Source organism: Cryptomeria japonica, chromosome 10, assembly GCF_030272615.1.
Source record: "Cryptomeria japonica chromosome 10, Sugi_1.0, whole genome shotgun sequence".
In the NCBI taxonomy this organism is placed as follows: domain Eukaryota; kingdom Viridiplantae; phylum Streptophyta; class Pinopsida; order Cupressales; family Cupressaceae; genus Cryptomeria; species Cryptomeria japonica.
The window spans coordinates 681,368,356-681,440,444 of record NC_081414.1 but is presented as its reverse complement, the minus strand read 5'-3'; the positions used below and the strand labels follow the sequence as shown (position 1 = coordinate 681,440,444).

The window sequence follows — 72,089 nt, the reverse complement described above, 5'->3', positions numbered from 1 at the left end:
AAGAATCATCCAAGGCTAGGTCATCTAGGTGTGCACCTTGATATCTCAGTTTTTGAAAGATTTTTTGTTAGAATGTTTAAGTGTGGGTATGTTTAGTAGTTTCAATGTGGGGATATATATTGTAAAGGGGCATATACTACTGGATACCAACATTTTTCTCACTACATATGGCTAGAAATTTGGTTACAGTATGTACGTAGGAAGGGGAATAGAATCTAGGGATGTTGTTTAAGTAATCTTGTTGTAGTAGCAGGCTATCACATTTTGTACTTCTCCTTTTTTAGATATAATATAAAGGGAGTTGGCCCAATCCAGCTATTTACTTAGCAAAAAAAAAAAGCTTTATTAATCAATTTTTTAGAATGATTTTATTTATATATTAAAAATATATATTTCAAAACTAAAAGAAAAAAAAGAAAAAAAAGGCAAGCAAAGATTTTTAGTTGGTTGCATGTTTTATATTTTTAGAAAAAGTAAGAGTAAAGTATTCTTATATATATGTATATATTTTATTATTAAAAGGTTTATATTTTATAATAGTTTTATTTAAAAGCATGTAAGAGTTTTAAATTAGATATTTTATTTAAATTATTTTTTAATAAGATATTTAATCTAGAAATAAAACTCTAAATAAAAGAAGTACATGTTTAAAGACAAACAAATTCCATATCCCCAAAGTTATGAGCATGTTAGTTTAGAAAGTTTGTTTAAAAAAAGAAAAAAGAAGAAAACTAAATAAACGAAATGCTATTTGTTTGATTCATAATGCAAATAAATTGAGAGCTTGAATATTAAAGTCGAATGGGATGTATGAAATTTTAACAAGAGACGCAAAGCTCAAGTTCCTACCATTAGTAGGTAGAAATATAGTGATAGAGAGAGTTGAGATCGAGAGGGAAAGGTAGAGGGAGAGATAAAGGTCAAGAGAGAGGTAGATAGAGAGATAAAAAGATAAGTATATAGGGAGATAGAAGATAGATATGGAGAGATAGAGAGGTAAAGAAAAATAGAGCAAGCAAAATAGAGGTAGAAAGGAAGATAGAGTGAGAGAAGAAGAGGGAGATAACTATATGTCGAGGGAGAGATTAAGAGGAAAACATAAATATTGGAGAAGAGGGAGAGATAAAGTGAGCTATACAAAGAGAGGGAGAGAAAGGGATGGAGATTGAAAGAGACAAACAAAAAGAAGTAGGCATAGAAAAATAAAGATGGAGAAAGAAAGATAAAATAGGGAAGATAAAAAGGTATAGAGAAAGAGGGAGAGATAGAGATATATGGGAAAAGAAAGAGAGATAGATAGAGATATCTAGTGAGAGAAATAGAGAGATACATAGAGATAGAGAGATAGATATGGGGATAGGGAGGGACAAAGAGTGAGAGATAAAGAGGATAGAGATGGATAGGGGGAGAGAAAAGGAGAGAAATAGGTAGAGTGGAGAGAGAGGTGGGGGAGAGGGAGAGGGAGAGAGGGAGAGATAATAAAGGGTGATATTGAGATATAAAGAGATAAGGATAGAAACAAAGAGATAAAGGCAAAAAGGGACATGGATAGAAGGAGATTGAGTGATGAGAGGGAGATATAGAGAGGAGAGGAGATGGAGAGAAATAGAGATAAAGATACAGAGTAGGAGAGTTGAAGGGAGAGGAGTGAATGAGAGATAGGTGGAGATATAAAGGGTGAAGAGGTATAGGACGAGAGATAAAAATAATAGGGATATGGAGGATATGAATAGAAAGAGATAGAGAGAGGAGTGAAAGGGAGATAGATAGATAGATAGATATATAGATATATAGAGATCATGAGAGATGGAAATAAGAGAAAGGTAGAGATAATGAGATATAGATGGAGATGGGGAAGGGGAAGGAGAGATACTAAGAATCAATTTAAATAAAAAAATTCCATTTTATTGCTTTTAGAATTTAACAAAAAATTATTAGTTGAATAAGTATAATTATTGTTAAAAAAGAATCATTAATTTAAAGAAAGATCATTTTTAAATAAATAAAATATAATGATGCATATATATTCAATATATATAAATATATTGGATATATATTCAATAATGCCATTATTGAATTTTAGCATATTTTAAGGCGAAATAAATGAAAATTTGTTTCTTTTTATAATATAATAAAATATGCATAGGGGGTTGTCCCCATATCGCAGTGGTTGTAGGCTATGCACCTCCGAGTAGAGGTCTCGGGGTCGAAACCCCCGAGCCTCATGTCGTGTCGTCCAAGCTGGGCAGTACGGTGAGGTGGAGGTTTATCCCACCCCCTGCTGACTGTGACTGTCCATAGGTCCCCCATCTTGGAAAAACATCTGCTTTGCCTCGCTAGTGCCGACATACCAATCTAGTAGCACGTATCATGAGGAAGTCCTAGCACAGATGTAGGGTAAAGTTTGATGTCGACTCTCACTGTCAGCGGCAGGTGCTTCATCGAGGATGTCTTGGCTCATGACATGTAGATGAGGTCCTCCCATGTGATCTCACTAGTTTATAGCTCCATTCAAAAAAGCGTTTGCCCTTAAAAAAAAATTTAAAATGCATTAAAATAGTAGTGACTGCAAGTAAGTAGAATTCATGATTGAATATATTGTTGCATAAATGTTGCTTAAAATGAAGTGTAGGATAATTCAAGTGTTTGTTGTGTTTGGTGTATTTTCTCTAACTCATCCTGGATATTGTGTCTTCGAGCGTTGTGTAGCGGTTACTCCCTCATTTGTGGTTAATGTTAGTCACTCAATTATGTGAAATTTGTTTGTAGTTGATGACTTATTGCAGCTTTTGTGAGTTGTCTTCTATGTTTTATGGGCTAGTATTGAATTTTTCAAATTTCTTATGTCTAGAATCAGCCACTGAATTCTTCTATCTATATATGTTGTGACACTTGTCGCACTAAATTTATTGTTGAAATTGCACGCACTTCTTGATTTAATGTTGAATTGATGAAATTCCCCCACTTGGGTTTTCTTTTTTAACAAATCTCATGGTGACTATTCTAAATGTTTGATGTTGCTGGTCCTATTCATGTGTTAAGTGTTCTTTTCTATCATGTTTATTACGAGCCTCTGATAGTATGTAGAAGGGAGGAAATCATGGAGAATGTAACACATGTGATTGTGTAATAATAAAATTGTAAATCAACAAAAGGATTAAAATATGATGATATAATTGTTTGCAATTGAAATTATTTCGAGTATATGAAATGGTTAGTAATGTGTGATTGGACAAAAGTAAATCTTATAATATTGCATTAGGGAAGATCATGGTGTAAATGTTGTCTTCTGTAAATGACAACTGCATGTTTTAGATGATAATGCTTAAGCATGAATGCCCATGTTAGATTTTAATATGCATTTGATGTTGCATTATACTTGGATTAGGAATCAAATAAAGTAGGATCATTATATTGTGCTCATTGTATTTTTGTATAAGCTTGGATTGGTAGCAAAAGAATCATGTGGATTCTTCTTGTTAGACCTTGTTGTTAATATAAGATTTGTTGTGGTCTAGAATTATCGATGCATTGAAGGATTGTTGTTAAGTGTCGATAACATTTAAAGGTTGTGTATTGTACTTGTCTTGTTCTTGTTTACAGGCTTCCAGGAGTAAGCCTAGTTCTAGGGGGGATGTAGGACCCCTCCATGCTTTGCTTCATATACATGCTATTTTAATTTTTGGACTATGTTTGATTCATTTTGTGTGGTTCATTTCACTGATCTATGTGAATGATTACATTCACGTAGTCCTTATTATTAGACTATGTTATGTTGTTTATATGTATTTCAGGACATGATTATTGTTATATTTCATTGAGTTGGATATTGATGTTAGATTGAAATACTTATGACGTAGATTCTATTTTGATGATTCATTATGATGCATTATGTGATGTTAGTCTATGTTCTAATGATATTATTTGATTATTGATGATGTGAGATTCTATGCATTATTTTCTTGGAATTTGGGTTGATAAGAATGATTTCTTATTACTCATTCGTGAGCTCCATACGACATCACGATTTCCTATCAATAGTTGGGATAAGAGATACATGTGTATATATGTATGTATACAATGTGTTTTGGTGCAGGATTGCAGGTACTAGACATCGACTCCATCTAGTTCCTCAAGTCTGAGCATGTCTTTATAATTCCCAATGGTGGTAAAAGGACATAGTGCAAGGCCCAAATTATACCTAAACCTAGCCATTGTCCTAATCTAGGGACAATTATCTAATTTTTATTTCAACCCCTCAAATTTGTCACGTCAACAATATTTGATTACCCAATTCTTAGTGGCGAGTCTTGTTTAGATGTTAGCACTATTTCATAATTTGTTTGAGTGGGATGCACTTTATAAATGATTAATTAAAGGTTATTGTGACTTTAAGCATCATTTTGATTTATTGTTGGATAATATTTAATAAATGATTTATGATTTATTGTTTATTGTTTAATTTGTTTATTATTTATTATTGTTTATTATGGTTTATTGTTATTATTTATTTATTATTTATTATTCCTTGTTTATTATCTATTGTTTATTATTCATTGTTGTTTTATTTATTGTTTATTATTTATTGTTGTGATTTACTATTTATTACTTAATGTTTATTGTTTATTGTTTATTAATTATTATGCAAGTGGATATTTTATTATTTATTTATTTTTCTTTGAGGTGGAACTAGTTGTCTTATTTTATGGATAATTATATTTTAATTGTTTATTTATTTATTAAATATTTTTAGGTTTAGGTTTTTTTCTTTTTGTGTGCTTTATTTAGGAAATTGTGTTTTATTTATGGGGACGGATTGGAAGGTTATTATTATTATTTTCTTTTGAAGTTTTGAGAGAATGTTTGAGGACAAGAATTTGCAGTTTCAGATTTTCTTTGAAGTGTGATTGGAATTTCTTGAGCTTAATTGTTTTTAATACAGTTTCAGATTTTCTTTGAAGTGTGATTGGAATTTCTTGAGCTTAATTGTTTTTTATTAAAAAAGCAGTGAGAACAAGGGCACTGACCCTTTACATAGAAGAACTATTAACGAGACCACAGTAAGAAACCAACACTATATCAATATTAACAGCAACTAACAACAAAAGGAGACCAAGACTTAGAAAATTAAAAATAATAGCAGAAAACACAAAACAAACTACAGGGGTGCCTTTCGCACCCCAGTGGCATCAATGACACTGTTCCATTCATTAGCCAAGAACTTATACAGGTCCTTAGCCTCCTGCTTATCCTCCTCTGTGTCCGCAGTACGTTCCCTCAACAAAGAGAGGGTGAGCGTTGAGCTATGTAAAACCTCTAGATAAAATTTGTTAAGGCCCACAATTTCGGCATCCCATGCCTCCATCTTTCTCTTGAGTTGATTGACATCGTCCATGATAGCCTGCAATTCAAGCATAGGGCCCAGGTTCTCAATCCTCTGCATGATTTCCAACACATCCATGTGCAACTTTTCCATTTGTTCCAGAGTAGGGACACCTTGGGGGTTCATAGTAGCCATGTCATCCATAGTCTTATCCATCGCCTTGGCCATATCTTCAGGAGGGGAACAATCAATATCATTTCCCAGGCCTATCAGGGGAAGAGAGTTCATCACCTGTTTTGCCATCTTTAAATCCGAGTCCAAGTTACCAGAGTCCACGGCTTTGGTATCATAATTTTCCTCACCCATGACACCCATAGTGCCCATGTTCATAGGGGCCCTATCCTTAACATCAACAAAGTCTTGGGTTCGCATCTCAAAATTGTCTGTGCCAGCGACACCAACAATGTTCAGAACCATGGGGTCCCTAGTCATATCCACATCCACAACATCCCCATCAGGGGCCCCCATAGTGGTAGTAGGGTCCTCTCCCTTCTTGTCCTTAATGGGCTCCTCCTTCGAGTCAATATTTTTTATCACAGGGGTCTTCCTTTTGCGCAAGCTTTTGGAAGCCAATCTGGAGGATCTCCTTTTAACCTTAGAATGAGGGGAAGGATTACCATTCTCAGCATCCTTAGAGGATGAATTGTCATCAAAGACAATACGTTTGTGTTTAACAAGGGTCTTGCCTTTTCCGTTGGGCAAGGAGCGGGAAACATTGGGAGAGGCGGACAAAGTCAAGTTGGGGGAGACCACAGATAAAGAAACAACAGAGGCATAAGCAAGCAGAGACATGGAGAAGTTGGTCGTAGCAAAACCTTCATGAGGATACTGGAAAAATTTGGGGAAAGCCATTGAAAGGGCAACAAGCTACTGAGGACTAGGCATGGGGGTTGAGAGAGCGAGAGGTTCCAGGGGGGGAGGGCAAAGGGCCTCAAAAAATTTGTACAACTTGTAAATGAGGCCCTGGTGAAGGAGGTAGGATGGCTTATCCCAATGCTTGGGATCCATGGTGTCTTTAACAGAGCTTTCAATTGAATGCAGTAAATAAAAGGGTAGATAGAGCAAATCATTATTGCGGAAATGATTCAGAAGGGGCAAATGATAGTAGTAAAATACCTTGTGCCTGCCCTCAAGAGTGAAGTACTTCATGATCATAAGGCAGATCATATTCCATGGGTGTTTATGCTCTTCCCAATCAAACCCACCCTGGAGTTTGACAGGTTCCTTGCGTTTGCGGAAGAAGCGTTTCAAACCTTCGTTGTTGGTAACATGGTTGGTGCACTTCCAGCATCGTCTGTTGAGGACCAGCTTCATAGCCTAGGCAATTATCTCCTCAAAGACATCAAAAGAAATATTGCCCATCGAGACACGCCTCCCAGACTAGGAGGAGGCAAAAGCAATCGAGAGTTACTCATCGTGGCCCTGTAGACAATCCAAAAAATTGACAACCCCTCCGTCAACACATAAATTCCAGACCAGGGGGTCATTCTTGAAATCCTCTGGATTGTTCAGTTCGTATCTAACTCTTTCATCCCCCATATCCTCCGCCAACAGAGCTTCTTTAGACATGAAAAAAAATTAGCAGAGAATTCCAGAGACCCTTCAAGAAGCAAGTTGAGAAAAGACAATGGGAAGTGTGCAAGTCCAACGTCATTAAATGAGACATGAGGTTGGGTGCATGGGAAAAATTGAAATCAATTTTAGAAATGTTTTCCTAGTTATGAGGCATGAAGAGCCAACAAATACCAGCGGCAACCAACACATTACCAATCCAATCATACCTCATCATGACACAGTAAGCCCCAAGGAATTTCCAACAAAGCAGCACGTCCATCACCGTCGGCCTAGCAGAATGAGTCACCACCACATAGACATAGATCAAAGGGATATTCTCATGATTTGAATTATGAAACCAAAATCTCTAGATGAGAGTAAGGAAAACACTTGGCAACGGCTCAATCATTGGTAGGAATTTTAGATTTCTCTTCCTGAAGAAAGAAGTTAACATGGTCTAGGAGGGAATTATGGCTCCTCCAACATCTCAAACCTGAAAGATTTAGGCCAATAGCCGCCAAGGCATCTGCCACTTTAATGCCTTCCCTATAGACATGCATAATTTTAAACGAATCAAGCCCAAAGATGAGCCTCAGGGTGTCCCTGATGGTTCCCTCAATGGTCCAATTAATCATATTCCTCCCTTTGACAGCATGAATGATGAGCTTGGAGACACCCTCAATGTCCATAATCATGATTCCCATGGTGAGGGCGAGACGAATTCCCTAGTCTAAGGCCATAGCTTCAGCCTTATTAGAGGAATGCCCATTCAGGTTGCCCGCATAAGTAGCAACAAGGCCCCCCAAATGGGTTTTGATAACCCATCCACCAGTAGCTAGACCCCCTGGCAGCCCCATCAAAATTAATTTTGAAATGTGTAGTCGGAGCGGACTAGACCATGCTTTGCCTTAGGAGTCTCTTAGAATAGTCAACAAGAGAGAATGAGGGGGGGATGTTCCAACATCTAGCAATTTCCCAGTCCCAAGTAGAGGGGGTCTTGGAGGCCAACTGGGTTTTAGAAACAAAGATATTCTCAAGAATTAACTTTAGGAATCGAGCAAACACAGTTTCCACAAAGGCCTCTTTGTCCCTGAATATCATGTCATTCCTTTCCTTCCAAATACTCCAGCTCACATGAGGGAGGATATTCTTCCACAATTGTTGGATAAGGGGGTTGGAAGAGGGGCCCTGAAACTCCTGGGACAAACTTAACAAATTGTCATTCATAATCCAACTGATATTGAGCTTGTTGTAGACCATCCCCCAGAGCTCCCGAGAAAAGGCACAGTGGAGGAAGAGATGAGAAGGACTTTCCTCATCATTTTTGCAGAGGATGCATCTATTAGGAAATTGGAATCCCCGCTTGACCAAATTATCTTGGGTCAAGATTTTATTGAGGAGAGTAGTCCACCAAAAGAAATTAATCTTGTGAATAAGTTGGGGATTCCAGACCTCTTTCCAGATAGAGGTGAAATTGGGTTCTCTTAGCAAGCTGTCATAGGCAGTTCAAACAAAGAAGTCCCCAGAAGGGTCCCACTTCCAAATGAATCTATCTTCCCTAGGAAAAAGGGGGAGGAACGTGCCAGCCAAAAGCTTCTGGAGCTCTCTAGTAGTAGGGAGGAAGAAGGGATGACCAATGCAACAGTCCTCCAAAGCCCTCCAAGTGTTGTTGCTGAAATAATCACTGACCCTTTCTCCAAAGAAGCTTTTGGCAGCATCCTGGAGCCTTCTAAGGGAGGGGGAAGAAGCAAGGGGCTTCTCTCCCAACCAACAATCCTCCCAGAAGATAATATTTCCAATAAGCCACCTCATACCATGGGATAAAGGGTCCTTGCAACTCAAGATATTGTTCCAAATTTTGGAACCCTTGGGGAGGCCCTCCACTTTCAAAACAGAGGAAAAGTCCCCATTACCCAAGTATTTGACCCTGATGATCCTGCTCCAATCTGCATCCTTATTCAAAAGCTTCCAGGCAATTTTGGTCATAAGGGACTTACTGAACCTAGAGATTTTGTGGGTTCCCAACCCGCCCATGGCCTTCGGTAGACAAACTCTGTCCCAGCCCACCAAGATGAGCCTCTTCTTTTCTTCCATCCCCATCCAAAGGAAAGTGTTTTGGATATTGTCCAGCTTAGCAGCCATAGCTACAAAAATCTTAAAAAGGGAGAGGAAGTACACAGGGATCCCCTGGAGAGAGGAGGAGAGCAACTGTAATTTCCCAGCACTACTGAAGAATCTACCTTTCCAACCAACCAACTTCTTCTGCATTCTTTCAAGGATAGAGATCTAGAAGGAATTGGAGACATCTTTGACAATAAAAAGGGAGACCAAGGTAGGTGCCACGGAGGGATGCCCTTTGACAACCAGGGATTCTACAGACTTTATCTTGGAGTTGGACATGAGTGTGAAAGAATTAAATGTTTCTCTTCTCATATTTAATGTGTTGGCCAAAGGCTAGAGCATAAGAGTTGAGAAAGGATTTCCAAGCCTTAGCTTCCCACACATAGGAGATACCAAAGAGAATAGTGTTGTCGATGAACTGCTACAGAACATTAGGAGGTGTCGTATAGGCAGGTTTGATGCCCAAGAGAGATCCCATGCAAACCATGGAGTTCAAATTAGAAGCCAACACTTCAGCAAGGATGATGAAAAGGTAAGGAGAGAGAGGATCCCCTTGTCGCAAACCTCTGGAGGCCCTGAACTTCTCAAGAGGGCTCTCATTGAGAAGTGCAAAGTAGGTGACCATAGATATGCATTTGATGGTATGCTGAAAGAATAAGTATCTGGTAGAATACTAGGAGGGGGGGGGGGTGAATCAGTATACTGAAAAACTGATACAAACTCCCAAACTCAAAAATAAACTTATCAACAAATAACTCAGTCAAGATAATATCTCAGAGATTACCAACATCAACCGGTTTGACTGTTATGACAACTTAATAGTAAACAGCTTCAATCTTGTAAACATCAAAATGCTTAATCATATGTCAACACATTCATCTCTCAATGCTTCCAATTATCGTGCCTTATCAGAATAGTTAAGTAGTTAATCAAATCAACAAATAAGATCATAACCATAAAAACATTCACCACTTGACACAAATATTTATATATGGAAAACCCAAATAGGTAAAAAACACGGTGAGATGAGACTCACAAGGATAGCTATCTGAACTCTTCTGAAGTTCACCCTGTTAGGAGCCAATCTTGTTAAAGATTTTACAATAAGTCTTGTTAAGAACTGATTCTGTTAGGAATCACCCGATTAAGGGATTTACAAATATGCCTTGATGAAAAGCACAATACCCTGTTAGGAGTAACCTCATTGGAGGGTTTGAGAATCCAAACTAATGGACCACCTTGTTAGAGGATTTAGAAAGTAACCAAGCTTTTTAGAGATTACCCAGTTAGGGGATTTCAATTTCTATTGTAATTGGTAGAAAACAACAAGTTTTCTTGATCTGCCTGAATAGCACTACATCTGCTTGATTAGATCCTTCTTAAGCTTCAATCTGCCTTTAATCAAACTGCAGATCCATCCACCGGTTAGACAACCACACACTCAACTAGTTTTTGCCAATCTTGTCAACTTTGCCAACACTTAATATAAGAATATCATCGGCCTTAAATATAAATCAACTAGGTCGGTAACACCACAAAACCTAATTCTCATCTTCAAGGTTACAAACAAGTCAGGACAATCTTGACCATTAGAAATCGTAACAATCTCTTCACATTGATCAAGAAAATTCCAACCTCTCCATGATCACCGCTTCATCAGGTTTTGTAACTCATCACGCACTATGCATTAGATGCAATCCACTTTGCTCCTTTCCAAGATAACAAACATGCCAAATCAATCTGAACTAATCCTCATCCAATGATCACATGTGTCTCCATAATTACCACTCAACATTAGATCTTAAACCAACAAACTTGAACGGTTAGGGTTTAACGGGTAACAACTGGTAAGGTTTACTGGTTACATAACATAGAAAGGTTTAACCCTTTACACCAGTTCAACTTACAAATTACCATATGCCAGTTACAAGATCTTCCTTAAAGTTTATCATACAAGTTACAAGACAATAGCAATAACAACAATAACATCAACAATATCATGAATACCATTCACCGATTCAATTGACATCAATAACAACATATCATTAATGCAATCTATATGCAAAATTCCAACAATCTCCCCCTTTGGCATTGATGGAAATACAAATATCAACGCATCTGATTGTTTTTGTGGATTGGTGAATAGGAATCCTGGTTTACATTACCAAGTATTCACCATGCTTTGTCTGTCTTCAGTCAGTTGCTGGTTCACCTAATCAGACACATAATTCTTCTCCTCAATCACATAATTCTTCTCCCCTTTGACAACAATGCCAAATTGAAAGTAAAACATGTAATTCCAAATTTTCATAGTGCATCAACATACTGCAACTTGATGCTCCCCCTGTGGAATACATCCACTTCCAAAAAAAATATCAATCCATGTAAGATTCTGCAAGTAATTTAGGGATTGATGCAATTAGCATCATGCTCAATTGATTTCATGAAGAGGGACAACCCCCAATTGACTTCTAAGATACTCAAAAGTGGTCTTAGGCAGAGGTTTGGTAAAGATATCTGCAAGCTACTCCTGGGTAGAAACATGCTCTAAGATAACATCTTTACTTTGAATATTTTCCCTCAAAAAGTGATACTTAAATTCAATGTGCTTAGTCCTTGCATGCAAAACATGATTCTTAGAAATATTTATTGCACTTTCTATTTATCACACAAAATCTTTATAGGTTCCGAGATCTTCATCTTCAAACCTTCCAAAATATGCCTCGTCCAAATAGCTTGTGTGCAACTCATGTAAGCTGCCACATACTCAGCTTCCGTAGTAGATTGGTGAAGTACAACTCTGCTTCTTACTACTCCATGAAACTAGCCTTCCTCCTAGAAAGAATGCTCCACCGGTAGTACTCTTCCAGACATCAAAAATTCCTGCCCAATCAACATCAGTGTATGCCTTCAAATCAAAGTTTCCTCCATATGGATACCATAACCCATAGTCAACTTTACCTTTCAGATATCTAAAAATTCTCTTGGTTGCTATCATATGTGCTTCCTTTAGATTTTTCTAAAATCTAGCAACTATACCAACTGCATGGGCAATATCCGGTCGACTGTAAACAACATAGTGCAATTTGCCAATCATTGACCTGTATTCCTTTTCATCTACAGACTTGGATGCATCTTCCTTAGACAATTTACAACCTGTAACCATTGGAGTTCCAACTAGTTTACAGTCACTCATGCCAAAAGTATTCAAAACTTCTTCCACATACTTAGATTGAGTAATGAAAATACCATTCTTCATCTATTGTATCTGCAAGCCTATGAATTTTTTTATTTCCCCTACTAACGACATCTCAAAAACATTCTTCATTTCATTGCAAAATTGTTGCTCATGACATCATTACCTCCAAATATAATGTCATCAACAAATACTTCACTAACCAGTATTTCATCTCCTTTAGACTTGAGATAAATGTTGTCATCATCACTAGTTCTTGCACAACCTATCTTCATCAGATGTGTATGAAGTTGTTCATACCATGCTCTGGGTGCCTGCTTTAATCCATATAAAGTTTTATGCAATCTGCATACCATGTCTTCCTTATCTGTCAATGCATAACCATTAGGCTGCTCTATATAAACCTCTTCTTCCAATATCCCATTCAAAAATGCAGACTTAACATCCATCTGGTATACCTTGAACTTCTTATGGGCTGCAAATACAAGTAATGTTCTAACTCCTTCCAGTCTTGCTACCGGTGCAAAAGTTTCACGATAATCTTCTCCTTCTTCTTGCACATAACCCTTGCAAACTAATCTTGCCTTGTTGCGAACTACAACACCATCTTCATTTAACTTGTTCCCAAACACCCATGTAGTACCTATAACATTCTTGTTTACCGGTTGGGGTACCAGGGTCCAAGTGTTGTTCTTCTCAATTTGATTCAATTCATCCTCCATTGCTCACCCAATGATCATCACCAAATGCCTCCTTAGCACTTCTAGGTTCAATGGTGGAGATCATGCAAGAGTTCTCTCTAATTTTCCTTCTAGTTAGTACTCCAGCATCCTTATCCCCAATAATTTGCTCAAGACTGTGATGCAGTCTCACATATCTAGGAATAACATGATCATTCTCTTTAGGTTCAACTTCTTCATTGTCTTCTTCCTCTGAATTTATTTGTTCTAGTTGAACAAGTACATTAGGATTTTCTTTACCAGTTTCTGATTTAACAGTTTCAGGTTCCAAAAGAAAAATGTAAGGATCTTCATCCTTTCTCTCTAAACAGGTTCCTTCTGAAATTTTAGGACATTCATCTACATGAACATCAGCACTCTCAACAATTTTTCATGTCTGGTTGTTGAAGCATTTGTAGGCCTTACTCTTGGTGGAATAGCCAATCAATATGCCTTCATCACTCTTAGCTTCAAACTTGCTTATGTAATCACCTCTTTTAATAAAACACTTACTACCAAAGATTTTAAAATAGCTAACAGCAGGTGATCTTCCATACCAGTACTCATAAGGTGTCTTGTCCTTACCTCTTTTCACCAGAACTCGGTTCATTGTGTAGACCGTTGTACTTGCAGCTTCTCTCCAAAATGTTTTTGCTACATTTCCTTGTATCAACATAGTTCTAGCTGCTTCAACCACTGACTGGTTGTTCCTTTCTGCTATACCATTATGTTGTGGTGTCCTTGGTGCAGAAAGTTGCTGCTTGATACCATTCTCATCACAATACAGTGAATTCACCGCCTTGATCTGTTCTCAGACATTTTATCTTTTTTCCACTCTCTTTCTTATCTAAGGCTCTAAATGCCTTGAATTTACCAAAAGATGCATTCTTATCCTTCAAGAATGTGACCCACATCATCCTTGAATAATCATCAATGAAGATCATGAAATATCTATCACCTGAAATACTTCTAGTTCTTATTGGTCCACATAGATCTGTATGAACCAGATCTAACAAGTGCTATGTTGAGAAGGACTTTCTCTTGAAAGTTGAAGAAGTCATCTTTCCTAACTGACATTCTTTACAAAGAGCACTAACCAGTTTGTCTATTTGAGGTAGACCTCTTACTATCTTAGAATTGCTCACTTTAACAATGTTATCAAAGTTTATATGACAAAATCTCCTATGCCAAAGCCAACTATCATGTATCTTTGCAATCAAACAGTTTCTAACTTTAGGATTAAGATGAAATAGATTACCTCTGGTCTGTTTTCCAGTTGCAATCAATTCACCTTTGTTGTCAAAGATTTTGCACATTCCATTTCTAAACTTCAGTGGGTATCCTATGTCATTAAGTTGTGCCACACTCAGAAGATTGTGCTTTAGGCCTTCAACCCAATACACATCGTCAACACTGCTCTTCCCATTAAGAGAAATAACTTCCTTACCTTTAACCATACAGGGTGAGTTATTGCCAAATCTGACAACACCACCATCAAATTCCTTCAAGGAAAGAAATTTGCTCCGATCACCGGTCATGTGATGTGAACAACCACTATCAATGATCCAATCATCAGAGTTATCCATCCTAGACACTAGTGCCTTCTAATCCGATATCTCTTCCTTAATAGCTACAGACATAATATCTTCACTAGCATAATCATCAGATTCTTCATCAGTAATACCACTGTCAATAGCAACAAGACAATCTCTCTTTCCGTTACCCTTATATTTATTAAATTTGTCTCTCTTGTATTTATTTTCATCATTAGGGAAATTAGCTGCTATATGACCAATCTTATTGCAAGCAAAACATTTCAATGATAGCTTACCTCTATATTTCCCAGTGCCTCTGGGTAGTCATTTTGCCAACAATGCTTCAAGCTCCACTAAACTGTCTTCATCATCAACATCTCTGCTGGATCTAGATTCATAGCTATGGCCGGTATCTCTACTTCTTCTCACAGGTGGATTAGAGACAAAAGCTCTAAATGCATATTTTGATTTTTTTACACTACCATCATAGCCATTTAGTTCAAAAGCAGTCAGTTTGCCAATGATAGAGTCAAGAGTTACCTTTGTTTTTTCAATGGATTTCAGCTCTTGAATAGCTGCAACTCAGATAGAATAGACCAGTAGCAGGGTTATCAGTACCTTACTGATCACTATGGCATCTTCCACTTTCCCTCCTGCACTCTTTATTTCACCAACTATCTCTTTTATCCTTTGACCATACTGTTGGATATTCTCACCTTCAGACATTCTCATGTCATCAAAATTTCCTCTTAAACTCTCCTCTTTATCAATCTTAACATGTTCATCACCGCTATAAATCTTTTCAAGTTTTGTCCATACTTATATGCAGTTTCAAGACCATGAACATCTACATATTCAACATCAGACATGGAACTGATAATAGCCTCTAATGCTTGATGATTCTCTTGTTGTTATTTCTTCTGATCATTAGTCAGAGTTCCAGTAGGTGCAGTATCCTTAGTTTCTATATGATCCCAATACTGACTACCAAGACTCTTAATGTAAATCTTCATTATGTCACTCCATATCCTATAGTTATCTTTGTTGAACTTCTTTATTTCTTCATCATGATCTACAAGATCTTTTCCTCAATTTGTTAGGCTTTAGGTTAAAGAGGACCTGAGACGCTCTGATAAAAATTGATTGTATGATAAAAGAATAAGTATCCGATAGAATACTAAGAGGGTGAATTAGTATACTGAAAAATTGATACAAACTCCCAAACTCAAACATAAACTTATCAACAAATAACTCAGTCAAGATAATATCTCAGGGATTACCAACATCAACCGGTTTGACTGTTATGACAACTTAATAGTAAACAACTTCAATCTTGTAAACATCAAAATGATTAATCATATGTCAACATATTCACCTCTCAATGCTTCCAATTATCATGCCTTATCAGAATAGTTAAGTAGTTAATCAAATCAACAAATAAGATCATAACCACAAAAACATTCACCACTTGACACAAATATTTATACGTGGAAAACCCAAATAGGTAAAAACCACGGTGAGATGAGACTCACAAGGATAGCTATTTGAACTCTTATGAAGTTCACCCTATTAGGAGCCAAGCCTGTTAAAGCTTTTACAATAAGTCATGTTAAGAACTAATTATGTTAGGAATCACCTGGTTAAGGGATTTACAAATATGCCATGAAAAGCACAATACCCTGTTAGGAGTAACCTCGCTATAGGGTTTGAGAATCCAAACTAATGGACCACCTTGTTAGAGGATTTAGAAAGTAACCAAGCTTGTTGGAGCTTACCCAGTTAGGGGATTTCAATTTCTATTGTAATTGTTAGAAAATAACATGTTTTCTTGATCTGTTTGAATAGCACTACATTTGCTTGATCAGATCCTTCTTAAGCTTCAATTTTCCTTTACTCAAACTACAGATCCATCCACCAGTTAGGCAACCACACACTCAAGTAGTTTCTGCCAATCTTGTCAACTTTGCCAACACTTAACAAAACATTATCATCAACCTTAAATACAAATCAACTAGGTCGGTAATACAACAAAAACCTAATTCCCATCATCGAGATTACAAACAAGTCAGCACAATCTTGACCATTATAAATTGTAACAATCTCTTCACATTGATCAAGAAAATTCCTACCGCTCCATGATCACCACTTCATCAGACATTGTAATTCATCACGTGCTATGCATTAGATGCAATCCACTTTGCTCATTTCCAAGATAACAAACGCGCCAAATCAATCTGAAAAAATCATCATACAATGATCACACGTGTCTCCATCATTACCACTCAACATTAGATCTTAAACCAAGAAACTTGATCGGTTAGGGTTTAACAAAAAATAACTAGTAGGGTTTACCGGTTATATAACATAGAAAGGTTTAACCCTTTACACTGGTTCAACTTACAAACTACAATATACCGGTTACAACATCTTCCTTAAAGTTTATTATACCGGTTACAACATCTTCCTTAAAGTTTATTATACCGGTTACAAGACAATAGCAATAACAACAATAACATCAACAATATCATGCATACCCTTCACCATTTCAATTGACATCAATGACAACATATCATTAATGCAATCTATATGCAAAATGCCAACAATCTAAAAATGCCAACAACATTCCCCAATAAGTTTAATGAGTTTATCTCCAAAACCCATTGTCTTGAGAACTTTGAAAAGGAACTTCCAGTTGACTCTATCATAAGCCTTGGAGATGTCAAGCTTGAGCACCATCCCTGATTGATGACACTTGTCCATGGAGTGAATTTTCTCATGAGTAGAGATGGCCGCATCAAGAATTTGTCTACCTGGGACAAAACCTTTATGGGTGGGGCTAATCAGAGAATCCAGGAAAGGTTTGAGCCTATTAACAAGAACTTTGCTGAAGATTTTATAAATAGTGTTGTAGAGACTGATAGGGCAGAACTCCTTGAGACTGGACGCCTCTTGAACTTTTGGGACAAGGGCAATGAAGGTGTAATTGAGCTTGTTGAGAAGCCTTCCAGATCTAAAAAAAATCCTTAGTGGCTAGAACAACATTAGGGCTCATCACATCCCATAAATCTTGGAAAAAAGTTGGGGGGGGGGACCATCAGGACCCGAGGCTTTGAAGGAACCCATAGAAAAAACAACGGACTTGACTTCCTCCTCAGAAACAGGGGCCAAAATGAGGTTGTTATCTTCCACCGAGAGGGGAGGCGGGAGGCAGTTGAGAAGATCCTCCCCAATAGGGGTCCTAGAGTCACCATATTCCCTAAACAAAGTGGCAAAATAGTTAGTAGTCAGTGTGCTCAAACTATCCTCATCATTGACCTCTTGATTGTTATCATCCAAGAGGGAGGAGATGTGGTTTCTACGCCTGTGGATAATAGAAGATCTGTGAAAGAAAGTCATATTATTTTCACCCTCTTTGAGCCATTGAACTCGAGATTTATGTTTCTAGTAGAGTTCTTCTTTGTGGGAATTTTCCTTCCATTTTCTGAGGAGAGCAGCCTCCTCCATATGGGTAGCTTCAAGGGAGTCACCTTGATCAATGCGCTCTTGGATAGCTGTCAGTTTACTATTGAGCTACTTTTTTTGCCTGAAGATGTCCCCGAAGGTATATTTATTCTAACCCCAGACATTCCTTTTGACCAAATCAAGCTTCTGGGCAATCCTAAACATAGGTTTGTCAAGGATGCAGGTGCTCCACCATCTTTTAATGCGGTCCTTGAACTCTAGATGAGAGTTCCACATAATTTCATACCTAAAAGGATGATTTTTCCTTATAGCATTCATGGTATTCCAAAGGAGCAGGGGGTTGTGATCAGAGACCGTTCTGGGGAGGGCAGTGAGCTTCAAGGAGGGACCAATTCCCCAATTGCCCAAGATGAGAAATCTGTCAAGTCTGAATTGAATAAGATCCTTTCCCTTCCTAAGATTGGACCAAGTGAATTTTTGCCCCGTTAGTTCCACATCCATTAACCCATTCCTTCCAATGAAGTCGACAAGATCAGTCATAATGTCAGAGTACTCTAGGAGGCCCCCCAAATTCTCAGAGGGGATCAAAGGAGAGTTGAAATCACCCACAATCAACTAGTGGGCATTGGCATTATTTGTATTAGAGCAGTTATGTCATTCTAGAGATTCAGTCTACCTGATCTGACATTGGGGGTATATATATTAATGAGAAGGCAGGATTCCATTGGGGAAGAGAGTTTAGAGACCAAAAGGTTGGCCGAGGAGGAGAGAAGACTGCTAGAGAAATGGGAGGGGTCCCACATGGTAACCAAGCCACTAGAGGCTCCAGTAGCATCACTGATAACAAACTTAGCACCAAGCCAATTTTTTCCAGCAATAAGGGAAAAGGAAGACATAGACATCTTAACTTCTTGGAGGAGAAGGACCATAATTTTATTTTCAAAAATACAATTCTTAAGAGCATATTGCTTTTGGGGGTTGTTGAGGCCCCTTGTATTCCATGAGAGGACCTTCATTTCTTACCTTTTATGGACGTCTCCAAGGTCCGTTGCCTGCCATTGGCAATATCCCTTATTGCTTCCTTCTATCTCGATAGTCTTTGCGATGGTCGGCCTGCTTTAAGGTCCATGCCCACATCAGGCTTTGCATTCCTGGTTTTGTGTCTTTGAGTAATCCAACCCTCGTCAACAGGAGTCATGTAACTGCTGGATGACGCACCATGAGCACCAAGGGAGGGGATACCCTAGTACAGAGTGGGATGAGATAACACCGTCGAGGAGAGAGCTGTCTCTGGGGAGAGAATGGGCCCCCTCACAATCTCGCCATCTTCCAATTGATCAATTGGTGAAACCGAGCTGGCCATTGGGGAGATGCATTGTCCTTTTAGAGTCAATTTAGAGGCCTCATCCACATACTTTGCAGGAGATTTGAGAAGGTTGATAATACTCTCAGCAAAGGGGTATTCTTCCATAACCAGGTCCTCAACTGCAGGGGGAGGCAGGTCCGGGCCAGAAGTAGGAGCCACAACATGCCCCACAACCGGGCCTTGATGTATGGGAGGAACATTTGGCACAGGGCTTTCATCTAGGGGCGAGCCCTTGAGCTTAAGAGGCAAGGGAACCAGAGCTTTGCATTGAGAAATAATATGCCCAGTTTTGTGGCATTTTTGGCAGAAAATGGTGGCATTTTCATAAACAAGGGCTTGAGTCCAGCTACCAAGCCTGGATTTGAGGGTTATAAAGTTGGGGAGATTCATGCTCACAGTAGCTTGAACATAGAAACGAGCATAGACCAAGCGCGACTTGGTTCTGGTAATCTCATCAACACCAACAAAATGACCCAAGGAATTCCCAATCCATTTAAAGATGGACTCATCCTAGTATTCAAGGGGGAGCCTTGAGAGTTGAACCCAAATCGGAGCAGTTTTTTGCAAATTAGCCGCTGGGTCAAAACTAGCCTTCCATCGACAAAGGGAAAGATTGTTTCGACCGTAGGACCAACAACCAGAAAGGACAAGAGTGACATCCTCCTCGGCAGTGAATTTGAAGAGGAAGAGAGCTCTAGACATGGTGCTAACAGAAACACTCCCTTTCAGTTTCCATTTGTCCTTGACCCATTTTCTAACCATCTCCACTGTGGGGTGTAGGGAGAAGAATTTTCCCACCAAAGTATTAGCCATGTTTTGTAAGATGCAGTCAAGAACAATGTCAGGGAGCTCTAAAGATGTTCCCTCCTCATTTTGCGAGTAGATGTGGATGATGTTGGGGTCCACAGTCTTAATGGTTCCAACCAACACATTTTTCCAACCTTTGAGATTCGTGTTATCAGTAGGAGGTTCAGTGATATTTTTCTTATCATGAACAACCGACACGTTAGGTATAGGATCAGAAACCACGGGCATGACTAGAGAGCTCACCAAAGTAGAACTGTCAAGCTGAATCATAACTGAACCAAAAGGAGAATCCACCGTGGGACTAGGAGAGGATGTGACAGATAGTGTCAGCATCACAGAGTCCAAAGTGGGGTCCATAGGCGGTGGGGGAAGATCCCCACTAGCAGAGTCCATCATGAACGACAAGGGTTTGAAATTTGAAACTTGGTTGTTGGTTTGAAAAGATTTTATGTTCAAAATTTGACATCAACATCCTCTTCTCTCTCTTTTTCTTTCACTGGTTTTCAAGCAGGTATTCGTTTTACTCTTTATTTATATAATTTGATTTTAAATGATTATTAGGGGGAAATGAGGCTTGATTGAATTATATTTATTATCTATGATTGTGTTCTATTTGTTATTTGTAAGATTTGGGTTTGCATGGAAGTCATATTTTAGTTTTGTAAGCTAAGCTTGATTTTGTGTCTATGTTGGTTCTTTTATTTGTAGATTGAATTTTTGCTTGAACCTTAGGTGATAGGCTACTTAGGTACACTTAGGGAGAGTGGCTCACTATGTGGGTCGAGGCCCGTAAGTGGCTGTAAGGGTAACTCATAGGCGATTTTTGTAATAAGTGATAACATTAATAAAATTTGGGTTGGGTTACACATTAACAAGATAATTATGTGCCCCGCTCATGCCTCGTGTGCTCGTATAGGCAGAGGGTTAGAATGGGAAGGCCTGACCATCTATTGAGACATGGAGTTGGCAAGCCTGGCCGTCTGTTGAGATGTTGAGCTGGCTAGATCGTGCATTACCTTGTCTCCCTGAAAGGAATGTATGGTTTCGCATGAGTCATTGAGACTATGCAATGACACTCTTCCCTTTGTGTGTCCTAGTTGCCTATGGTGTCAATCTTACGTACAACCCTTTTGGAGTTCTTTAGATGCCTTTTGAAGGTCTCGTGTGTTACCTATATTTTTATTTCTTGTGTTATGGTACCTTCTATCTTTTGGAAGTATGCATGTTTTGGATTATCTTCCCTAGCATGTTTATTTGTGTTTGGGGCCTTGTGTCTATCTCCTAGCTCAGGGGGTGGGCCTACGGGTTCCACATTGTTGGGTGGTGAAGCTTTTTCCACCCATTGGGAATACTTTGGAGGAATTGCATGTTAGCAGCTAAGTGGACCTATTCCATATGTTTCAGTGTCTTCGTATCTCAGTTATGAGATTATCTACCTTTATGATGTAATTTGCAATGTATCCTCCAGAATGTTGTAAGAGACATGAAATTTTGCATTATTGTATTTCTGATTTGGACTTGTTATTATTCCAAAAGGAAATGATTGTAGAAATATATGTTGTATCAATGGGTGTTTTGCATATTTATGAGGTTTTGTGTTTGCATATGTTTCTTATTATTGATTTATGCTTACATAGGAATCTTTCTTTTGGTGTTTTAAAATGAACACATAATAGATATTTATGCATTGTTAGAAATTTAAATTTAAAAAAAATTAATTACTTGCTTTGAAATTGAGTTATTGGTTATTTATTTCCCGAGTCCCTTGATGGGGCGTTACTCTCTCTCTCTCTCCATTCCATCTCTATTTTCTTCTCTATCTCTCTTCCCTATCTATAATATCCTCTCTCTCTCTCTCTCTCTCTCTCTCTCTCTCTCTCTCTCTCTCTCCCACACACACACACACACCTATTTGTATCTAGATCTCTTTGTCTCTCTCTCTCCATCTCTTTTTATTAATTCTCTATATCACCTCCTCTATCTCTCACTATTGCCTCCTCTATCTTTATTCCCCCTCTCTATCTATATTTCATTATTTCTACCTCTCTCTTATTCACTCCATCTCTCTTGCTCTATATATCTTTATATCCCTCTCACTCCTCTCTCTATCCCTTTCTATCCATATCTCCACCTCTCTCTCTCCCTATCCATCTATCTCTAGATCTCTCTTTCCAACTCTCCCTCCATCTCTATTACTTAATTTCTCTATCTCCCTCTCACTCCCGTATCTCTTTCTATCTACATTTTTTTTACTACCATCGAGCCATATCTCTCCATCTCTCTCCTTATCTCTTTCTCTTTATGTATCACTTTTATCAGTCTATATCGCCCTCTATTTATATCTCTCCTCTTTGTATCCCTCTCACTCTCCCTCTCACAATATTGAGCTATCTATCCCTCTCTCACCACTCTTCTCTTCCCCTCTACTTATCTCTCTCCCTCTCCCCTCTCTTGTCCCTCTCCCTCCTCTACCCATATCTCTCCCTCTCTCCCCTCTATCCCCCTTCTACCTATCTCTATCTCTTTCTCTCCCTTCCTCTCTATCTCCCTCTCTCTTTATCTCTTTCCATCTATCCCTCCCTTGATCCCTCCCTCTGCCCCCTACCTCTATCTGTTCCACCATCTCCTTTTCTCTTCCTCATATATCTATATCTCTCATTCTTTCTCTCCCTCTATATCTTTGTGTCTACTTTATATATATATATATATATATATATATATATATATATCTCCCTCTATTTGTCTGTCTCTTTATTTCTTTATCTCTATAGATCTCTCTCCCTCTTCTCCCTCTCTATATTTTCTTATATCTCTATCTCTTAACCAATCCATCTCATCATCTATATATATTTCTCTACCTCTCTCTCTCCCTCTCCCTCTACATCTCTCAATCTTTTCGTCTACCTCTCCCTCTTACTCTATATCTCTCTCTATCTCTTCATCTACCTCTCCCTCTCAATCTCCCTATCTCTCTCTTTCTTTTTCTCTCCCTCCCCCCTCTCTATCTCTTTATCTATTTGTCTCCCTCTTCCTCTCTCACTCTATCTTCATCTCTACCTCTACCTTAATCTATCTCCATCTATCTATAGACATATTTCCCTCTCTCTCTCTCTCTCTCTCTCTCTCTCTCTCTCTCTCTCTCTCTCTCTCTCTCTCTCTCTCTCTCTCTCTCTCTCTCTCTCTCTCTCTCTCTCTAGAAATGTATATTTATATCTAATTGTGTATTTATTTTTATCTCCTCACATTTCTTCTTCTATCTCTCCCTTTAACTCTATTCCATAATCTATCCATCTCTCCCTTCCCCTATATCTCTCCCTCTCTTTACCTCTATATCCCTCCCTACCAATTGACATCATGCACAACACAAATGTATGCAAAAACTAGACAATTTTTTTACCTGATAGAACTTCCACACCTCTTCGGTGTATCCATTGCACACCTAGGTGCAATTGCTAGTTAATAATTTATGTCCCACAACAATTAGGAGTAAAGTTGATAAATTAAAATAAAGTAAAGACAATCTTTATACCATTCAAGAATTTAATTTTTTATTTAAAAATAATATGATGTGCCATCAAAGCATATCACATCATTCATCATCGGTTTTGATCTTTATGAAATAAGAATAAAATATGAATGAATGTATATTAAATTATATCACTCTAACATAAATTTTAATTATTTAATTTTATGTATAACAATTTACACTAAATTATTTATGTAATATAAACTTATTAAGCACCATTAATGTGATTAATAACATGCTTTATTTTTTATTATTCATATTTAATAAAAACTATTAATACATAATACATTTAATTTTTAATATCTTATTGTTTGAAAAATAAATGTTAAATGAGGGCTTAAAAAATAGGTGAACTCCTAAACTTAAGGAAAATAAATATTTATTTAAAAAATAATAATTAACTTTTAATTTGTTAACATATACATAAACTAATTCCCCCTTTTTTTAATTCAAATGTGATAATATCTCCAAAACGATAGATTTATTATTTGGGAAGTCCTAAGAGTCGAAGTCTCTGTGTGATGATATCCCAGTTTCTAATTTCACATCGGAGAAGCCCTCTCCGTCACTATCTCCCAGTTTGCTTGGCCTTCCGCATTAATTAGTGCTGTTTGTTACAGATAAGTCCTTACTCTCTCACATTGTATGTTCCAGGATAATTTCCCACGGCAATTGAAGGTTTAGCGATAAAAATGGGTAAATTAGATCTTATGGATTTTCCAGATGACCTGTTGTGTTCACAGATTTTAACGCGACTCCCTCTGATTGAAGCTGTTCGCTTTTCTGCGGTTTCGCGAAAATCGTATAGAGGGTGGACGCAGTTACCCCATCTGAAGTTTTGTGATGAGTTTTTTGATTCTATTCGTTCTATCTCTAGAAAGAGAAAGGTTGTATCTAAATTGACTCGCCAAAATATGGCTGCAGATATAATTGACAAGATTATTAGTATGCAGTGTGTTAGCCTGGAAACATTTCAGCTTTGCAATTGTGATTGGTTTGGTAGTAGCATTCACAAGTGGCTTCTGTCGATTTCTTTATCAGGGGTGAAGTGCGTAGATTTGAAATGTAGTGGCTTCCGTGGATTTGTTTATCAGGAGGTTTCGGAGTCCATGTTTTCATGTGTGAGTCTTACGTCTTTGTCTCTCGAGAATTTTAAGATGACAAAAGTGCCTCCATTATTTCAGGGTTTCCCCCAACTTGAAACCCTTTATCTTGAAAACGTTGGGTTAAGTGAAAAGGCATTTGAGGTGATTTTGAAATTATGTCACCTTCTTCAAAGTTTGACAGTATCCCAATGCCGATTGCCTTCAAATTTCAGAGTATTTTCCTCGAGTCTTAAGTCTTTCGCTCTTCTCGGACTGGATGGTCCTCGCTGTTCAATGGAAGCAAATTGCCCAAGATTAGAGCACATTAAATTTATTCAATGCTATTGCTTGAAAATGGTGAATATATGTTTGCCTGTATGTGTACATTTGGAAACCGACTTTCCACTTCTTCAACATTTTGCAACAGTAAAATCTTTGAAGAAAATTACCTGTTTCGATGATCCGAGCTTCCATCCTCCCAAGGTTCTACAAAGCTTTCCTCACTTGGAAGAGTTGTGCATTGACTATCCCTTATTTTTATTTTATCCAAATGTAAGTATTTCTCTTCTTTTAATCTACTTCAAAACTTTCCTTTTCAATCATTTGAAACCAAATTTTAAATGACATTTTGGAAAACACTAGTTCACAATTTCGAATTTCTATTTAAAGAAAAATGCTAAAATGATTCTGATAGTGCAAATTTTAACGACTTGACCTTATTAAAACTTAAAGCAATGCTTTGCATGCAGGTTATAGCAGAGTTGACTCTACAGCTAGCAAATTTGAAGACATTTACAGTGAATATTGGGTCTTATGATATAGACTACGTAATACATGATAAATTATATGTTGTGGCTTTTATGTTCTGCTCTTGCGTTTTGGAAGGCTCTCCTATGTTGGAAACAGTGAGAATCTTCATGAATAGTAGAATCTTCATGAATAGCAGGTCCAAGAAATTTGGGCATTATGAATTTGATGTTGCTCATGAAATTGTTAATGATTTCCTAAGTTTTGCAAGGGGTTTCCCACAAATCAAAATTTCAGTGTCAAGGAGGATAGTAAGTACAGGTAGGCGATAAAGTTACCAAGATTTGACGTGTTCTTAAATTCTTGATTAGCAACATATTAAGTGTGTTATTTTGGTTTCATGGAAGTGTACTCAGCTTTACACAACGCAAAAAGATGCCGAGAATGGTTAGTGTGAAATTTAGTTCATTTCTCAAGAATGATTTTCTCTATAAAAGCCCTTGTACTGATAGATGTTAAGTTGTGATGGAATCACCATTCAATACTGGCGTTTAATAGTTTGGTGTCTGTATAGAGAATTTTGTTTTACTTGTTAAAGTCAAATATCAAGAGAACATTATTAAAGAATTATCTGGCGAGGATTTTAAAAAAAAAGTAGCACTTGTACTCATTAGGAGATTCAAGGGATGCGCAGATATTAAAGGTAAAATTTAATTGAAGATCCGCTATGGAAATGAAGTTAAAAAAATAGAGTTTTTGTTATTTATTCAAAAGAAAGTAGTAATGGATTTTTATTGCGATGCAATTGTCCTAATTCTATAGGTATTCTACCCTTAATCTCGTTGATGGATTGATCAATACAAAATAGTAGCTTGGTGTATTTATCTACAATTAAGTTGCCGGTTCCTGTTTGGGCTTGGGTTTGGGTTTAAGATTTGGGTTCGCGGGTTCGGCAAATTTTTTTTTTGGTTTTGGATACGTTAGTACAAAAACATATAAAAATAAAAAATATATACATATATGCAGCAGTAAGTAAGATGAAAATTCACCACCACGCTAATAGTCAAATAACATTACATTATATGAGAGTGGAAGTGCAACCCTCAATATTCATTCAGTGAATGAATATTGAGGGTTTCACTCCCACTCTCATATTAATTCTCTTTTATGAAAGTGAAAAAAAGGTACAAAAACTAGGCCATTACCAATAACGTACCTATAAAACTAGGCCAAAGAGTAAGCCTCACAATTTGTACTCCAATTAAAATGTTTTAAGGGCACCAACCCTAAGGAGTCTCCAAACCTCTGTCAATAAGTGCACCGACCCTTTCAATCCAAGCCCTTTGAGCACCAACTCAAGGTTTTACAAATATCAACTTTATCTGAAGGATAAATGTACAATACCACTGATTTCAACTTTAATAATCATCAAAATTCTAGAGGCATAGATATGTAAAATATTTAGAATCTGAATGCCTACAATTCTTCAATAAAGTGATGTTACACAACTGATACACAAAACTTTGTACAATATTATCCAGCAAATTGTCAGTCTTCAAAAGTACTTCTGTCTGAATCCTGCAATGCTTCCTCAGTACTGTCAAATTTCACAACACTTCAATCGGTTCTGAGATAATGTAGAGACTGAATTTGAACCTTTATCTGAAAATGAAGTGACAGTATACTAGACCATAAAAAAGATTATACCTGAGAAGAGAAGCATGAAATATGAATCATAAATGTGGACAGTTCATGATCCGATTCTCCCATCTGCAATATTCATAGGATTCTCTCCAAAATACTTGTATCCTTCACTACTCATAACATGAATCTATGCTTTCAGATGTACAATAAATAATTAAGTTATTTTTTTCCACTTAGGAAAAATACTACAGCACACCAGCAACTCTCCTTTATCGGATCAAGTTACCATATAAATAGATATTCTATACCACAAGAAATATGTATGGTTCAGTTCGAACTGTTAACTGCTTTGGTAACAGTTATAATTGGTTAGTGGTTAGTTGATAACTGCCAACTAACAACTAGAATTAGTTTCTCCCAAATCGATTGCTTTTTGGCTTTTATCGAATTGTGAAGAGACAATAATTACAACCGAATGGCTTAGTCATAATCACCACTGAACTGCTTATGCTTAATCACAATCGATTTACTTATGCTTAACCAAAACCCGTTAAAGATGGTGCTTATAAAGCTTCTTTATTATTCTTTGACAATAACATTTTAATAACATTTGCCATCAACACTACCGAAAAACACTTGTGTTATGAACGATATGTATCTTGTTCTTTTTAGGAATACTGTCACTGCAAACTTTATATCTCTGTCTGATCAGATACAAGAAGCATCAGACTATATAACTGAAGGTATTAATGGTAATATCAAAACCAAAAACAAATCGAAATCTCTGATCTCTCTCTTTTAAAAAAAAAAAAAAGAACAAACTTTCTATATAAGTTTGTCATCTTCTGAATTTGTGTGCAGAGCAAAAACACCCACCATACAGATCCAAGGCACAACTGTATGCAGACTGAGAGCATGCTGTGCATATCCAACCCCTGTGCAAATCCCAGGCATGACTATGTGCAGATTGAGAGCGTTTTGTGCATATCCAGAAGACTATATAACCATCACGTACTCCTGTCTTCATTCTGTACAAAACTATCTTCAGCATATCATCATTTACTAACTGATTTAGTTTTGTGTTCAGTTTTGACTGCAATGACAAATTAATGTAACAATCACACTCTCTAAATCTTTTGCAAAGGTCATCCATAAATCTGTTAGTGAACTTAAATTTTAAACTAATATAACACAAATATTACGTATTATATCCATGCAAGATTTTATGAAACTATGGAGTGATGAGCAAAAATTCTTGAGCAGCATCGAAGATGTTCTCAAAGCACTCATTGGCCCATATTTTTGTATTAGAGCAACTGCTGCGAACACACAAATCATAATTTGGAATTCATGTATAACTCATTGTGCCCTTTTTGGATCATATTTTGATTGTGAAGCTGGACATGGATCAATGTAAGAAAATTCATGTACCCACCATTATTAAATCGACCAGGTCTGATGCTACAGAAAATTAGAAAACACATCATTGAAGAAGAAACTTACAGATAAACAGAGACTTCAATAATTTGGGTGCTCTGTTTCCTTGAATTTATTACCCTTATACTCTCTCAAAATTTTATCCTATAATTCCTAAAGAGTATTTTAAGTCATCAAATTAGGATTGGGGGTTCGAATATGCCTTTTTGGCATTAAAAAATAATTTTAAAAAGTGAAAAAAAAAAAACACTTTTTCCACCAAATTCCTGACGGTTTCTGTGAAAAGAGCAAAATTCTGCCTGGGTTCTTCTGGGTTTAGCAGGGACGAACCCACAGGGCTTGGGCAGGACCCTGTCCGGACCCAGGAAGAATTGACCCATGACCAGGACCCGGGGGGAACAGGAGCAGGGTCCAGGTAAGGAACCTGGTAATTTAGATCTACAATTTCAGTGGTGATCAACGACAATGATAGAGAAATCATGGCTATGGACAGCAATGCATGCATTAATGAAAAGAAGTTGGGAAGAAGGAAATCAAATCTTAAGATATTAATGCATTCAAATCCATGATATTCTTTTGAGCTGTCTCATCTGGTTTCCAGCACGGTTTTCCCCTCTTCCAAACCAAGAAAGGTCCTCCACCTCTAAGAGCTATTTCATTTGTCCGGCATCCAGATGGGTATAGTTTATTGGAGCCACTATATACAATTCAAGCATAAACATCAAAATCACGACTTTAAAAATGAAAATTCAATAGAAATATCTGGAAAGTAAAACTCAATGAAAATACTTTAGAAGTCCTTAGGGAGTTCGAACATTCTTGTACATATTGTTGTGGCACTTCTTTGATACCTGTAATAAAAAATTATATATTACAATATTTATACACTACAATAGAAATAACATTGCAAGTAACTAAGAAAAAGACATTGTTTAAAAAATTTGAATATCATATATACCAAACTTGTTTTCATCAAATAATACATGGTAATGTGTAGCTCTGGATGTTCCCTAAAGTAAATTCATAAAAAACGGAATTAGAGCAGCAAACATATGTTCTTTGCATCTTGAGAAACAAAATTGAATTTTGTTAATAGTATGTGATAGCACGCAATACTTATGAAAGAAAACAAATTTCTTGGATGGCATATTTGTATAATGATGATAGTTGAGCAAAAAAAAAAGCATTTTAAATCAAAAATTCTATTTTAGCCTAACGAGAGCTTTTCTCATTTATTATTTAATCTGTCAGTGACCTTATGTAAATAAATTAGTCTTTTCGTCAGATATGACAAGCTTTTTAAAAGTACCAAGTCATAATTAATAGAGCACTTACTTGCTACGTATACTATGCTCTATTTTGAGGAACAAAATAATTAGGGGAAAAAACCTAGTTGAACATTGTTGGGTGCATTTTCTTAGAAGAGCTTAGTATGATGATTCTTTTGGGCGATATGTAATGTCCCCATTTTTTGGTTCTCTTTTAGTGCATTTGTTGTTGGCTCTCTGGGTTGGTCTCAGTGGTATCAGAGGGGTATTTTGATGTTGTCAGTGTGTTTAGATGGATTAATGGAGATGAACGACACTTTTTGGAGTGATTTTAGACAACTTGTTTGAGACTTACTATTTTTTAGCGGGCCCATTTAACACTTACTATTTATAGTAAGTTTCAGTGTATCTTAGATTGGGCCAAATTGGTGTTTGGACACGCTTAATATTTTTGGCAATTACTATTTTTAGTAGGTGTCTATTTTCAGCAGTTGGGTCGGCCTTTGTTTCTACAATAGTGTAATATTTTATACTTGGACGTTGGGTGAAGTTTTATTGTGTTTGAGAGAAATATATTTTGGTTTTTATCACCTAAGTCTTTAATATTGTTGCTTTATGACTGAAGTGATTTGTACCCCTTGGCCTAGTTGCACAATGCTGTTTTTAAAAAGGGGGCCTTTTATGTCTTAATGGGATGCCAAGAATTAAGAGACTTATCTTTTTCTAAGGCTAAATTTTGTTAATTTTAGCAATCAGATTGACAGTTAGAAACAAAAAACACAAAATGCACACATAACACAGTGATACCCTGGGAAAACCTCCCTCTTGGAGGTGAAAAACCCAGCAACAATATCTCAGATCCAATATATTTCAAGGGCAGAAACAGATTACAAATTAGCCCAGCCAGGGCACAACATATAATCATCAAAGTACACACTTATCTACAACTCAGTTCTTATCTGAACTTGGACGAATTTCCAGAATATAATTTGCTATTCCCTGATGATATTCACTGACTGAGAAAAGCAGATTCGGCAGTCTTGACAGGCTTGCAATGTGATTTGCCTGAGATAAGTTCGCTCACTGCATAGGGGATACGCTTCATCAATAGGATCAGATTCGCTGCTAAGGATAACTTGACTTGTGCAGATCACAGTTGATAATTCGCATATGGCATAGATATGATCGCTTGATGAGATGATGTATTGTGACTTCAAGTCACCTTGAATTTATATGCCTCATACACTTAACTGTCTTGGTCGGCCTAAAACATATTTGGCGTCAAGATACAAATTTAATTTACAAGTTACATTAAATAGGTCATGCACTATTTGCAATTTACAATTACATGAATAGTACGCCTAGATAGGGCCTGCCCTATATTGGATATAAGCTACTGAGATATCAAAATGTCAAGGCCGACAAACCACTTGACATTTGTGTAGTAGGTCGGCCCCCAGAAGGGATCCGACCTAGCTACAAAAAACAACACTCCCTCTTAGCTAGGGAGGATTCCTTCCCAAGGATCAAGTCACATAGCGACTACCACCATGGCTACTCCTAGAGGGTGGGTCCATCATGGCTACTCCCATGTATGGAAAGCATGAGTTCTTAGTGTCATCTCAATATGATGTTCACCATAGCTACTCCAAGAGGGTGAACAAGCACATCATGGAATTTCTCCCATATATCCACTCGCAGAGGGTGGATCCACCATGCCTACTCGCAGAGGGTGGAAGAGGCTTTTCACCTCAAACTTCTCCCAGGGAAGGTGCATTACCACCATGCCTACTCGCAGAGGGTGGTTCTACCATGCCTACTCGTAGAGGGTGGTTCCACCATGCCTACTTGCAAAGGGTGGAAGATACAACTTAATGTATCATTGGTGCTGAGACTCCCTCTCAGGGAGAGCTTCATTCTCTACAACTCCAAGCTTGTTTTGAAAATATTCAAACTTTACTCGAGCACAAGGCTTGGTCAGAACATCTGCTGTCTTCTCATTAGTGCTGATGTACTTCAACTGAATAGCAATCCTTTGCACCATATCCCGAATATAGTGATACTGAGTTTCCACATGCTTTGATCTGTCGTGAAACACAAGGTTGACAAAAAGCTTTACACAGCTTTGGTTATCACTATGGATAACTGTAGGCTCCCAAGGTTGTCCAAACAATCCTGCAAGGAGCTTATGAAGCTACAGTGCTTCTCTAGATGCCACACAAGGTGCAATATATTTTGCTTCCGCAGTACTCAATGCTACTGAAGACTATTTCCTGCTGCACCAGTAAATCATGTCGGATCCCACGCTGAAGCAAACTCTAGAAGTGCTCTTCCTATCAGTGACACTTCCTGCCCAATCAGAGTCAGAATAGCCTTCCAAGGTAATGACTGTATTGGTGGAGTACTTCAAGCCATAGCCAACTGTGCCACACAAATATCTCGAGATATGCTTGGCTGCAACAAGATGAACTTGCCTTGGTTCACACATGAATTGGCTGAGAGCACTCACTGCATAGCAAATGTCAGGTCTAGTGTTAACTAGATACATCAAGGATCCAATCAATTGCTTGTACTCGGTAGGATCTGCAAAATCTGAATCAGCTGTAGATGCACTCAATTTCTTTAGGTTAGTCTCTAGGTTTACAATCTAACATTCCAAATCTCTTCAAAATATCAATAGTATATTTTCCTTTCCTTAGAATAATTTCATTAGGTCTTTGCCATACTTCTAACCCTAGAAAGAAATGCATGAGACGTAAATCTTTCATTTCAAATTCTGAAGTCAATTCTTTCTTGCATCTAAGAATGAGATGATCTTCACCAGTTAGAAATAAATCATCCACATATAAAACCAGAATTAACATTTCACCATCAAATACTTTGAAGTAAAGGTTAGGATCAACATCCATCTTACAGAAACCCAAGCTTACCAAATACTTGTCAATTCTTTCATACCAAGCACGGGGGGCCTGTTTAAGACCATATAGTGCTTTCTTTAATCTGCAAACATGAGATTCTTTCTCATGAGTCACAAAACCTTCTGGCTGCTTGATATAAACCTCTTCTTCAATGACACCATTTAGAAAAGTTGTCTTTACATCCATCTAATGTAATTTCCATCCTTTAGCTGTAGCAATAGCTATGATAGTTCTAATAGAAGTGTATCGAGCAATAGGGGCAAAGGTTTCTTCATAATCTATGCCTTCTTTTTGAGAAAATCTATGAGCTACAAATCTAGCTTTGTATTTTTCAATACTTCCATTAGCAACATTTTTAATTTTAAACAACCATTTGGAGGATACAATTGACTTACCTTTGGGTCTAGGCACAATATCTCAAACATCATTCTTGATGATAGACTGATATTTTTCATCCATGACATTCTTCCATGCTTGTTGATTCATGGCTTCTTCAACGTTGGATGGTTCTGTCTCAATGATATTGCACATTAATGCAACATAGTTGGAGAACTTCAAAGGTCTCCTACTTTCTCTGAAAGTGCCTCTAGGAGCTGCAAACTTTTTTGCCTCCTAAATGGTGTTCCTTACCCAAAGGGGTCTCTTCTTACTCACGATAATATCTCTAGGCCCATCGGTAGGACCCATATGCTCAATTGGATCATTATGTTTTATAGGTTCTATAGACTCCCTTTGAATCTCAGTATCATGATCAATATCCATGTCTTGATTATCATTAACTTTATTATCAATCTCTATAATGGAACCTTTAGATCTTTTGAATGCAATATTTTCTTCAAAAGTAACATCTCTACTAACCTCAATATACTTCTGATTTGGAATGTAAATTCTGAAAGCTTTAGAGGTTTCACTGTAGCCCACAAGAATCCCTTTCTTGCCAGAAGGTTCCAACTTGGTTCTCTTCTCTTTAGGAACATGGACATATACTGGACTCCCGAAGATCCTCAAGTGGCTGATATCAGGTTTGATCCTTGGAAATGCTTCTTTTGGAGGCATATCCTTCAATACACGGTGAGGGCATCTATTTTGAATGTATACAACAGTCTTAGATGCCTCGGCCCATAGGAAAGTCTGCAGATCTTGATCATGAATCATTGCTTTTGCTGCCTCAACTATGGATCTGTTCTTTCTTTCTGCAACCCCATTTTGCTGAGGGTTGTAGGGAACACAAAACTTCCTCTTGATCCTTGCCTCAATACAAAAATCATGAAAACTACCCGAGGTGTATTCGCCTCCATTGTCAGACCTTAAAACTTTAATTCTTTTCCCAGATAGATTTTCAGCTAAGGCCTTAAATTCTTTGAATCTACCTAAGACCTTATTAGATTCTTTTGACTTCAGAAAGTAAATCCAAGTTTTCCTAGAGTAGTCATTTATAAAGATTACATAATACAAGAATCCACTTGGAGAAGCAACAGTCATAGGTCCACATAAATCAGAATGAACAAGAGCTAATTTTTCCTTAGACCTACTTTGACTTTGACGGAATGGACTCTTAGTGTTTTTACCCATAGCACAACCTTTACATGTATCATCATGAACATGTTTAAGTTTAGGCATACCTTTAACCATCTTCTCAAGTGTAGAAAGGGCTTGGAAATGGAGATGACTGAGCCTTCTATGCCATAGCTCGCTTGACTCAGGTGCTTCATGAATGAGAGCTCAAACTAGACGTGCTAAGAGCTTATATAGACTCTCATACCTGTTCCCAATGACACGAGCTGATTTGATGCTGGACTTCTTAGACCATGCAAGCACTCTTCCCTTAGAGAAAGCAATCTGATAACCTTTATCTTCTAGTGCAAATATAGAGATCAGATTTCTTTTGATTCTCGGCACAAACAAAATATCACTGGGGTGAAGAGAAATTCCAAAATCTAAATTAAGAGAAGTAGTACCAAAACCTCTTACAGAATATCGAGCATCATCACGAATAACCACATGAAGGCTAGACTCCACCAAATCTGAGAGATGCTCCCAATAGCCAGTGATGTGCCTAGATGCACCACTATCAATCATCCATGTATCACTGTCCGTAGGAACATTGGTTGACAAGGCAGAAATGAAGATGAAATCTTCAACATTCTTCTGATCTGAAACTTCATTTATGTTTGCTCCTTGTTGCTTTGGCTGAGATAAGCAATCCTTTGCATAATGACCAAACTTGTCACATCTGAAGCATCGGATGTGGGAAAGATCCTTCTTCTTCTTCTTTGAATCAGGGGCAGCAACAGGCCTTTGATCTCTATTCCTCTTGAAGTTGTTCTTCTTCCAATAGCCTCCTTTCTTCTTGATGGACTGAGCAGCAAGAACATGATTGTCTTCATGTGTATTCTTGATAACTCCTCTTGCAACCAGTCTTGATTCTTCTTGAATGCAGTCAGCCCTTAATCTATCAAACTTAGGAAGATCAGCCCTTGCACTAATTCCTTGAATGTAGGATTCCCAAGATGCTGGAAGACCATTGAGGGCTAGCATAGTCAAATCATTGTCATCAACAACCTTCCTAATGGATGAGAGCTGATCTCTCAGATCAAAAATTCTCATGAAGTATGCCATGACTGTTTCACTTTTAGCCATCTTGATGCGATGAAGCTGTTGCTTCAAAGCTAGGGCACGACTAGTGTTATTGATTTCATACATCTCTTCCAATGTCTTGAACTTTTCGCTGGCAGTCTTCAGCTTGGAGATGATGGGTACAATATGATCCTTCGCGGAGTACACTATCATTCTCTGAGCTTGAAAGTCTTCCTTCCTCCATGCAGGCTTCTCTTCTTCTATCTCGCGCTCAAAGGATTCTTTATCTACGAAATCTGCAAGATCGCTTCCATTCAATGCAAGCATAATTCGGAATCACCATGATGTGGAATTGGATGCACCATCCAATCTATCTTCAACTCTGAGCACCATCTTGATAGGAAGCAATAAGAGCAGACTGAATATAAGATGTTGCTGCTAATCTGATTACACTAATACGAACCAAGCTTTGATACCATGTTAATTTTAGCAATCAGATTGACAGTTAGAAACAAAAAACACAAAATGCACACATAACACAGTGATACCCTGGGAAAACCTCCCTCTTGGAGGTGAAAAACCGAGCAACAATATCTCAGATCCAATATATTTCAAGGGCAGAAACAGATTACAAATTAGCCCAGCTAGGGCACAACATATAATCATCAAAGTACACACTTATCTGCAACTCAGCTGATCTGAACTTGGACGAATTTCCAGAATATAATTTGCTAATCCCTGATGATATTCACTGACTGAGAAAAGCAGATTCGGCAGTCTTGACAGGCTTGCAATGTGATTTGCCTGAGATAAGTTCACTCACTGCATAGGGGATACGCTTCATCAACAGGATCAGATTCGCTGCTAAGGATAACTTGACTTGTGCAGATCACAGTTGATAATTCGCATATGGCAGAGATATGATCGCTTGATGAGATGATGTATTGTGACTTCAAGTCACCTTGAATTTATATGCCTCATACACTTAACTGTCTTGGTCGGCCTAAAACATATTTGGCGCCAAGATACAAATTTAATTTACAAGTTACATTAAAGAGGTCATGCCCTATTTGCAATTTACAATTACATGAATAGTACGCCCAGATAGGGCCTGCCCTATATTGGATATAAGCTACTGAGATATCTAAATGTCAAGGCCGACAGGCCACTTGACATTTGTGTAGTAGGTCGGCCCCTAGAAGGGATCCGACCTAGCTACAAAAAACAACAAATTTTAGCCTCCAAAAGTTAATGCCCAAGGAAGAGGAGAAAATTAATATTTTAAAAAGGCTCATTATATTTTTCAAAAGGGGGATGCCTAGGGGATATAAGGAGACAAAAGTAAATTAAAATATTTTATTTGAAAACTCTTAAAAAGCTAGAAGTTTTCTAGAAATTTGAACCTTCGGTTTTGGAGGGAAAAGGGTTGAAACAAAAAAAGAGGCCTATTAATTCATGTTTGAGCTCTCATTTCTGTATGTATCTTTGGACAACATAACTTGATGTTGCTGGATTGTTTCCAGGGTTTTATTTTCTGCTAGTTGAGGACAAAAATGCTCATTTTTGCTTACTGGTTTCGGTGGTAAGAGATCCACCCTAGCCAGAAGGAGCGATTCTACTTCAGGGATCACATTTGCATTCACAAAGTTGTGATTTTTCATCATTTTAGAGTTTGGAAATGAAAATTTTCTCCATATTTTGATGTGGGTTTGAAGGTTTTTGTGCAATTGACACATTGCTTTATTTGGGTTTTTGTTTGGAGGTGTTTGCACATATTTTCAGAGGTCTGATATGTTTTTATTATTCTGAAAATTCACTTTTTCCATGGCTGGAAGTATTATTTTGTTTGCAGCTCCATTGGTGATCGAAGTTCGGTTTTGGATATTGTTCCAAAAGACTCCTCAGAGCTGGGCACCACCTTTTGAGTATTCATTTGTGTCTTTTGGTGAAGATTTTATTTCCTGGAGCAAATCATCCCTCCTAGGGAGTTGTGCCAATTGTGGGTTATTGCACAAAATGGGTCTGCTGTTGTATAGACCTGAAAATCTGCCTTTGGGTGAATGTACTGTTGTTTTGTAACTAGTTTGGAAAATATTTATAATGGATTTGAATTGCCAAAGGCAACATTCGAATCCATTACGATTAAATAGGGTTGGGCCCTATCTCAATCTAATATGTAAAACAAATAGGGCTGGGCCCTATTCCAATGTTGTTCAGATCATTATAGGGCTGGGCCCTACTTCCCTTATATTCCTAACATATAATGTTCAAAACGCATGGACCTATTTACCAAATGTGTGGGCTAACGTGTGGACCCATCCTCATTATGTGGCGTGTGAAATCCATCTGCTGTGCATCTATTGTATGAAGACAGTGAACATCATTGATGGGCAGCGCAGCATATCATCATAGAAGCACAGTGAACCATCATCGAAGGAAAGCGAATTCATTGTCTTGTGATTTCCTTGCATCCGAAGGACTGAGATAAGTCGGTTTCTATCTATTGTCATCTGCTGCTATTGTGCCTGAGTTGGGTCAGACTTGTAACTATAATTTCTGTCTATTATAATCAGATCTGAAGATCTGTTGTTGCTGGGTTTTTCTTCCAAGGGGGAGGTTTTCCCAGGGTAGTCTTGTGTTGTGTGCCCTTTCTATTTGTGTGCTTTGATTCTTGTGACTCTGCATTATTATTTCCTGCTCATTATTGTTAATCTGATCACGAAAACTAACATGTACCAGGTCTGATTTGCACATTCAGGTCTGAATTTCAGAATACTTTATGATTTGCTTCATTTATGTTATGTTTTCCTTATGATAGAGAAATTACTTCATTGAATATGGATTGTATTTCTTGTATCTCAAACATGATGAATGAAATAAACTATTAAACTTATTCTGCATCTTTTGTTTAGTCTGAAAGAACACAAAGAAAAAATTATAACATAGTTTATTAAATTAAAAGAACAAGAAGGTACCACCTTCAGTGTTTTGAAAAAAAAATCAAGGGTGGTCATGACAAACTAAAACAAGGTTTAAGACTAGGTTTAATGGTATTAGTAGTGGGTTTTGTTTCGCAATTGAGATATAGAGCTTTATTGAAGCTATCATGTTAAAAAATGCAGCAACAGCTATAGCCAAGAGTATTGTTACGATAGAAGGGAAAGGAAAAGGAAAACAAGAATACCATCATAATCACCATCTAGAGTTGTGTTTATATGGTAGATGGTAGAAGTGGATTTGTATTAAGAAGTGGTAGAACAAGTCAAAGTTGTTACTTGTTAGGATTCAAAATTTGAAGTTTTTGGATTGGAATGCAATATTGATATGGCTGGATTGAAGAATGAGTCCAAAATGTTGGATTTTGATGATGATGGTGACTGTGATGGTACAGTTGTAGTATGTGGAAGTCATTGATTGAGTAGGACCTGATAGCCCAAGCCTGCAGGTTCTAGCTTGGGTTGTGCTTGTTTGGGCTTTTGGCTATGATTATTGTTCAATACTCGTTTTTGCGTGCTCTGGATGAGGATGCTAGGTTTTGTGTAGACAGAGCAGGGCTCAATTAGGTTGTATGGGCTAGGGGATTTGGGGGTGTGGGTGTTGTGGTTGGTGAGGTGTTTTTGAGAAACAAGAGAATGAGTTTTTCTTTTCTTCATATGGAGATGAGCAGAAGCAGGGCAGATGATGCAGACAAGAGGGCCCAAAAGTTTCGATGGTCCAAACAAGGACCTATGTGTTTCACAATATTAGAGGTAATTAGTGCTCTCTATTTTCTTATAAGTAGGCTCTTGCTGCTTGTAGGAATTTTTTGCATTTGAATGGCCTGAATTGGACACATTCAATTCATATGAGTCTCAACTGGTTGGATAGAAGTGAAGTGGGTTTTGTTTATTTGAAATGGGTTGGGCTTCATTTGTTTGGTCCCCATTGAAATGGATTTCAGTAATATCAACTACATTTGGATGGGTTCCATGGATTTTGAGTGCATTGGGACACGTTTTCTCATTTGGACTGCATTGGGACATGTTATTTTCTCATCTGGATTATGTTTGGGATGGTTCTTTATTTGAATCGTGTTAGAATTGGTATATCTCATTTAGATGGGTTCTATTTGTTTGGATTGCATTCAAGTGCGTCTTCATGTCTTTCAAATGGGTTTTCTTGGTCGGGTCACCACTGAAAATGTTCTCAAAGGGACTGGTGTTATGCTTTTGGCTTGTGGATTCCATATATTTGATTTTTAGGATTGGGATATGTATTACTTGTGGATTGAATTGAATTATGTCTCAATCCATTCAAACGGCCTTTGTCCATTCTGAATTGCATTTAAGTGCATCATGTGTCTTTCTAATGGGTTTCACTTTCAATTGTCTTGCCTACACTAAAATAGGTCTTAGTCATAGGGAATTTTATACATTAGGATTCCACCAAGATGGGCTTCATTCATTTAAGTCTTATGTCACAGGACATTTTCGGCAGTGGGATGGTTTTATATGCTTGGGTTGCATTATAAGTGGTCTCATTGCATTCAAATTAGTGTAATTTGTTCTAGACTGATTTGAATCTAGTCACCGGTGTCAAATGAATTTCTTTTGTCTGGTTTACATTGGAATAAGTTGCATTTCAGCCCAGTCCACTGAAATGAGTTACGGTTACATAGCTGTAATTAGACAAGTTTCATGCGTTTTGGTTTTCCTTAAAAAATGGAATGGATCCATTTACTTTGGAGTATTTTTTCTCAGATGGGTTGTATTGAAATCAATATACCTGCAAATGAGTAAGATAAATGGACTGCACTTACATGGGCTTGCATTCAAATTGTATTTTACTGTTCAACATTGGGGTGAGTTGGACTTGTGTGGATTTAATTGAAATTGGTCTGATTCTGCTCAAATAGGTTTTTGTATTAGATTTGGACTTCTGTTTTTGAAACATGTTCCATTGGTCTGTTCCTGCTGAAATGCTTTTTAGATATATTGACTGCTGCATTTAGACAGCTTTTTTTTTTGTCACCACTTTCAGCATTTGAACAAGTTTTACTCATTTGGATGCATTACAATTGATATCTTTTTACTTTGTGAGTATTTAAATTTGAGTTTCAGCTGTCCAGATTGTGGTAAAGTGGGTTTAATGTGGAGGGCCGTGTCATATACTTTCAGCATTGAAACAAGTTCTACTCATTTGGATGCATTACAATTGATATTTTTTTATTTTGTGTGTATTTAACTGAGTTTCAGCTGCCCAGAATGTGGTATGGTGGGTTTAATTGTTATCCTACCATAACTTTCTGACAAAACATTCAGCCTAAAGCTTACAAAGTACAGCCCAGTCATAACAATTATCCTAGATAAAAATATACTAATATAATTCAGTACGTTTCTACAATTTTGGCATTCAATCTGAAATATTGGGAAATTGGGTGTAATGTCCCCACTTTGAAATACAATTTAATGGTAAATGATAATAATAAATTTAAAATTAAAATATAAAAGAATATAATTAAATTCTAATTAAGTTAATAATGTTCAAAGACATGAAATGAAAAGTTGTGATTCTCTCAAACATGAGATATAAAAGGGAGAAGAGAATCTCATTTGAGGGGGATAATTTGGGAATCAGAGGTGCAGACCCAATTTAAATAAAAGTGTAGAGCTGATTGTGAAAGGTTGTGTCCCTTTCAAACCTTTCAAAGGGGCAGAAATAATTAAGAGTTGCACTCTTTCAAAGGGTGCTGATGGTGAAAAGGTGTGCCTCTTGCCAAAGGGCATATATGATGAAGAGGTGTGACCCCTCCCTCACATTGAGAGATATAAAGGAAAAGAATCAAAGCATCCAGTGAGATCACCATCGATCAGATCAGATCAGAACTGTTATTAAGTTACAGGCAGTAACATCTTTGTTCTTGGTTGGGGACGTGCTTAATACGTATGCTTAATATATGAAGCCTGATGATGTTCTTATGCAGAATTCAGTAGTAAAATTAATATAGAGTGCAATATGTATGACAGTCATACTTAATTTCATATATATCCATAACACATGAATCAGTTGGAGAGAAATAGACTACACTCAGAATTACATCAACGTCACAGATGGATCAGACTTAAAGACATCGACCTTCAAAAAGCCACACCGAAACTGACTGATTGCTTATAACAGCTTCTGGGTATGATTACCAGTGAATTCCTTATGCAGATAGAAAACACATACAAATAGATCAATATGCAGATATATACAGAAGTTCGATCTACACTGATCTGAATGAAAAAACAATCAAAAGGGAGAATACTTTAGTAGAATGGGAAACAATAAAGGGACTGGCAAACTGTTTTCCCTTTAAGAAGATAAAGGCTTCCTTTCTCTAACCCTCCCTTATCCATTGAGAATAGTAATCTAGGGCAAGATTTAGGGCAATCCTAAAAGGGGACATTACATTGGGACCTTGAGAATATAATTAACATGGTATTAGACAAGGTTTGATAAATAGCATACACTAAGTCTGATGACATTTTGAATCTTGGTAATTAAGTCTTAAACTGTTCTTCTCTCTCATCATTTAAAATTTTTGATGATAGTGTAAGCTTAAAAATAATACTTGATGATCTTGTTGATCTGAAATGCTGCTAGAAACGCTATATAGGGTTCACATTAAGACCTGTGAAATATCCTAGCATAACCTTGCAACAAAACACCTAGCATAGAGTTTACAAGGTGCAGCCCAACTATAACAATTATTCAGGGACAAAATATAAAAGGTGCATCTTAACTAAAGTGATTATCTTCTGAATAAACTACCAAATGGCTCAGAAGGTGCACTATTGTAAAAAATGGCAGACTTGAGTGTTTCACATGGCTATCCTAAACTCCGAACATGAAAGGAGTGGCTCTATAAATAATAAGCTTGAGACTATTTTCCCTTTCATTCAAGAATGGATCTTATATGACATTATAAAAAGTGATTACATGTGACATCAAAAAGAGAAAGAAGACAATGTCCCGACCAAGATCTTTTGCATGGGGAGGGTAGGCTGCATGGGGAAGGTAGGCTAACATATCAACTTTAGCATTAGCCTTGTAAGAATCCACATCTTTCCTAATCTAAAACCTGAGTAGAAGGATCCACTCCTTGAAACAAACAAGTCACTTGTTAAAGATAGGATGCACCTGACTTACAAGGTCGTAAATAGAAATACGATTACCAACTATTTATACAAATGTACAGCTAGCTTCAATTATGGACTTAGGCAAGATGAACTAAAAAACATAGTTGGTGCTTACCAACTATTTATAGACATCTATAGCCCATGTAAAGTGGTATTGTATGAAACGAAATGTACATCTAGAGAGTCCAGAGCGATCTGATCCATTCCAGAAGACCGGATTTCTCATCAGGCTATATCACACTTTTGCATAAAGCTCAGAGACTCGTAGAAAAAAACGTTGACAGCTATTTATACAAGTCATTCATCAAGAATGCCTATGATCTATGACAATGGGTTTCGAGCATATGCTCAACCAAAAGAAGGCATGTCATAAACATGAAAGGGATATGCTTTCACTCTATAGTCCATCAATGGCCTGCCATTGAGTTGTTTATCATGGTCATGTATGAAATCAGAAATTTCATTTGGCCGTTCCTAATGTGACCCCACCAAAATTTTAACGATTCACACACTTCAGTTTCCCATATAAGCTCCAAAATGTGTTGAAAATAGCATTAGAACACCAAGAAAAATCAGTTCCCTTGAAGGAAAAGGTGAAAATTTAACCTTCTGCTAGGAGCCTAACCTTGTGCAATAGCAGCCATGACTGAAAGTCTGGGCATGTAGGAAATAAACTACTTCAAGCGTTTGGTAATTCATGATAGCTTAACCTTAGCGTAGACAAACCAAGGGAATTATTACTCCTTGGTGCTGATGTGTGAATGTAAAAAACACAAAAAGGCCCTTCAGTATTTCGTTTGAAATATAATGGTTTATATATTTCATCAGTCCTTGCCCACTGACAAGATTTGCTACAAGCACTAATGTGTCATCGGTGAATCAACTAGCCATGAGAGACCCTACTAAAATGCACTAAGAACCAAATGAAACTGAAAAATTGAACTATGAAACAGCCATACAAGTCAAACCAATGAAGCAAGAAGGGTCAAAGTAGTTAATAACCATAATGGCAATATGCAAAGAGGGTTTGCTAAAAGCTTCCTTTTGAATTTGATTTTCATTTGATAAAATTGTAAACCCTAAACTTTATATTATTAATCGATTTCTATTCTATTTCTATTGATTTCTATTTGATAAACTTGATAAATTCTAAACCCTAAACATTAAACATTCTAATACATGACATCTTCTTTTGCTAGTTGTGAGGCTTTCTAGATTCAAAAATTGATAGCAAAATTACTAATCAGATGTTGGAGTTGACAATTGTGTAGCAGGAAAATCAGAGTTGCATCAAGCTTTGAGAGTGCAATGATTCTAGATTGCTCCAAGTATATTGCCAATTGGTGCCATTTCCTTGAAGACAAAGTGAGCGGTAGTTTTTCAAGTATATTCCCTCAAATTTGCAAGTTGCCGATATTTTTGTAAATTTCTTGGAAAAAGGGAAGGAATTTTTGTTTTTCTATACCTTTTTTCTTGTTAGTTGTTCTTCTTCAGCATGGTGCACTTAGTTTTATTTTGTTATCTTTTCCTATATTTGAATTAGGCCCAAATCTCTTCAGTTTTTTAGAGCACGTTGTTTCCTTTTCTTATGTTTAGATATTGGATTCTAAATCATGAGAGGGACTGTTGTTCTTATTTTAGAGCAAGGTGTTTTTTGGCTTTAGTCTTTTTTTTAAATCTAGCCCAGGTGCTCCATTAAGATGGGTGTTTGTAAAGCCTAGAAACTTCTCTTATTCTATGAAATAGACCTAGGGCACAACACTGGAATAAGAGATAGAGAAAGCAGGTAAAGAGGGCACATTTGAGTGCTGAACTAGTGCAATGCAATTCATTTCACTTTAATAGAAGTAGATTTTTGAGTGTTTGATCTTTATTGTTTTAGCAGTGTGTATCTACGGGTTATCATACTAAGGTCTACTATTTTGATTGAAGTTCTAATATTCAGTTAGGCTTAATTTTTTGAGTGCATAAACTTTAACAAAGGGTTAGAAATATTATTCATGGGATCATTGCTCAAGGCCATTTTGTGACAAGGTGTCTATGGTAGGAGTGAAGGAACAAATGAGTACAAAAATGACTAATGGAGGTACTATTGTAGTTTAGGTTTGGCATATCTTTCAGACATTGGAGTTTCAATTTAGTTTTTTCAAGTTGGCAAGTCAAACTAGAGAGCCAAATAACAAAAAAGAAACCCAAGCAATTCTGGGGCCTTGTTGGTTCACATTTTATCATTTATCGAACATTAGAATAGAGTATCCAAGGATACTCTACCCTCTCTTGAACAAAATCACTACGTGTGCCAAGATTGCGAGAAAGACCACACGGCGACTCCAAGGTTTATATGAGCGAACAGACAACTTTGTGTTGGATAGCTTCCCTGGTTATGTATGCTGAAATACAAGGGGGACTTATGCTTGGCTTGTTCAATTCACAATGGAGATTTATTGTTTGGGTTTTGGATCATGGACTTCAAGAAAACAAAAAAGGAGTTATGTTTAGAAATTCTAATCTATTCCTAAGAATTCAAGAGATGGCATTGACTAGGTGACTTCAATAACAACACTTTGCTTCGCCATGCTTAGGACAACTACACAAAGTGAGTGCGATTTTCAAGGGATGTGCTTTATGATTTTCATACTTATGAATAATACCAACAATTGAACAATATTACTCAAAGTAGAAGTTAAAACTCCACAAAATGAGCTCAGACTAACTTTACACAATGAACAAAAATCATCTGTTCATCAAAAGTATGAGTGGAAATTCACCATAAATCAATACTAATCAGATCATTCTTTCTTCTAACATACATGAAATAGAATCTAAACTATGATAAGGGATAAGATTCATAAGAACCATGCCAACTCCAAATTAAGAGAGTTAATCACCATCAATTTGAACAATGCATTGCTTATTACTTTGGCAGTTGTAAGCAACAATTTACTTATCTCAACATGTTCTGCAACATGCTCCCATGATTTACAAATGAGGGGCGAGCTCAATTTATAGGCTCCCCAATTACAATTCAATGGTTAGGATTGATTTTCAATCAACCATCGAGATTGCAAAATAAAACCCTAATTAGGGTTTGTTACAACTAACTACCCTTCGACGAATGAGAAAATTACATTTGAGGACACCTGTCCTTCTTGCTAAATATAAACCAATAATAAAATAGAAGGTTATTGCATTGTGAAGTGTTCCTTCTAGAAGCTTCTGGATAAGTCAGGTTCATTTAACTTAGACATGTTGATTTGATTGTTGAATGTCCTTCTTGAATTCTCCAATTTGTGTCAAGAAATTATCTAAGTATGGAAATTTGTTTGGAATACTCTTCTTGCCATTATTTGATCTTGATTGGGAGCTTGTCTTTGACTCTTCTGGAGATGAAATCCTTCAAGAAGTTTGGAATTTCTTTCTATATTTTGCCAAGTCTAAAGACTTTCTTTCTTGATTCCTGGAAACTCTTTCAAGTGTCTTGAATTTGGAGAAGAATGCCATTGTGCCTACGCCACAATGGAGCAAGTTGGAACTTTCTCTGTGAAGTATTTCCCATACTTAGACAGATTTTGGCTAGTCAATTTTATTTTGTGGCACCTTCATGTGGATCCTTCAATTTTGAATCTAGCTTGTGCTAAATAGAACAAACTCCGCCCTTGGACAAGGATTTTATTCATCTCCTTTTTACTTTTCCTCTTTATTATTCTTCTTTCTTCCTGTTTTCTTTCCAACACTCAGTCAAGATTCGATTCTTTTGTGGAAAATTCCACACGGCCATTTTTTTGAAAATTTCAGCCATTTTGTTGAATTTATTTTCCCTTTGAAAATAATTCTAAGTGTTGGAAAAAAATATAAGAATATTCTATGTGTCAAGCTTTATTTTCCAACCCATTCCATTAATTGACCCTTCAATGTTGATTTTATTGTTTCTTGGTTGAAATTGTTGTTCCTTTAGCCATTTTCCTTTTTTTTGGCACAACAAGTTGATCATCTTGTCTCATCCTTGAGCCATATGCAAATTTTTTGTCTTGCTCAGGTATGTTCACATATTCCATTTATGCCTAGGTAAACTTGGAATGTCTTCCCAACTTGTGTTTGATCAAACTTTCAAGGTGTTTGGACAATTTACCTTGGAAATTTTAATTTTCCTTAGGCAAATCTTCATGTTTGGATAGGCACATGTTTGGACGTCAGATAGGCACATGTTTGGACGTCCATCTTAAGTCCTTTCCATGTGTATCGCTTTTCTTCTTTGCAACCTTGTCTTACTTTTCTACATGGCGGACTTGAGAGTTGTTTGACAATCTTCCTTTCAACTTTGATAGCTTTATGTAATTTGTTTTTCTCTTTCATGTCTTGGTTTAGGCGAACTTGGATAGCATTATGCCAAGGCGGACTTGGCTAATGTCTTGCCACCTTCAATTTGTGCTTGGGCGGAGTTTAGGTTGGATGTGCCATTCCACTCCTAGGCAAGGCGGACTTAAGGCTTGGAGTCCATTAGACATGCTTTCTTTTGCTTTATTTGCTTTTATCCTTCTCCTTACTTTAATTTCCTTTCCTTCCTTATGTCTTTGGCTTAATTCTTTTCCATATGTCTTGTATGCCTAAACCCCTTTTCTTTTCTTCTTTACATGTCAAAACCCCTTGCTTTAATCTTATCATGGGCAGACTTTGGTGTTTCTATGCCATGCTTTATTTTGTTTGCTTTCATGCCTTGCAACTTTGTCTACATGGTGGACTTGAAGTTCTTTAAGCCATGTTGCTTTATGAGGGAAGACTTGGAAGTTTGTTTGCCAACCTTCACATATGCATAGGCGGACTTGGAGTATGCTAGACATGCTTTTTCTTTGGCAGATTCATAGGTCTTTGGACATTGCTTTGTCTTATGCAAAGAAACGGGACTTAGGACTCAGACCCGACTCGACGAGGCCTACTCGTCTCGGGACTCGGGACTCGGAGTCGAAACTCGGCAGGACTCTGCAAAGTGAAAAACTCAAGAAATTTAGAGATTTTTAAGGATTTAAAACTTGTTTCATGCACCCTTTATTAAATACACCTTAAAGACACAATAACATCATCAAATAGAAGCTAATTTGATTACATACACAAGTATACATCAATCACATAAGCATAAATGCAAATTGTGGCTAAAGGGAATAACAAACATAGATATATAAATATTGTCAAATGTATACAATATTAAAAAACTCATGGAATAAAAAATCCATGTCATCATATGATCAAATGTTCCATACAAATACCAAAAGTAAAAACAACTACAAGCCTATGGCTCAGCGGCAGGGGCAGCCTCAGAGGAGCCTGCATCCCCCGACCTCGCCCCCCTGCGAAGGCGTCTAAGGTAGGTCTTGGATGACTTGGCAGCCATAGCCTCTCCCCGTGACACCATACCACCCTCACCAACATCAGGAATATCTGTGTCACTGTTTGCCTCTGCCTCTGTTGTGCCTCTCTCTGCTCGTGCTCTCTGCTCCTCTGCCATGGCTACAGCCTCAGCCTTTGCATCTTCCTAGTCGACCCAATCAATGTCGTCGTCACTAAAGATAGGTTTTGTCTCAGTGGCCCACTCGGCTTCAAGATCAACCTTAGCTAGAATGATAGGGGAGTTGTCAGTGGATGCATTCCTTTTCATTTTGAGGCAGAGGTTGTAGTAAGCAAAGACAAGATCATTCATCCTCTCCACAAATAATCTATTGCTCCTCTTGGAGTGTATGTGCTCAAACATACTCCAATTACGCTCACAACCAGATGCACTGCATGGTTGGCTCAAAATGGGAATGACCAACTTTTGAAGATTTGGTGTCTTTGGGCCAAAAAAGCTCCACCAATTATCTGAATTTGAAATGAGAAAAATAAAAAAAATCAGTGGACTCTCATTTAACAATATATAATAAAATTAAAATTATGCCTTAGAAGTTAGAATGTATTTTAAATTTTTACCTGGCATCATAGATGTCCTACTTTCTTTGCAGATAGTACGAGAGAAGTTCTCCCCTTCATCATTGTTAAACAACTATATCTCTTGCATAAGTTCGATCTGAGAACAACCATCAGGTGCCATCCTCTCCATGACTAAGTATAGCCCCCTAAGAACCTCCTCATCAGCCTTGAAAGTAGGGCTGAAATGGAATGCCAGATTCAGATAATATGCTGCTGCATGGATGGGCTTGTGAAGCTGGTTATGCCATTTCCTATCAATGATTTCCCAAATGGGACGATACCTGCTCTCATCTCTTGCATAGACGAATTTGATGCCCTCCTTGGCCCTATCCATGCCCTCATATATGTAGCCCATTGTGGGATTTGCTCCATCCGCAACTTGCAGGAGAACCACCAAGGGCTTAACAAATTGCAAAATTGCAAATATTGTGTACTTTAGAAAAATGAGCAAATAAGAGAAAATGATGAATAAATAATAAAACAAAAACTTAAATTGTAGAATTTATAAAAAAATTACCTTCACAATCTCATCACAAGGACTACAAAAGCCTCCCTCATAAAAAATGCAATCTGCCATAACTGTCCCTGCAGGGGTAGCAACATAGGAAGAGGAAGACCACTCCTCACCAACAACAATACGTCTCAAGGCCGCCTTATAGTGAAGCATGGAGTGTAATGTAATGAAGTTAGTGCCAAATCTGCTGATTCCAGGACGAGCTAACTCCCTCTTCTTTGTGTATTGTCTCATAAGAGCTAACACCCATGAATAATTATATATAAATTTGCAAATATTTCTCGCCCTTTCCACACATCTCTTAACCCATGGGAGTTTTCCAATATCCTCCAACATGAGGTCAATGCAATGGGCGGCACATGGGGTCCAAACTATAGATGGTTGCCTCTCCATCAAAAGTTTACCTGCAGCAAGATAATTTGTTGCATTGTAATTAATGAAGTTACAAAATAGTAATTAATCTGCAAACAAAATTAGTTTGTAATCAAAAGTTTACCTGCAGCAACATGATTTGCTGCATTGTCGGTGACTACCTTCACCACATTCTCCTCATCCACCTCATCGATCACCTCCTCTATTTTCTCACACAGGAATGTGGCATTTTTGCAATGTGCGGAGGCATCAATGGACTTGATGAAAACAATGCCCCCTGAAATAAAAAATAAAGCAAGATCAATGATCATTCAATAAATCATTAAATGAAAAATAAAAAATTAATGACTAAATGAAATTAAAATTAATCAATCACCTGCGGAAGAAACAAGAAATTAAGGAGAGCTCTATTTCTCCTATCCATCCAACCATCAGTCATGATGGTGCAACCTTTAGTACTCCATATTTGGCGTTGATCAGCTAATTCCCTCTTCACATCATGCACTAATTCAGTCAAAATTGGTCCCCTTAAATCAGATTCAGAAGGGGCTTTGAACCCTGCCCTGCATATGGTAAGGGCATCAACCATTTCTTTTTTTTTGATCGATAACCAGGATAGATTTATATTACTTAAAAAGAGATTACATACTTTAAAGCTGTTCATCAACAAGCAACTACATGGGGTCTCGCCCCTACAAAACCAACAGAATCCGAGAAGGACACTGGACCTACATGGCCTACCATCTCAAAAAATAAACCATACAAAAATACTTCCCCACCCACATTCCACCACCCCCTTGAGACCAGCTTAACGAAACCAACCAAGGGCCTCTTCCCTTGAGAAATTAGGGATGCCCTGACTAGGACCTGCTACATGAGTCTCCCGCCCGCAACCTGGCATGGTTCCCGACCTTCCACCTCGAAGTAAACTGCGCTCCACCACCTTTGCTTGCTTCTGAGGGATTTGATGATGGACCAACGACCGCCCATCAACATCCAATGGAGCCTCTGACTTAATTGGGGTCTGTTTTCCACGCACTTTAGCTCTTTTTACTGGTCCCAGCTCCCGCACAAACTTCACAACATCCCTCCACCCCTTACTTGCATCCTCCATCTGAGCATCCATAGGTCAAGAAGCCGACCAAACCACCAACGGCTGAAAATTGCCCATTTCCTCACCCAACTGCCGCCATGGTCCTTCCACCATTCTTAGACCTTTGCCAATCTCAGCCCGAGCCACCATATCCTCCAACCCTCCTGACCATTTAGGTCTGATCACCAATGTCGTCACCCGCATCACCTCTTCAGTCGAACTGCCCACCATCAAGGCCAACGCCACAAACAAAGACAAGATGTCCAGGCTTGTGCGCGGTCGGCAGTCGGAAACCAGAAACTCTTCCCCCACCATCAAGCGCACAACCCTTTAAAACACTTCCCCATCAACCCTAAAAACATTCATCAAACGATTGCACGAAATTGCACCACGGAATGCAGGCATTTGTTCGTCTGTAGACAAGGAGAAATTGGCTTCCATCCTTCCCCACTCTGTCTTCCGCAACCTGCATTCACAAACAAACCCCAAACCAAACACCGCAAAGTGTGAGAAAACCAAAGGACAAGGCCCTAAAATAGCCAGCGCCACATCAAGAAATAATTACTCCACACGAAACACCTCAAACTAAGTATCATCAATTGATCAGCCCACCCGATGCAATCATCATCACTCTTACGCCACCCATACTACTTGCAACCAGATCGAATGACACGAGCCACGTGAAACATCACTTCCCTCTACTCCAGAATCAAGAACAAATCTCCACAATCAAAATCACAACTCGGGTTCACTTTTGCTTCCTAAACACACTCAACCAAATTCAAGAGGACACACATTCCGTAAATCCTCAAATAAATTAAAGTTGCTATCCAAAGAACCATTAGCTCCGACATTCGAGAGCTTATCTGCCTCAATGTTTGCTTCCCTGAGGATGTGTGAAATCTTAAAATCATCAAACCCGCCCAGAAGGAGATTTATCCTTCTGATATGTTTGTCTAGATGCCAGGCCTCCATCCGACCCTTGGCAATCCCATTCAGCACAATCTGAGAATCCCCCTCAAGATGGAGTTTCTTCATTTCCAATCTCTTAGCCAACAGAATGGCTTCTATAGCCGCTTGGCACTCGGCTTCATTGTTCGTCCCATCCACCAACCTCTTAGCTCCATAAGCTAGAACACTTCCACGCTCATTACGAGCAATGACCCCTACCCCAGAGGTTCCGGGGTTCCCCCTAGAGGCCCCATCAAAATTGACCTTGATCCATCCCTTCTCTTGCAGAGCCCACTACTGACTTTTGTCGTCCTTCCTGTGAGGATTAGCCCTCAAAAGCCCATTAACAGGCCTAGGCATCAACCATTTCTTGCCAATAAGGAGACCTATCACAAATAAATTAACTGAGATAAGTTAAGTATGTACTATGTACTATGTAGGACAAAAAATCAAACAAAGAATCAAACTATAAATATTAAAACAATCAAACATAAAATATTCCCCTGTTTGCAAAGAATGGAACACTGTTGTAGACCAAAAACCTACCGACTGCCATTTTAGCGACATTATGGACCTCCCTGTTCCAACCCATGCCCTCAAGCAACTGTTGGGACCCAGGAGTAGAGCGAGGCTTAAAGAAGAATCCAACCTAGATTTACGAACTCTGGGTCCAATGCTAACACTCCCACTACCACTGGCAGTGGCAGTGCAAGGAACATGAGCACTAGCATTGCCACTTGTAGAAGAAGTGCTAGCAGTAGCATGGTGAGTGGGACAATATGGAGGTATGGAAGAAGGCCCTCCAACACAACCTAAATTTGTTCCACTTCCAATGGCCGCGAAATCTTCCTTTTGCTTCTTTGCCATTTCCTTTTTGTTTTCAAGTGCTTCAACCATTACATAGCACTCGCGTCTAGCCTCAATAGTTGCACCTGGGCATTGCTCGACATCATGGCCACGTACACCAGCAATATGGTATTTCAATCTATAAATGCCTCCATGGAATATTGTTTTGCAAAACCTACACTTTGTCTGCCCTTTTTTTGCCCAGGAAAATCTTCATGAAATTTTCAAGCGGGGTCCTTTCTATGTGGGGGTCTAGAAGAAGACATTGTATGATAGTTTTGTGAAAATTGAGGCAAATAAGAAAGTGAAGGTTGTTGTAATAAGACATTACAAATACAAAAAAAAATTAATATTTGAGAATTTGTGCATTCATTCTCATTGTACATTTTTTTCAAAAAAACTAAGGTAGGGTTTGTAAATTTAAAAAAAAAGAAATGTAGGGTTTGATCAAAATTTCAAACCCTACATACAAAAGATTTTGGGAAATAATGTAAAACTTTCAAACGAAATGAATAGAAAATGAAATTTATGCTTACAAGAAACAAAAAAACTCAAAAAATCAAACTCACCTCTTACAACAAGCTTGAAATGAGCTGCAAACTCTTCCTTTCCAACTCTTGATGCACCAAATCAAAGTACAATGCAGCCCCAATGTGATGAATGGATGAAATGTTGAGCTTCCTCCTTGCTGGTTTTTCTTCAATGAACCCTTGTTTCTCTTCACAACTCACTTTTCTCCTCCTATTTTGCCAAATGAATGAAATGAAGTTCGCTTTTAAGGGCATAGCATAATAAACCAAAAAAAAAAAATCATAAAAAAACCTTTTAAATTGTGTTTTTTTTTTGACTTCCATTATGCCCAAACGCCGATCGAGTCCAGCCGTCGGGACTCGCGATTTTGGCGAGTCGGTGATTTTGCTTAGTTTGGCCCCCTGGATTCGTCCAAGTCTGAGTTCGAGCCTGTCAAACTCGGGGAGGGAAACTCGACTCGAGAATCGCCCAAACTCGGTGATTTTGTGCGATTCCCGTTTCTCTGGTCTTGTGCCTTTTAAGTGTTTTCCATTTTTCATGCCATGTCCATGCTGTCATGTTCAACTTGGGTTTGCCATATTGATGCTGGATTATCTAGAACAAAACCCTAATTTGGGTTTTCACCTTGCCTTTTGTACTTGAAGACATAATTTTTTAATTCTGAAGACATGGGTACTGATCATATGGCTTGAGGAATGATCTTTTGGAACATAATCCTAATTAGGGTTTTTACCTTTCTTTTTACACTGAGGCAAAATTTTTCAATTCTGACATGGGTAGTGATGACATGATCTGAGGAACAAAACCCTAATTATACTTTCAAAAAAGCAAAAAGCAAGCCAAAAAAGCTGATTCCTGGATTGGGCCCAAAGTGCCCAAAACAAAACTTTCTAAATTTAGAAAAAAACAAAAAAGCAAAAATCCCTAAAAATAGAAAATTGTCAGAAATGACCCAAAGCAATTGCGATCCTCATCCTTCAGACCTTCTAAGCACTTTGACAACGTTCAAGCACTGTTCTGAGCATGATTTCTCTACTTGGCTTGGGATGACTTCTTAAAAAAAACTCTTAACTCCTCATTTGCAAAAAGACTGGTGATTAGCAGTTGTGACGCCAAAGCAAAACCCTAAAAAGAAGCAAAAAACAAACAGGGGGGGTCCCCCTTTGCAATGGGGCGATGTGTGAAAAAGGTCACAACAGGCCCAAAAGTGGCGATTCTTGATTGAAGGCTTGTTGCTTGCAATCTAGGTGGCTTCAAATCGTCCAATCTATACTACCAAAAGAGAGAGCAAATAACAAGTATGTTTTTCGTAATGCATGATGCCAATAAAACCGACTTCAAGCTTTCATCTATAACTCTTATTTAGAAGTAGTGGAGACAAAAAAAGTGTAGAAATTTAAATAATTATATAGCTAATCATGTAATATTAAAAATTAAAAATATATTTAAATTTCTCCTTTAATTTTCTATCGATGTATCCCTCGGAACTCATGTGGGCGCGAGTGCTAGTTTATTTGATTTGGTGAAATAGGAATTTGTCAAGTTTGACATGGTAATGAAACAAAAAGCAATATAATCTTACTAGTCCCTTTTGGCTTACTCTAATAGCTTCACTGCTGCAACGACGCTCCTCAAACAACTTTAGACACTATGGAAACTTTACAATACAGAACATCCTCCAATTGACAGCAAGTTCAAGCAGCTCTTTTGCAGGCCTCTTTTACTAGCAACTCTATGAAGAGACGACTTCCAATTTGATTTAGCAATGGGCATAGATCATAAAAGACAAATTTCTGATCAGAAATCACAATAACCTAGTCAAGGCTTTGGACTGACATTGGATAACACCCTACATCAACTAATCTGCTATTCTGCAAATGTGTGTATGGGATGCTCCCTTCCTTCCAATTCAAAATTTCTCTCAAATATTAAAGATCTGCATGCCCAACTTTGGTCTCTGAACTTCCTCAAATCTCCAAATTGGCTGAATCTTTCCTAATGCACACATTCATTATTGAATTTGATACATGAAGAGGGGTTTTTGGTAATTATGCTTTGAAGAATTTACAGGTTGTTGATGTGTTTTTTAGGCACATGCGAACACATAATAAAACACCAAAGTATCTTATCCTCTCTTGAGAAAAGTCTCTCAATTTTATGCTTCGCGATCAAATGAGACAACTCCAAGGTTCCTAATGTTGGGTCACGACGTGTGGATAAGCACAGTTGGTCGTTGTGATTGTTGTTTCTTCAAGGGGCCTTACATTGAATAATTGAATACTTGAATTGCTGGAACTTAGATTCTATACTTGCTTGGAGAATTTAAAAAAAAAGCAAAAGAGAAGGGTTTAGGAAGACTATGCTACTCCTAGGAATGTAAGACTTCACCATCAATGAACGACTCTACAAAGCTAGTGTGATCTCCTAAGGTAGGTATGTGATGTTTAAATTACTATCAACAACAAAGACATCATCAAGACAATGCATATCCAAGTGTGAATAGCAATTGAAGTTAAGCTCATTGCGAATTCCAGTTGACCACACAAGGCAAACTTACAATCAGCAAATTGCTAGTGGTGTGGATAAACAAATTTCATCATTAATCATTTACAACTCTTTTCATTCATCTAATTACTCATCATCTAACATGAAGATCCAACAAGAAACCATGCACTTGTAAAGAAACAACACATTCCACCATAACTTCAATGAAAATGAAATTTATTTACAACTTTGGCAACAATTTCTGCCTTCTCCTAATCTACTCTAGCTGCTATCTACTATTCGCTGTTAACTTCCTATTCGCTATTTTTCTACTATTTCTATTAACCTTTACAAATGAGGAGTTTGAGCCTTATATATAGAGCTCATTACAATTCAAAGGCTCAGATCGATTTGAGATCAATGGTCAAGATTTTACAATGAAACCCTAATTAGGGTTTGTTACAATAAATTTTATTTTGGCCAATGAAATAATTACAAGGCCTGGACCCATGTCATTTTTGGAGCGTTTGACCAATAGATAGTGGAGGTAGGTACATTGGAGTTTGTGGCCCCATGGGTGAGCTTGGTTCATTGAATCGAGACATGTTGATGTAGGACTTCCTCTGATTGGTGGAGTAGTCACTGGGATGCCACCTCAATTTGCACTTATAGACCTCATATCTGATCACAAGCAATATCCCTTGATACTCAACGTTAGTCACTTGCTCAATGTGGTGATGATGGGAAGCATCATTATGGTCAAGTCAATCTTTCATCTTCGCTTGCCTATCTTGGCCCGAGGTGATGGCATGATCTCTTCCTTTACACTCCTTTGACCTCTTCATGTCACCATGATAGAATGAAACTTTTAAAGGTATATTGCTCCATTTGTTATTATGCTTGCTTCATGCTACAGCTGTCAAGATGTTTGAAGTCCTTCATCCTGAAAATATTTGGAGTCTTCTTCCATCCTTTTGAAGTGTTCTTGATGTTGCTTTTGGTCCACATCTCCATCCTTTTCATTAGTCATCCCTGCAAAATAAACAAAGATGGTATTAAGCACACATGATATATAACCTTTACACAATCTCTTAATTTGACATGATCTCTAATTTTATGTGTTGCAAGTTTGATAGGTGCATCTATAGGGTAGGTCGCTCTTAAGAAGGAGCAATGAAAGGGAATTCCGCACCTATCAGGGAGCAATGGAAGTGATTTTCGCTCATCCAAGGGAGCAAAGGAAGTCGCTTCAATGTGAGGGTCAAGTTCGCTCCTGATGGGGAGCAAAGGAAGTTTAGCATCATTCCATCACTTCTCCATCAATTGATCTCTTCACTTGCTCATGCCATGTCAATATGCTAGGTGAAACCTAGGAATTACTCAAGGTTTGTTCTCCATGCATCAAAGTTCATTAACTCCTTTTAGAATGCAATGAAGGGAAGTTCACTCCTTCAAGGGAGCAAAGGAAGTAAAATTTGTTCCAACTAAGGAGTAAAGGAAGTGGCTTTCGCTCCTAAAATGGAGCAATGGAAGTGACATTAATCTCAGCCCACCTAGCTATCAATTCACCCTCGTGTCTTGAAATGCTCTAAATCATCATTAAAGAGTGCCTAGGAAGGATTTTCACTCTCATGAATGAGCAAAGGTGAGTTCGCTCTTGAGAAGGAGCAATGGAAGTAGATTTCGCTCCTAAAGGGGAGCAAAGGAAGTCACTTCAAATTAGACACTTAGCTTGGTTTCATCCACTTACCCTCCATTCATCAACTCATCTCTTGTGATTTTGCTATCCATGTCTGTGAATGTGTCAAATTATCATCAAGAAAGGATTTTAGAAGCAACTTCGCCCTCATGAAAGAGAAACAGAAGGGAAATTCACTCCTAATGAGGAACAATGGAAGTAGATTTCGCTCCTAAAGGGGGGCAAAGGAAGTGGTCTCAAATTCACCATTTAGCTATGTTCCATCAACTCATGTCTTAATTTTTTAGTCTCCATGCACAAAAGTCATCAAATCACCCTCAATGAATGCCTTATAGGTGGCTTCGCTCTCATGAAGGAGCAAAGGAAGGGAAGTTCGCTCCAAGTGAGGAGCAATGGAAGTAAATTTCGCTCCTAGATGGGAGCAAAGGAAGTCACTTCATATTACCATCTCCATCCTTTCATTTGTTAAAAATCTCCAAGAACTTGATCCTTTTAATGATCAAAACAATGTTGAAGGCTTGAGATGCAAAGGAAGTTTAAATTGCTCCTACGAAGGAGCAAAGGAAGTGGAATTCGCTCCTGAGAGGGAGCAAAGGAAGTCAATTTTGCTCCTGAGATGGGGCAATGGAAGTTCGCTCAGAATTAGTCAAATTTTAGTTTGTTGATTGGAAATTGAATTCTTTGCTCGACAAAGGCAGCATATGATGATCTTAGCCTCCTTATAAGGCAATGGGGGGAATTTTGCTCCAAAACCAAGGCAAAGGAAGCAGATTTTGCTCCTAGGAAGGAGCCATGGAAGTGGGGCACACTTACCATCCTCAGCTTTTCTATCAACTTCTTCATTGATTCATCCTTTCAATTGGATTCATTGCATCCATTTCAGACCTCTAGAATGCAATGGGAGTCATGCCGGGGGTCACAATAGCAAAGGAAGTCAAGTTCGCTCCAGCAAGGGAGCAATGGAAGTTAAATTCGCTCCTAAGAAGGAGCAAAGGAAGTCACTCATACTTAAGCAAATTTTCACACCTTCAACCTGCCTCTCAATGAAGTTCGAAGGCAACTTTTGCATAATTGATGGGACTTGATCCAAGGGGCTCCTCCATCGAACTTCCTTTCTCCTAAAATCGCTCAAATTGTCACCTTACTTGACCTTTTACACCTAATCTCACATATTGCTCCTATGAAGTCGAAGGAAGTGACTGCTAATGACATAGAAGAGAAAAGGAAGTCACTTCACTCCCCTAAGAGGGTGCAAAGGAAGTCCAAATGCCTCCTAGGAGGGAGCAAAGGAAGTGAAGATCACTCCTGCCAAGGGGCAAAGGAAATTTTCTCATACTTAGTCAAATTTTGCCCAACTAACCTTCCTTACCTACTATAATCAAATTGACGCCACTTGACCTCTTTCCAACTTAAGGAGAGAGAAATGACTCTACCACTATCTAGCTACCTGAGAAGGTGCACTTCTTCAAACAAAAGGCTAATAGCAAAAGATTCTACCACTATCTTAGAAAGCAAGAAAAAATGGGGGCCCCCATTTGCAATGGGGCGATGTGTGAAAACGTCACAACACAGGTAACACCCATTTCCTTTCTAGTATGGCCCCTCTTTGTTTTAGGGTTAGGGGGGGTCCTCAAAGGTTCGGGGCAGAGGAACTTTTCCTATCACTTGACAATGGATTTATCTACCAAGTTATTTTTCTGGTGACAATTATTCATTTAGAGTTATCTTTCAAATATGAAAATATATTATATTTTGAGAAGCATATCATAGAGCAGATCTATATTCTATTACAATTTTTTTTTCATGTTTAAATTTTTTTCCTTAATACAATGTATTCTTCCCAAAATTTTAATTGTATTTGTCATAAAAATTGTTAAATAGAGTTATACAGCCTATCAAATTTGGGCCCTACTATTGATATAAAGGTATTTGAGCTTGGGCAATAATTATTTGAAATTCCTGCTAGAATCAAATTCTTTATGTTTGCTTTTTTCAGGAAACAATATACAAAAGTAAAAAACATAATAAAGGTTTAATTTTTCTTCTTTGCTATGTACGGATGGATACAATATTATATATTACCTTGTTTAGAAGCTTTCACCTAACTTGGTTTTGCAATTTGTTTTCTATCTCTAAGATAGGAAACCTGTTGTGACATATGAAATAGTTTTCTTCATAAAGAAAATCCAATAAATCGTGAATTCCTATTGTTTTGGGTGCATCCAAAAAGAATTTCATTGCTATGTGCTCATGAATAGAATATAATTTATTATCTTGAATGGAGGCTCTTGCGTAACTTAGTTTTGCAGTTTCTTTTCCATCTCTAATAGAGGAAATCTATTATGACCTGGGAAATGGTTTTTTAATGCAATCTTGAATTCCTGTTGTTCTGGGTGTATTCAGAAAGAATTTTATTGCCATGTGTTCATGGGTACAAAATGATATATTAACTTGTATAGAGGCTCTGGCCCAACTCAACTCTGCAGTTTCTTTTCCATCTATTGTGACATAGGAAATGGTTTTTTTATGCAGCAAATTCAGAAAATCTTGGATTCCTATTGTTCTGTATGTATTCAGAAACTATCTGAAAGAAATCAGTTTGAAATTTGTTACTTTATGAATCTATCAAACTTATTTGATATCTATGCTTTGGAGATGCATAAAATATGCAGCATTGTAAGTGATGAGCTTGTTTATGCATTTGAAGTTCAACATATCTCTAGAGTCTATATTTGTGACCTTTTTATCTGATGCTTTGCAGAATAAAGAAGAAAATCCCATTAGTCTGTATGAAAATTATTGTTTTTTCTATCTTTTCTTTCTTTTAAAATGTCATTACCACCCAGTTTTCAGAAATTCTGGAGTAATTGCAAATCTTCATGAGTTTTCTTTTTTTGTAAGAAGACAACTGAGATTCTATTTTACACTTCTATATTGTAATCATTAGAATTAGTTGGAAAGCATAACTTTTGATTTAGACGTTAAACAATTACATTGATCCTTTTGGAATCCAAGTATTTGATTTGCTGTAGTACTTGCTATTTAAGTTGCAACATTGGACAGTACAGTAAGTCTTGCAACTTCAAATTGAACACACATCGAACTGCTAAATGCTAGAATGAACAAATTGAGCTTCTCCTTCATGGAGGATATGTTGAATTTGTTGCAAGCAGTCCCAAAGCTCGGAATGTTCTGTGAGATAAAAGGGAGTCCTCATGGGTTCATACCCTTATCTCAAGTAAAACAGGAAATGGATAAGAATGACACAAAAGGGTTTTAATATACCAGCATGGGAATAACAAATCTTTAGAAAGCATCCCAAGAAGATCCACTTGCAATGAACATGGCAAGCAAAGAAACCATTTTGGGGAACCAGTCACATCCAAACAGTCGCCTCATTAAGATATTATCGTAGAACACTATAGGGTTAAGAGAATAGCATGAACACAGATTTCATCCAAATCTAAGTCGTTAAAGACATGTTGTTCTCATATTATAGTGGGCGACTAAAACCCTGCAGGAAGAATAATTAGGACTAGTATCTCCACATCAGGATCAGAAATCAGATTCAAAAGGAATTATTAAGAACTAGAAGATATTGAGGTATATCGATAAGATGGGATCTAGGCAACTACAGTTATGCTACAATGCAAGAATCCAATTGTGGTGCACAAAGCATTCAAATTTATGCTTCAACACTGATTGAACTACCCAAAAAGCGCTAGCTAGTCGATCACCAATATTTAGCCAGTGAAGGCACATACAAATTTGGGCATCTCTAGCTCATCTAAGGTTGGCGATTTTGAGTTCATGGGTAATTTATTATAACCCTTGCTGCAATTTTATGTCTAAATATACTGATACAATAATTGGTTTATAATTACCATATCTTTGAGGCTGCTCTGATTACTCTGTAATGAAACTTCCCAACTTCCTTGACATAATCTCTCAAGAAAGAGACAAGTCAAGCAATAATTTCGTACCATTTAATCTATCCAATGAATCGGATGCAATACTTGGCCAGTATTATGGAAGCTATTTTCGTATTGAAACTGTTAGAAACTTAGAACTGAGCTTAATGACAACCGATCTGCAGAGCATCTTTAAAACCCCCGATGCAACAGAGAAATCAATAGGCTAATGATCAAAGAATCAAAAATAAGAAAACACAATTAGCATCTGTTTTAAGTACATAGCTCTTTACAGACTTTTAGAAATTCTATCGATTCCATTTTGGATGTGAATGAAACGAGCCTCGTAAGATTCATTTATAAAAAACAGTATGCATTTTAACCATTTGTTTCTAATAAAGTACAGCCTAGCCACTTCATCTTCTTCGCTATTTTCTCTGTATGTGTTAGCATGGTATCTGTGATCCATGTAAAAATCATTAGATGTGGGTTTTATGTTACTGTTTTGGAAAACCGTGACAATCACCCATGCGAAATGTGGAAGCATGCAGAATGAACGCAAAGTGTTTGACAAAATGCCACAACTTGTATAAAATGTGAAAGCATTCCGAACGAACACGAATTGTTTGAGAAAATGCCTTAACGAGATATGGTCTGATGGACTGCAAATATTGTTGGATATACACGTTGTGGATTTGTTGATAAAGCCATCGAAATCTTTAAACAAATGCAAGCCACAGATATAAAACCAGCCAATTGTTTTACACAGTTAATCCAAAAATCTGCTACATATCTAAGATATGTTTTTGTCTGGTTTTTATGATGTGGGTGTTGTTTGTTTTGCAGGCTCAAGTTCCAGTGTGAAACGAGGAGGTGAGAGTAAGTTGGGAGGGAGGAAGAGGAAGAATGTATACAGAGGAATAAGGCAGAGGGCATGGGGTAAATGGGCTGCTGAAATAAGGGATCCGTCCAAGGGTCTTAGAGTTTGGCTTGGGGCATTTTCTACAGCTGAAGAGGCTGCAAGAGCTTATTATGCTGCAGCAAGGAAGATTGGAGGTTTTTCCACTGCTGAAGAGGCTGCAAGAGCTTATGATGCTGCAGAAAGGAAGATTCGAGGTGAAAGAGCTAAGGTTAATTTTGCTGAAGAAACTCCTGCTGCTTTAACTTGAAGGAGTTGCAGGTACAAAATATGAACAATTGAATTCTCTTGAAATTTTGTAGTCCTGAATGCCAACAAAGATTGTATATCGAAAGCTGGGATTATAAAAAAGACATTCAAATATAGCTATGTCTTCAAGATTTTTTTTGGAATTCCAAATATCTAATAAAAAAATAAAATATAATATGTAGTTGTTACATGAATATTTTAGAGTAACGATTTATATAGTACTTAGCTTACTTTGTTTAGTGGTTAGTTAATTTGAAAATTTTTAGACTTTGGTTTAGAGTTAATGGTTTTATATTTTTTTAATTGAAAATTTGAAAGAAATGTTGAGAATGATGGATGGAGATGTATAATATGATTTTTTTTTGTTTGTTTGTTTGTTTGTTTGTTTGTTTGTTATGTTTTTCAGTTTATTTTCAATTCTTATATTCTAGCAGTTCCATCATTATGGGAAAAAATTTCATATTATTTTTTATGCTTAATTTAAAATTTTCTATGAAACAATTTGTTTACCTAAAATTTAAGCAATAGTTATAAGCAACCAAGCCTATAGAACCATCTTATTGGAAAATAAGTTGTACTAGAGTTTTAATGAATTATATGTAAGATTAGTTATTTTTGGTTGAATCATAATTATATAAAGATTTATATAAAGATTTGTTAGGAGTAGCATCAAATTCTATATTTTTTGAGAATAATTAAAATAATTCATACGAAATATGTATGATTCATATTCTAAATCCTAAATGCCAATGATTCATACTTACATCACAAGGCTATTTCTTTGACCATAAACTCTCTCCAAATCTTAGTTTGTTGATTATAAACTCTAGGCTACACAATAATACAAATTTAAAACATTTTGAAATTTTAAAATGGTTTGTTGAAATGCAAAACAAGTGTAATATATACCTCTATATGAAGGTAAATTCACAAAGTTGTGATGAACAACTCCCCAATATGGACATGTTAAACAAAGTTCATGAGGATTTGTGGGCATTTGTTGTTTGAATTTCTCCTTTACCAAGGTTAAAAAAATGCTAGAAACTTTAAACTATATACTTCCCTTTGAATTTGATTTTTATTTGATAAAATTATCTCTAGACATTTTATTATAATTTGTTTTTTATTATATTAAAATTTGATTTCTATTTGATAAATTTGATAAACACTAAACCCTAAACATTAAACACTAATACTTTGAAGCCTAAAACATAATAAACATTAAACACCAGAAAACTTTAAAACCTAAAATTTAAACACGAATACTTTGAAACCATAATTTGTCAACACAAAACCTTATAAATTATAAATCTCATATTCTTTAAACCCTATTTACACAGTCATATACCCCAAACCCCGCCACACACTTTGCATCTTAAACATGAAAATTTAAACACTGTCAAGCACATTTTTAATAAAAAATTTGAAAACCATAATATTAATCTATAAATCTCCTAAAATTTTACCCCCAGTATACCAAGTACAAACCCTAGACACTTTGAACCTTACATCCCAAACCTAGGTAAACTCCAAACCCACATCATAAACTCCAAACCTATGTAAACTCCAAATCCTATATTATAAATTCTATACCTAGGTAAACTCGAAACCCTACACTATTAACATCCACACGTAGATATTTACTCTAAACCCCAAATTAGAAAGCCTATAGCTTAAGTTTCTTAAATCCTTGAATCATATACCTTGAGATCAAAATCTTAAACCTTATAAATTAAAATAATAAAATCCTCTTTAACCACAAGCCTTTAGAATCCTCTTGAATGATAAACTCTTAACAATAGACCTTGAACTAAAAGCCATAATTACCATTTACAACGAATGTTCTAAACCCTAGATCTAAAATAAATAAAATAACCACAATTTATAAGTTAATACCCTGAACCCATATACTATGCCTTAAACCCTAAATGCTACACCTTAAACTCCCCATCTCAAACATTAAACTTTTGAGTTAAACAAAACTTGAACCATGGATACATTGAATTCTAAATCTATATCACAAATATGAATCCACAAACTCTATTTCCTTTAAAACTATATCTTGAATCATAAAAAATATAGATGCAATCATTATATCTCAAAGCCTAAATTCAAACCTTACAACCATAAATTCTACATCTTATTTCCAAGTTTTTAATGAAATAACATATTCGAAACACAAACTACAATAATCATAAAATAATTTAAAAACAATCTTTGCCAAAGTATATTCATTGCAATAATTACTTATACTAAAAAAAAACACAAATGATTCAAGCCCATCAGTAACTTATTGTGATCTAATCTCTATGGCAAGGCAATTTCATGATAGTCATTACAGAACAACATAAAATACTAACCAATAGTGCGCACATTGAGTTGCAAAACTTTCCTACAAATCCTTGAAGCTCTAGTCAACTCCCTAAGTGAGAATATTTTGAGAAACCAAATTGTTTTCATCCTTTAATTCTAGTAATCAATGGGTTTTTGTCCACTAATCACAATATCCTATGGGATTTTGTCCATAGAAGATCGTTGGAGATAAGTGCCCAAAAGATACAACATAACATGGATGCCCATAATTGAAATACTTTCCTAGTTTTATATGCATTTCAGACAAAAGACTAGCCCAAAAGATACAATAACATAACATGGATACCCATAATTGAAATACTTTCCTAGTTCTATATGCATTTCACATAGAAGATCATACTAGTCGACCTAGACCCAAAATAGTACAAAGGTCCAAACTTGAATCCTACATGTCATGCTACATGTAGACCTTACAAGCCTTACAAGATTTTCTCATCAAAGTTTGAAACTTTTCCTTTTCTTTTGATTTGGCATTCATTAGGCTACAACCTCGATCCTTGTCATCTAATTGCTCCTTAGCATGTGTTGGGTAGTATCCTCAATCCTCAACAAATGATAGTTTTTTTAATGTGAGGAAAATTGCATGCTTGAAATTCTATCTTTGTTAACTCTTGGCATGCATTAGGAAGTAGCTTTTATGCCCTATATTTGGCATGCGTTGAGTGGTAACTATGATTTCTATTATTTAAAAACCATCTAGCGTAAGTCAAATGGCACCTAAAATCCTCAAACTCCAACATCACTTTGGGTGAACAATCCTTTATCTCTTGACTTGTTGTAGGTTAGGCAATAGATTTGACCCCCAATGCATCATTAAGTTCTTTCATTCTCTTGCCTTGGCACAAGTCAAATTGTATCTCCAAACCTAATGCTCGTAAGATTTTTGGTATGAATCAAGCAACATGCCTTATCTACAAACTCTTGACATTTCCTTGGCATGCCTGAGGTAAAAACTTTGATCCTCGATCTCTAATAATTTTAAAGCATGGATCAGGTGGCATGCCTAATCTTTGAACTTCAACATTTTCCTAGCACGGGTCAATAAAAAACTCTTATCTCCAATCTTTGATGTCTTCCTCACATGTATCAGTCAATAGTCTTGACCCTTGATAGTCAATATTTTTCTGAGCAAGATGCATTTCCTTTGATTTTTAGAAAGGGAATGTGACAAATCCTCCATCCCCGAGATTTTTTGTCCTCAAGCAATGCAAATTGAGATGCTTAAGTATCTTTGTGCTAATGAGTTGAATCATGATTTACTATTTATAGAGCCCAAACCGTGTACCTATTAGATGATGCATTTTCTACCAAAGGATTCTATGTAAGCCTAAATGTTCTAATCTCTCCATTCCAATATCATAAATCCTACTGTAATGCTCACGTGATCTAGATTTCGTCATCCATATGTTAGTGATCCACAAACTCCCATTAGATCAAGTGTTGCTTTATGCATTTGCCACCCTACTTTTGTTGTGTTACTCTAATCTCCCTTGAGTTATAGTGTATCCTATCAGTGTACTATATGCTAGAACCCTTATGAGTTTGGACCACTTAACATGCATATGATATGGAATGAAGTTGTGGTCAACAAGATTTATTCAAAACCTCATTCAAAACACCAGTTATATAGCTGAAACAATTATTTTCTCTTCCAAAATGATGATATAAGGCTTATCAGTTCTCAAGGAAGGTACAACTAGTAGTAGCATCATATCATAGTTGTCAAATTTCATTTCTTTGCTCTGATTCAGAAATATAATGGATAGGAAATACCTTATTCCAACTACAAACTCGTCAACAATTATAATGGGTTGTAAACTCCTTCAACATGTGATTAAAAAAATTTATTTGGATATATGGGAAGTGTATCTAATGCAATAAATATTGAGGGTTCTAGATCTAACATGTATAATCATGCTCAAAGTAGCCCTTGGTCATGTCTAATGCAATCGAGCCCTCTCATGATTATACCAAAAATTATTTCAGTTGGTGATCATCCCAGGAGTCTGAATTTGAACTCATCTATATTAGATCAAACACCATTTGTATCAAGCATCTCACCTTTGGAGCAATTTATGTTTGTCATTGAATGGTCTTCCATCACGACCACTATAGGAACTCCTCCTTTAATGCATAGAAGTTTTACATCCTCTCCCTTGGGTTTCAACTCCATAGTGGACTCCCCCATATAATATTTCATTGGCATGTCATGTATTATGTTTCATTCTCAAATGATATATAAGTTGTTGTATTCCGTATATCCATCTACTATGTCGACATGCTATTGTTCCCACTCGTTCCTCTTATGTGATAGGAGATCCCAAACATCTAGTTGAGGTTTATGACTACCCTTGAGCTAGAAATAAATTATCACAATTCACTAAGCACTTTATCCACATCAATTCTAGGATGGCTAGAATAATTTCCCCTCATAACAAAGCCTTTCCACTAATATTTACATGCAAGGAAATCCTCTAAAATCAATCACTCTAATACTATCTATAACTTCAAACATAAAAAATAACACTATTAAAATAATGTGACCGGTCCATGTATGATAGACCTATGCAAATATTAGCCATGTGATTAATGTAGGAGTGATAAATAACAATACACAAACTAAGAACTCTCTATTAGAATCTATGTCTATAAATTTCTCTTTGCCCTAGCTAGGAGACCCTACAAAAACCACGTGTGAATGCTGATAAAGTAATGAGTTGGTTGTTAAAATTATGATAGCAGTATTAGGACTGGAAATTAGGTTCATCATTGTCTTGGAAATGTATCTACTATAATGTAATGATACAATCTTATCATAGCTCAATCACCTTGTTCTTTGTTGGAGATCAATCATCCCATCTTACTCATATTGAGATACTCTATCATACGAGAGAATTTATCCCTAGAATCTTTCAATGGAAACACCATGCCTTCTCAACTTGTGATGACACTGTTTACTCAAAAATCAAATTTTCATTCACTATTGGTCCAAGGTAGACCAAGTACATCATCTTATAAATGACCTAACTTTGAATAAGGTTGTAGTTGTTGCCAATTTAAACTCCATGTAGAAGACTTTGCATATCATGTAGCCATCCAACATGATGATCAATTAGTCTACTCCTGTTATGCTCAAAATCTACAGTGTCTCATTCTTCATGAATCCTAGAATTTTCTTGTAGCTCGAAACCCATAACGCCATATCTAGTTTAGTCACAAAGTATTAAACATCTAAATGATACCTATTTTGCTTACCTTCATCTAGCAGCAAACTTCCTAGGATGACTATCCCCATTTGGTCTCCAAGTGTAGTGAAGTGACAACTTGGTGAATGTGTACATTATCCATTAGTGTCCATTTTGACCTCTCTTGGATCATGTGCAAATCAAAAGTTTCATTTTCATGATTATTGTAAGAGTTGATTTCTAGCATCGATACCATGTAAGAGTAGGTATAGAATTCTCTATACCATGCAAGATCGGCTAAATATTATAGCCACCCAAGATCTAGGGACTTCATGAAAGCACAAGAGAGATCAAATATGAAAGAATAATGATATTATATGAAAGGATGCAAATGATAAATTACAATGGATTGAGATCACAAAGGAGATCCTTGGTTATATAGACCAAGGTGAACATATGATTGCACAAGATTATGACGTGTATTAATCTAATAACTTGAGACACAAAGAAATAACTATCTGCTTAAAGTGATAACTATCCTATGTGTACCCTAAGTATACTTAAGTAACACATGTGAAGAGGACCCAGATGATGCACTAGCTAGGTAAAACACCCCTTCCACACCAAGACCCCCCTCTAATTCCAATTTAGGGAGAATGCACACAAATACAAAGATGTAAGATGAAAAGATGGGTCTCAGCTTCTAGGCCATGGTAGGTACCTATGTACATATGCAATGCAATGCAATCTACAACAAACATAGAAAAGTAGAAAATCCAATGGGACAAAACTCCTTTCCAAAAGAGAGATGAAAACAAAATGCTCTCAATGAACTATGAGAAGGACAAGACTTCATATGAGGAAAAATACCCCCATAAGAGAGACGATGAGAGACCATGTACCCCCCCAATGTAGAGTCTCCTACAATGATGGTAGATTCCCAATAGTTGTAAGGAAGTTAAGTAGAAGAACTTCCTACACTAACCTTGAGATGAGGGTAATACAAAAACTTTTACAAGTCGTCACAACAATTACAAAAACTCAACAAAAATAAACATAAATAGTATGCATAGAACAGCACAATGATTTGCGTGGAGAAAACCCTTTCGGGAGAAAAACCCCACACTCCAAAATATGCCCAATATATTATTCAAAAATCAATAACTATAAGACTCTTACACACAACCTTCATCTCACACACCTCATATGTCCAAGATACAATACATGAAACTATCAAACAATATTATAAAATCATGGGCTAAAACCACCCAATAAAGTGGCACTCATCTTATCTCCAATCCTAGATGCCCTATAATGTGTCAAAACACACATCAACATGTGTACCCCCTTTTACAACTCATTATGTGTTTGATGCATTTTTATATTCTCTATTTTAGGAGACCCAACTTTTGGAGGCCATAACTTTTGAATCAAGTGTCCGATTGATGAATAGTTTGAAGCGCCAAAAAGATCACGCCATGCTCTACCAAGTTATAACCTACTACGTTGGTTATAAACACTTTTGATCCATTTTAGAGCATCTAAAGCCCTTGAACTCTGAAGCTTTCATTCACAAATTTTGAAAATGAAAACTTTAATATCTTCAAATATAGACTTGATCTTGCAATGAAAATTTATCGACATCCTTATCTAGCCAATTCAAATCTTTAGGGAAAATTTTGGACCAACCCATGCTCAAATGAAAAATTACTAAAAATAGTAACTTTATGTATATGCAAGGTTGAGACACCATTTTCCTAACATTCTCCCACTTGTCGAACACCTTGCAAGAGAAAACAAAGTATATACACAATAATTTAATTGCTAGGGGCCAGGAGGCCCACAAACTTCGGACACCATCTGAACTTATTTGTGCTCACAACTTTAGTTAAAGAATCTGCAACATTCATCAAAGTCTCTACCTTAATTAGGTTCACCCTGCAATATTCGACCATATCTCTGATAAAATGATACTGGACATTAATGTGTTTGGTTCAGGCATGAAATATCAGGTTCTAGGCTAGTAACTGTCACAATAAATTGTTATCGTACCTTGTTTTATTCCAATATTCGATCACAATCTCTTAAACCAAATGGATTCTTACAAGTGTGAGTAGCTACCATAAACTCTTCTTCTATAGTGGACAAAGCAACCACAACCTATTGCTTACTCATCCAACTAATTGCACCACCAAATAAAGTAAACACATAAGCACTAGTGGATCTTTTGCTATCAACATCAGCTACACAGTTTGGATCAACATAACCATGAATAACAAAGGAGATCTTGTTTCCTATCAAATTAACATGATAACACAAACAATATTATGCGGCAACCTTCAAATATCTAAAGAGCCTTTTAACTGCATTCCAATAAATTCTACCAAGATTAGACATATATCTAGAAAGAACTCCCATTGCTTGGGTAATGTTTGGTCTAGTGCAAACCATAGTGTACATGAAACTTCCAACTACACTCTGGTAAGGCACTCTGGTTATGTATTTTATCTCTGATGGGGATGTAGGACAATTTGAAATAGATAATTTTGTTCTAACTATAAAAGGAACACATAATGGTCTATAATCCTACATGTTGAACCTCTTTAAAATTGAATTCACATACTTACTCTGTCTTAGCCATAGCTTTCTGTTCACTCCATCTATTCTAATTTTCATTCTAAGTATGTGTTTCACTCCACCAAGATCTTTCATTTCAAATTTAGCAGCAAGCTAAGACTTTAGTTTTGAAATCACACCTTTCCCTTTACCAATGAATTACATATCATCAACATATAATGCAATTTACATGAAATGATCACCACCAAATTTATAATAAACATAATGATTTGATTTAGAATGCTCAAATCCCAAACTCAACGCATATCTATCAAATTTCTAGTACCACATCCTAGGAGACTGCTTGGGGCTATACAAATATTTCTTCAATTTACAAACCAAATTACTTTTACCCTTTACCACATTGTGCTCTAGCTGTGTCATATAAATATCTTCCTCCAAATCACCTTGAAGGAAAGTAGTTTTAACATCTATTTGCTCAACCTCTAAATCATAAGCAACAACAATAGAAAGAAAAAATCTAATGGATGTCATTTTTATAACAAGCGAATATATCTCACCATAATCAACACCCTCAACCTGAGAGTAGCCTTTTGCAAAGAACCTTGTTTTATACTTCTCAATACCTCCATCCAAACCAATATTTTTCTTGAACACGTATTTACAACCAATAGGTTTACGTCCTTCAGGAAATGGTAGAATATTCCATGTATTATTCTTTTCAAAGTTGCCATTTGTAATTCCATAGAAATATTTCAAGATTTTACATCATTCATACCTAATGCCTCTTCTACAAATCTAGGTTCATCCATATTATTATTCAAAGAAAAAATGCATCTCTAATCATTAGGCTAATACATTTCAAGTGGTTGTCTATGTTTTGTAGACCTTCGAACAAGTTGAGTTGGAGGCTCTTCCTCCTCCTTTGAAGATTCAAAGCTATATGAGCTCTCCTTAATCTCTTACCTATCTAGGAGTCTTGATTCAAATTTTTCAGGTGTAGAAGGAAATTAAATCACATCTTCTTGTTTAGTCTATTTTGGCTGCAATATAACAAAAGGATTCTTAGTTTTTCTAAAAATAACACTTCTACTATGTAATACCTTCTATACAATAGGGTCCCAAAGCTTGTAGCATTTCACACCATAATTATATCCAATGAATACACATTTCACAACTTTGTTCTCAAACTTTGTTTGCTTCTCCTTTGACACGTGCATATGCCTCGTAACCAAAAACTTTAAGATGTCTCAATAAAGATTTATGACCCAACCATGCCTCCATAGGTGTTTTCTCAACAAGATTTGATATAAGAGACATGTTAATTAGGTAGCAAGTAGTGGCAATAACTTCATCCCAAAACTTTTGTTTTGAATCAACACCACTCAACATACTCCTAGCCTTCTCCATTACAAAGTTGTCTTTTGTTTGTGAATGCCAAAATCTTTACAAAATCTATCAAAATCATTAGAGAGAAAAATCACTACCATTATCAATCCTCAAACATTTTCTTTTCTTCTCAATCTGCAACTTAATTGTTGATTGAAACCCTTTAAATCGACTTAAAACTTCAGATTTACTTTTTCAATAATATACCCATCTCCTTCTACTATAATCATTAATAAATTAAACATTGTAGACACCTAAAATTGTCATGTCTAATTAAATAAATATCTTTATTTATTTAATTACTTTAGCCTAATTCTTCTATTAATTGAATAAATCTTTATTTATTTAATTAATTCATTTATCCTCTTCTAGCCTTATTTCTTATTTAGATAAATACATTTATTTATTTAAATTACCCTTTTCCTAAATAAAATAAATATCTTATTTATTTAATTGATCCCACTTCCTCTATTAATTAAATGAATCTTTATTTATTTAATTAATTCATTAGCCTTTTCTACCCATGACACATG

At 36.8% G+C, this 72,089-nt stretch overlaps 1 protein-coding gene across 3 annotated transcripts; it reads left to right on the top strand.

The window, feature by feature from the left end:
- Positions 1 to 24,147: 24,147 nt before the first annotated feature.
- LOC131063445 (uncharacterized) lies at positions 24,148 to 62,152 on the top strand. 3 transcript variants are annotated; one of them, XR_009111066.2, is made up of 4 exons: positions 24,148 to 25,306; positions 25,504 to 25,822; positions 43,780 to 43,870; positions 61,711 to 61,843. XR_009111066.2 is itself a non-coding variant. In XM_057997249.2 (3 exons), the coding sequence occupies exons 1-3, from the start codon at positions 24,362 to 24,364 to the stop codon at positions 62,031 to 62,033; spliced, it is 1,587 nt and encodes a 528-aa protein (XP_057853232.1). In that variant the 5' UTR covers positions 24,149 to 24,361; the 3' UTR covers positions 62,034 to 62,152. The 3 variants fall into 3 exon arrangements, 1 of the variants encoding a protein (XP_057853232.1); XR_009111065.2 differs by having other exon boundaries at positions 43,777 to 43,870; XM_057997249.2 differs by lacking the exon at positions 43,780 to 43,870 and having other exon boundaries at positions 24,149 to 25,306; positions 61,711 to 62,152.
- The last annotated feature ends 9,937 nt before the right edge of the window (positions 62,153 to 72,089 follow it).

Excerpts from the sequence above, each read along its gene's own strand:
- LOC131063445 (XM_057997249.2), top strand. The coding sequence starts at position 24,362 with ATGGGTAAATTAGATCTTATGGATTTTCCAGATGACCTGTTGTGTTCA. Across the intron at positions 25,307-25,503 it reads TATTTTTATTTTATCCAAAT|GTTATAGCAGAGTTGACTCT; the intron begins GTAAGTATTTCT and ends CTTTGCATGCAG. Across the intron at positions 25,823-61,710 it reads AAGGAGGATAGTAAGTACAG|GCTCAAGTTCCAGTGTGAAA; the intron begins GTAGGCGATAAA and ends TTTGTTTTGCAG.